This window comes from Lampetra fluviatilis, chromosome 18 (genome assembly GCF_964198595.1).
Source record: "Lampetra fluviatilis chromosome 18, kcLamFluv1.1, whole genome shotgun sequence".
Classification (NCBI taxonomy): Eukaryota; Metazoa; Chordata; class Hyperoartia; order Petromyzontiformes; family Petromyzontidae; genus Lampetra; species Lampetra fluviatilis.
The window spans coordinates 7,160,007-7,232,095 of NC_136292.1; the positions used below are offsets into that span (position 1 = coordinate 7,160,007).

At 56.9% G+C, this 72,089-nt stretch overlaps 1 protein-coding gene and 1 long non-coding RNA gene across 2 annotated transcripts; one reads left to right on the top strand and one right to left on the bottom strand.

Annotated features, from left to right (window-relative positions):
- Positions 1-3,426: 3,426 nt before the first annotated feature.
- Positions 3,427-54,614, bottom strand: LOC144937164 (MAM domain-containing glycosylphosphatidylinositol anchor protein 2-like). The gene is given in 19 exon segments (XM_078864473.1): positions 3,427-5,093; positions 5,807-5,910; positions 8,886-9,010; positions 11,572-11,727; positions 12,272-12,445; positions 13,098-13,121; positions 13,561-13,741; positions 14,693-14,841; positions 14,990-15,256; positions 16,738-17,031; positions 22,877-23,123; positions 24,060-24,151; positions 25,274-25,546; positions 28,865-28,997; positions 29,815-30,008; positions 31,675-31,849; positions 35,407-35,493; positions 35,495-35,549; positions 52,345-54,614. Coding segments are annotated over 19 exon segments (2,931 nt in total). The 5' UTR covers positions 52,422-54,614; the 3' UTR covers positions 3,427-4,969.
- A 6,440-nt stretch (positions 54,615-61,054) lies between these two features.
- Positions 61,055-71,391, top strand: LOC144937166 (uncharacterized). Its single transcript, XR_013637576.1, has 4 exons — positions 61,055-61,327; positions 63,352-63,490; positions 69,580-69,755; positions 70,971-71,391. It is a non-coding gene; the product is annotated as an uncharacterized LOC144937166 (long non-coding RNA).
- The last annotated feature ends 698 nt before the right edge of the window (positions 71,392-72,089 follow it).

The following is a 72,089-nucleotide window of genomic DNA, read 5'->3' on the forward strand; positions in this document are numbered from 1 at the left end:
ATTAAGCAGTGGTCTTGGCTTCCTCATACAACTCCCCACCACCCACACCCACTCTAACCATCTCCCCACCACCCACACCCACTCTACCCATCTCCCCACCACCCACACCCACTCTACCCACCTCCACACCACCCACACCCACTCTACCCATCTCCCCACCACCCACACCCACTCTAACCATCTCCCCACCACCCACACCCACTCTCACCATCTCCCCACCACCCACACCCACTCTACCCATCTCCGCACGACCCACACCCACTCTACCCATCTCCGCACGACCCACACCCACTCTAACCATCTCCCCACCACCCACACCCACTCTACCAATCTCCGCACCACCCACACCCACTCTACCCATCTCCGCACGACCCACACCCACTCTCACCATCTCCCCACCACCCACACCCACTCTAACCATCTCCCCACCACCCACACCCACTCTCACCATCTCCCCACCACCCACACCCACTCTACCCATCTCCGCACGACCCACACCCACTCTAACCATCTCCCCACCACCCACACCCACTCTAACCATCTCCCCACCACCCACACCCACTCTAACCATCTCCCCACCACCCACACCCACTCTAACCATCTCCCCACCACCCACACCCACTCTAACCATCTCCCCACCACCCACACCCATTCTAACCATCTCCCCACCACCCACACCCACTCTAACCATCACCCCACCACACACACCCACTCTAACCATCTCCCCACCACCCACTCTAACCATCTCCCCACCACCCACTCTAACCATCTCCCCACCACCCATACCCACTCAACCCACCTCCACACCACCCACACCCACTCTAACCATCTCCCTACCACCCACACCCACTCTAACCATCTCCCCACCACCCACACCCACTCTAACCATCTCCCCACCACCCACACCCACTCTAACCATCTCCCCACCACCCACACCCACTCTAACCATCTCCCCACCACCCACACCCACTCTAACCATCTCCCCACCACCCACACCCACTCTAACCATCTCCCCAACACCCACACCCACTCTAATCATCTCCCCACCACCCACTCCCACTCTAACCATCTCCCCACCACCCACACCCACTCTAACCATCTCCCCACCACCCACACCCACTCTCACCATCTCCCCACCACCCACTCTAACCATCTCCCCACCACCCACTCTCACCATCTCCCCACCACCCACACCCACTCTAACCATCTCCCCACCACCCACACCCACTCTAACCATCTCCCCACTACCCACACCCACTCTAATCATCTCCCCACCACCCACACCCACTCTAACCATCTCCCCACCACCCACTCCCACTCTAACCATCTCCCCACCACCCACTCTAACCATCTCCCCACCACCCACTCTAACCATCTCCCCACCACCCACACCCACTCTAACCATCTCCCCACCACCCACACCCACTCTAACCATCTCCCCACCACCCACACCCACTCTAACCATCTCCCCACCACCCACACCCACTCTAACCATCTCCCCACCACCCACACCCACTCTAACCATCTCCCCACCACCCACACCCACTCTAATCATCTCCCCACCACCCACACCCACTCTAACCATCTCCCCACCACTCACACCCACTCTAACCATCTCCCCACCACACACACCCACTCTAACCATCTCCCCACCACCCACACCCACTCTAACCATCTCCCCACCACCCACACCCACTCTAACCATCTGCCCACCACCCACACCCACTCTAACCATCTCCCCATCACCCACTCTAACCATCTCCCCACCACCCACACTCACTCTAACCATCTGCCCACCACCCACACCCACTCTAACCATCTCCCCATCACCCACTCTAACCATCTCCCCACCACCCACACCCACTCTAACCATCTCCCCACCACACACACCCACTCTAACCATCTCCCCACCACCCACACCCACTCTAACCATCTCCCCACCACCCACACTCACTCTAACCATCTGCCCAGCACCCACACCCACTCTAACCATCTCCCCATCACCCACTCTAACCATCTCTCCACCACCCACACCCACTCTAACCATCTCCCCACCACCCACACCCACTCTAACCATCTCCCCACCACCCACACCCACTCTAACCATCTCCCCACCACCCACACCCACTCTAACCATCTCCCCACCACACACACCCACTCTAACCATCTCCCCACCACCCACACCCACTCTAACCATCTCCCCACCACCCACACCCACTCTAACCATCTCCCCACCACTCACACCCACTCTAACCATCTCCCCACCACCCACACCCACTCTAACCATCTCCCCACCACCCACACCCACTCTAACCATCTCCCCACCACCCACACCCACTCTAACCATCTCCCCACCACTCACACCCACTCTAACCATCTCCCCACCACACACACCCACTCTAACCATCTCCCCACCACCCACACCCACTCTAACCATCTCCCCACCACCCACACTCACTCTAACCATCTCCCCACCACCCACACCCACTCTAACCATCTCCCCATCACCCACTCTAACCATCTCCCCACCACCCACACCCACTCTAACCATCTCCCCACCACACACACCCACTCTAACCATCTCCCCACCACCACACCCACTCTAACAATCTCCCCACCACCCACACCCACTCTAACCATCTCCCCACCACTCACACCCACTCTAACCATCTCCCCACCACACACACCCACTCTAACCATCTCCCCACCACCCACACCCACTCTAACCATCTCCCCACCACCCACACTCACTCTAACCATCTCCCCACCACCCACACCCACTCTAACCATCTCTCCATCACCCACTCTAACCATCTCCCCACCACCCACACCCACTCTACCCATCTCCCCACCACCCACACCCACTCTACCCACCTCCACACCACCCACACCCACTCTACCCATCTCCCCACCACCCACACCCACTCTAACCATCTCCTCACCACCCACACCCACTCTAACCATCTCCCCACCACCCACACCCACTCTAACCATCTCCCCACCACCCACACCCACTCTAAACATCTCCGCACCACCCACTCTAACCATCTCCCCACCACCCACACTCACTCTAACCATCTCCCACATCTCAATGGACTGACTGTGACCAGTCGCGGTTTGGGCGGGGCTAGTATTGGGGGTGGGCGTGGTTATGTCAAAGTAGGCGGGGCTTGCAGAGGGCGGGGCCACCGGTACACCACGCCTCCCGGGTTGAGCCTCCTGATCCGACAATGAGCGCGACTGTCACGGTGGGACGAGTGCCACCCGAGTTGAATTCGTGCACGGACACCCGGCACGTGACCGGAGTTGACCCGCGAGCCAACGAGTAGACGAGCTGACAGCGTCGATCGTTTCGACAACGACGCTCGACGCGGCGTTTGACAAATGCGCGCGCCACCGACACACGCGCGCGCGAAAGACGAGGCCTCGTTGAGTTGCGCGTCTCGCCCAGTGGATATATTAACACCAACACTCATATTGCGGATATTCAAGTGCGACACGGCACACTGCACGTAAGGTATATGGTCTCGGTGGATACATGTAATGAAGCTTTGTGCTCTTACCATTCTCATCATCGAATAATAATAATAATTACCCTAACAGTCTCTCGGCTTTAATTACAGTTCGTGGTTCCCATTGTTGATGTTGGCGTCACCGGCGTTGTGGTTGCATCATAGAAGGGCGCTCACGGCCTTCTTGTCACCGGCACTCGCACTGACGGTCAACATCACCAGTCACGACCGCCGGTGGTGATCTCACCGCCGGTCTCGAGTGGTGGTGTTCTCCAGTCGTGATGCTATTCGTGGTCTCCAGTCGTGGCGATCTCACTGGCGGTCTCCAGCAGTGCGCATCTCCAGTCGTGGTGACCTCCAGTGGTGGCCACGTCCGGTCATGATGCCACTGGTGATCTCCAGTGGTGGTGATCTCCAACGGTGGCGATGATCTCGGTGACGATTGCCGGTGACGACCGCCGAGCGCCTTCCACAACTGTGCGGCAGCGGCGATGGTGATGACGACGATGATGATGATGACGATGATGAGAACTAGGTGTAAAGTGATGATGATAACCATGATTTATGGAGATGATCACGGTAGCTGAGAGATTAGTTGAGATCAATGGTCGACGTGGCGATGGTGGCCATGATCATGAACACAATGATGATGTTGACCAATGGTGATGACGGCGAAGACAGCGATGATGGTTGTTATGACGACAGTGATGGTGAATGTCGATGGACACGCTCGGTGGGTGGTGATGCAGACGACGACGTCGCCTCTTGGTCGCGTCAGCTCCATGTCTGTCTGATATGCTTTAAATATATACGATCCTCGTCACGCGTGTGAAAACCAGCGGGAGGTTACGGAGGCCACAAAATCCCCCACGAGGTGTGCGGTGTGGCCGGGCGGGGCGTTGTGGGGGGATGCTGATCGCGAGGTTAGAGGAGGCGGTGGAGAGGATGACGATGGGAATCTTCGCAGCGCCAGTTTGTCAAGCGTCTGTAGGCTGTGGGCCGTGGTTGCGGCCTCCCACCACGACCTCTCCCTTTGTGGTCCTGCTGCTGTTTTTGTGTTGAGAAGGCACAGGGGAGGTGACCAGGGTCTCGGGGCCCCCCGTGTGGCCGAGAGAGGAGGTGGAGGGGGGGTGAACACCTCCGGTGTTGTCACTGCACCAGTCCTGGACTCCTCGAGGCCAACATGTTCCCTCCCCGACCACCCCCCTCGTGTCTCCTCACCCAGGGGCCCCGGGGCCCGGAGCAGCCTCCGCTCGGCCGAACACCTCCCTCACGCCATGAGCTCGGGCGCCAGCTCCATGTCCTCTTTAACTTAACACGCAAGGGTCCATGAGTTGCTGCTGCTGCTGCAGCAGCTGTTGCTGCTGTTACAGCAGAAGGGAAATCCCATCACGATTTGAGGGGCCCCAAAGGTCTCCAGCCGACGGGGCCTCGCGAGGCCCGGCGGAGCCTCGGCCTCACCAGGACGCCGTGCCCAGCATCACCTGAGGCAGAGGAGCGAGGCCGCCAGGCCTGGGAGCAGGACCCAGGCGCGGCCCAGGCACATTCCGCAGGCTCTGCTGTTGAGATTGTTTGGCTTCGCTGTGGAGAGAGCAGCAACACAGAAAAGATATGTTCTCCACCACCACCACCACCACCACCACCACAATTCACACAATCTTGCCACTACTATCACCACAACCACCACATTTTCACAATCTTGCCATTATCAGCACCACCACAATTCACATAATCTTGCCATTATTATCACCACCACCACAACCACATTTCTCACAATCTTGTCATCTCCATCACCACTGCCACTACAATTCTCACAATCTTGGCATTGTCATCACCACCACCACCACCACCACCACAATAATCACAATATTTCCATTATCACCACCACAATTTTCACAATCTTGCCATTATCACCACCGCCACACCACGATTTTCACAATCTTAACATTATCATCACCACCACCACCACCACAATTTTCACAATATTGTCATTATACCACCACCACCACCATATTTCTCACAATCTTGCCATCACCAACACCACTGCCACCACAATTCTCTCAATCTTGCCATTATCATCACCACCACAACTACAGTTCCCACAATATTGCTATTGACACCACAACCACGTAAAAAACAGCATTTATGGTGTCTGTGGGTGAGCTCTTCCACCGGAGGCGTGAGATGAGTGGTCCGGCTAAGGTAAAACGTGAGCTGTGAGGTGAGTGAACCTGGTGAGATGTGATGGGGATGTAGGTGTAGACATGCGAGCGCTGGGGGTTGGAGACTCACACCCGGATGAGATCGATGGCTTCTCACAGTTCCCGTCCACCACCGTCACATCATCGATGGCGATGTCTCCCTCCACTCCCGACCCACGGATTCCCTCCACGATCAGCTGCGGTGTTCATCACGGGGAGTAAGGTCACGGTGTGTCACGGATATCGGGGTTATGTTAAGGTGTGTATGTGTAAGGCTGTGTGTGTGTCGGTGTCAGGGTATGTGTGTGTGTGTGTCAGAAATCCCAGGGGATTGTGGGAGGCACCGTGTGGACAAAGCGACACTCCCATCGGCTATTTCCTGGGTTGCGAGAGGTGGCAGTGGATTGAGGGGAGGCCTTCATCCAGTAGTGGATTGACCACGGTTGATAACGATGCCACTATAGACTCTATGCGACTATAGAGCACATACAAATACAAAGATCCCCCGTATAGCCTTGACAGATTTTTGAAGCAAGTGCTTCTAGCGAGCACCTATGAAGGCCGGAATTGCACACGAGGGGGTCGTGCGGCCAGAATCACGCCCGGACGCCTTTGTCTCTCCAGTCCTGAGGTTGTTTTTTTTACTTTACACACCGCACCAGGTACTCATTTGAGGCTGAGTCGACCTAGGGGAGACCCAGGACCGGTTCAAGAAATCGTCACCGGCATTAGCCCCCGAGCGGGAGTCCAACTCGGGCCGCCGGGTTCGCCACCACTTCCCGCATCGGAGCGACCACCGCAAACAGCGCCGCGATGAATCGCTCCGCAATGTTGACTCGCGACCCCCGTCTCGCGACCCCCGTCTCGCGGTGAGCGTCTCCTTCGTATTCTTTCCTCGTTTGTTGCGTCTCAGGGGCAACAGCCGTGGCCCAAACGTAGCAGCATCTCATTCGCGCGCAATTTGCGTGAACCGTCGTCCCGCGCGCCAGCGTCACGACAGCATTAATAGACGTTATACGAAGACTTTCACGACCAATATTACAACTCGTAATTGGTTATTTTAGCGCAAGATCACGCGGGTAATAATGACAATTTTCAGCGATGTTGCCTCTGCCGGGTGCGCTGAGTGTTTAGCTGCAAATTGGCAAGATACCAACACAATCTAAGCCAACAAGTGACGACTGTAATTACGAATCGTGATAATAGACGTTTACAGATGCATCGACATACACGCCTCTACTGGCCAATGTAGCCGATGCAGTACAGCACAGTCCTTACGGAAATCCACTGCTGGATGAAGGCCTCCCAGGTGTGTTAACCGTACTTCACTGCCACTCAGCAGATCACTGCTGCTGCTGTTTGGTGAAGGTGGAGCGTGGGGCACTGTGCAAGGCCCGCGGGCCACTGGGGGCCCCTAGTGGCCTTTAGTGCGCCCCCCCCCCCGACAAGACACACAGAGTGACAACACCCCCCCCCCCATCATCATCGTGCTGCTGTCAAGCCCCCCCAATGGTTTCACAAATGGCGTGGCGGCCCTCACACTGACGAGATCGTATCGGCGAAAGTGGCCTCCTCCCCTCACCTCCGAAAATGAGCGAAGAACACATTTGGGGTAAATGAAGAACCGAACAAAGGTGCGGGTTTTCCCCACTGCCCTCTGCTGCCCACCACGTAGGACTCCAGCCTGCATCAGCAGCAGCCTATGACACCTTTATAATAGTTTTTTTTAAGCGATCTAACCCAAAAAACGCGTAAATATTTACGCAATTTGACCCAAAAAAACTGTATTACGGATGATATTGGTCGCGAAAGCCTACGCGTTAACGTGACACCCTTGTTACGCGCGGTCATCGCCCACCCAAGAGCTATCCAGCCATCAACCCTGCTTAGCTTGCGAAAGCTCTGGGGAGATGGAGCCCATTGCGGCTTGTGGACGCCTGCTGACTCGCGGGTCCACCCAACCCCTCCCCTCGAACCCCCCGCCCCACCACCCAACCCCTTCGTGCCTATGGGACCCCGAGACAAATGCGGTGACCTTTTCCGACACGAATGACAGACGCAGGCGTCTGCATGAGAGCGCGAGAGAGTCGGGAGAGAGAGAGGGAGACACGGGGAGAGATATGGGCGGTGTGCTGACCACGACACCCACTACCACAGAACCACGCTACCCACGCCACCACCACAACACTACCACACCACCACGCTACCCACTGTCACACCACCACCACAACCACACCACGCTTCCCACGCCACCACCACAACACTACCACACCACCACAACACTACCACACCACCACAACACTACCACACCACCACAACACTACCACACCACCACAACACTACCACACCACCACGCTACCCACTGTCACAACACCACCACACCACGCTACCCACTACCACACCACCACAACACCACCACCCCACCACGCTACCCACTACCACACCACCACAATACCACCACCCCACCACGCTACCCACGCCACCACCACAACATTACCACCCCACCACGCTACCCACTGTCACCCCACCACCCCACCACGCTTCCCACGCAACCTCCACAACACTACCACCCCACCACGCTACCCACTGTCACCCCACCACCCCACCACGCTTCCCACGCCACCACCACAACACTACCCACTACCACACCACCACCCTACCCACCACACCGCACCTCTCCCTACACACACAGGCAAAGACCCCCCGTATAGCCTTAACAGACTCTTGGGGCAAGTGTTGTTAGCGAGCATCTATGAAGGCCGGAACGGCACACGAGGGGGTGGTATAGCCAGCACCACGCCCGACCGCCTTTGTCTCCCCAGTGGCGATGTTTACACACAGCACCGGGTACTCATTTGAGGCTGAGTCGACCTAGGGTAGGCCCAGAACCGGTTCAAACAATCAGCACTGGTGTGGGCCGTGAGCTGGAATGGAACGCGGATCACCGGGTTCACAGCGCATCGCGCTAACCTCTGCGCCACTACTCTCCACACACACACACCTGTACACAGGAACAACAACAACAACACACAACACTACTCCCCACTCCACACTCACACACCTGCACACAGGAATAACAACAACAACAACAGCTGCCATTTTCCACAAAGTGACGACGGTGACATTGCCGCAGCCCTGGTGCCAGGCTAGGTGCGCGCGTGTGTGCGGGCACCTGGAAGGGCCCTGGCGGGGTGATGGTGACGTTGGCGCGGTGCCACGTGTCGCCCTGGTTGCCCCCGCGCGTCCACACCTGCGTGTCGAGCGCTCCGGGCGAGCGCACGTAGATGTTCAGGGAGCCTGGGGACATCGCCGTTACTCACCGTCACCGTTCACCGCCACCGCTCATCGCCACTGCTCACCGTTCACCGTCACCGCTCACCACTCACCGCTCACCGTCACCGCTCACCGTTTACCGCCACCGCTCACCGCCACCGCCACCACTCGCCGTCACCGCCACCGCTCACCGCCACCGCTCACCGCCACCGCCACCACTCGCCGTCACCGCCACCGCTCACCGTTTACCGCCACCGCTCACCGCCACCGCTCACCGCCACCGCCACCACTCGCCGTCACCGCCACCGCTCACCGCCACCGCTCACCATTCACCACCACTGCTCACCGTCACCGCCACCGCTCACCGCCACCGCTCACCATTCACCGCCACTGCTCACCATTCACCGCCACCACTCACCGTCACCGCTCACCACCCACCGCTCACCGTCACCGCTCACCATGTCTATTATTCATCACCATGAGCACTCACCATCGCACAAGAGCATCGCTCGCACAACGCAACACGTTCTACCCTCAAAATGCCCTCGAGACGATAAAACCCAGCAAGGAGCCTGTTTGTTGCCAGCCACTTGGCGTTTCGGTCCTTTGCTCAGCAACTGTGATGATATTAATAATAAAACGCAACACCCACCCGTGATAGATTTTTTTATAATTAAAGCGTGACCTGGATGACGGACTTGAACCTGATCCAGCCTCCGCGCTTACGGTAATTCTCGCCGCGACGGACGAATCGGCTCTCTCGCCCCTGCGCCACCAATCCCACAAAAAGCCATCTGCCTCGATAATACCTCCTGCTCGTGCATCACCAACACCACCACCAGCAGCATCGTGAATACCACGGCCCACGCCACCACCATCACCAACCACCACGCTACCCACTACCATACCACCACGCTACCTACACCACCACCAAACTAGCCACTACCACCCTACCACCCTACCACGCTACCCACTACCATTACCACCACACTACCTACACCACCACCATGCTCCCACTACCACCCCACCACGCTACCCACTACCACACCACCACCCCACCACGCTACCCACTACCACACCACCACGCTAACCACTGTCACACCACCACACTAACCACTACCACACCACCACACTAACCACTACCACACCACCACCACGCTACCCACTACCACACCACTACCACGCTACCCACTGTCACACCACCACCCCACCACGCTTCCCACGCCACCACCACGCTACGCATCAGTACCTTGCTACCCACGACTATGATACCCACGCCACCACAGTACGCACACCACCACCACCGCCATGCTACTCACTACTACACCACCACCATGCTACTCCCCACTATCGCAGCCACCACGCCACCCACCTCCACCCTCTCTCGCTCGCTCGCAGCGTGGATTATGAAACTGTGCTGGGGCAGGTTGGTGTTTGGGGTGGCTCAGAGTTTCAAACCTCTCCCTCTTGCACCATCTCCCACATGCTCGCCGCTTTCCACTCTCACGCAGCCCGTCATGATCTCACACACTCAATCTCACACTCACCCCCGCCCCCCGTACAGCCTTCACGGACTGTTGGGGCAAGCGCTGTTGGCGAGAAGCACCTGTGAAGGCCGGCACGGCACACGAGGGGGTGGGTGGCCAGCACCACGCTGGGCCGCCTTTGTCTCCCTCGTGGTGAGGTTCGCAAATTGCACCAGGTACTCGTTTTATGGCTGAGTCGAGCCAGGGAAGGTCTGGAACCGGTTCAGATGATTATTAATCGTCACTGGTGTTGGCCGTGCAGCGCGCTCAACGCTACACTGCTGCTTCCCACCTACAAAGACAAAGTTCCCCCGTATAGCCTTAACAGACTTTTGGGGCAGGTTCCGCACACTCTCTCACACTCCCACTCTCAGATTCGATCACGCACACACCGTCTCTCACGCTCACCCTCAACGTGACCCCCTCACCCTGAAACTCCCCCCTCCCCCCTTTAATCCCACCTAAGACCTGACCCTGAACCCTCCACAGGGACCCGACGAGACCCCGTTGGACCCCAGTTGCACCCAATGGGACCTCGAGGGGACCCCTGGGCTCACATCTTTGCGCTTACCCCGACTCCCCTCTCAGTAGACCCCCAGTTAAACCCAGGTTGGACCCCCGAGGGGACCCCCGACGGGACCCCGTTGAGACATTGGACCCCGGTTATACCCCTGGTGGAACCCCAGTGGGATGCCCAGTTGGACCCCATTGGAACCCCTGGTGAGAACCCTGGTGAGAACCCCGGTGAGACCCCTGGTGGAACCCCAGTGGGATGCCCAGTTGGACCCCATTGGAACCCCTGGTGAGAACCCCGGTGAGACCCCGGTGGGACCCCCAGAGGGACCCCGGTTGGACCCCCGACGGGACCCCGTTGAGACATTGAACCCCGGTGAGACCCCTGGTGGAACCCCAGTGGGATGCCCAGTTGGACCCCATTGGAACCCCTCGTGAGAACCCTGGTGAGACCCCGGTGGGACCCCCAGAGGGACCCCGGTGGGACCCCCAGAGGGACCCCGGTGGGACCCCCGTTGGGACCCCGGTGGGACAAGAGGCTCGTACCTATGTGTTTGCCGTACATGTGGTAGTAGAAGTAGAGGCAGAAGGCGCTGAGCCCGCTGGAGGTGCGCGGCGGCGTCACGTGGTACACGGGGCTGAGCAGCCGAGCGCGGTCGCCGAGGTTACGCGGCCTGGACGTCTCGATGAACATGAAGAAGCCTGCGGGAGCCATGGCAACCGCAGCAGCAGCAGCAGCAGAATCGAGAGGAACATGAACGTCGACAGCGGCCGTGACGTCATCGGCGGCAATGTCCACGTGAGCAGCAGCATCGTCAACACCATCAGCGTCGTCACGTGAAGTCGTGTGCGGCGTGGGGGTGGGACGTCAATACCTTCAGCTGTATGAGAGTGTGTGTGTGTGACCCCACGACCCCTGTTGGGTCGTGACCCTTGTGGGGTCGTGACCCCTGTGAGTAGTGACCCCTGTGGATCATGACCCCTGTGAGTAGTGACCCCTGTGAGTAGTGACCCCTGTGAGTAGTGACCCCTGTGGGGTCGTGACCCCTGTGAGTAGTGACCCCTGTGAGTAGTGACCCCTGTTGGCTCGTGACCCCTGTGAGTAGTGACCCCTGTTGGGTCGTGACCCCTGTTGGGTCGTGACCCCTGGGCAGGTGTTTCACTCCCCGTGACCCCTATGTGTGACCCCTATGTGTGACCCCTGTGTGTGACCCCTTGTGAGTGACCCCTGCGCGGGGAGTTTCACCCCGCGACCCCCGCCGACCCGTCTTGGAGCCGGCCCGGTCGGCCAGGGGGCCCGTGTTGGGCGTGAACTTGGGACTCCGCGTCGCCGCGCTCTGCCGCGTCCAGTTGAAGTTGCCGTTCGGGTCGAGCGAGAACCCGCACAGAGATTCGTCCTCGAAGCCGCACGACGCGTCGCCTGCAGCGGGGACGCGACACGCGCAGCGGTGACGCGATGGTGACGCGGTGGTGACGCGGTGGTGACGCGACACACACAGCGGTGACGCGGTGGTGACGCGGTGGTGATGCGACACACACAGCGGTGACGCGATGGTGACGCGGTGGTGACGCGACACACACAGCGGTGACGCGATGGTGATGCGGTGGTGATGCGACACACACAGCGGTGACGCGATGGTGATGCGGTGGTGATGCGACACACACAGCGGTGACGCGATGGTGATGCGGTGGTGACGCGATACACACAGCGGTAACGCGATGGTGATGCGGTGGTGACGCGATACACACAGCGGTGACGCGGTGGTGACGCGGTGGTGATGCGACACACACAGCGGTGACGCGATGGTGACGCGGTGGTGACGCGACACACAGCGGTGACGCGGTGGTGATGCGTTGGTGACGCGACACACACAGCGGTGACGCGGTGGTGACGCGATACACACACAGCGGTGACGCAACGCAGTGCCGTGGAGTGCGTGATGCGGTGCGTGCGGTGTGTGTGTGGCGCGCTCTGGAGTGGGTGGTGGGGGCGGTGTGGTTGTACACGATGCAGTGCACGTGATGGGGGTTACGCGGTGTGGTCCGTGTGATGCGCGTGGCGTGGTACACACCTGTCTGTGGACTCAGCGTTGGAGCTGAAACAAAGAAAGAATCATCACCACGATTATCAACCACGGCCCTCACCGCTCACATCACCTTTTGCACGTGTACGCGCATGCACGTGTGGGGAGTAGTGGCGCAGTGGTTAGCGCGCCGCGCTACGAGCCCGGCGAACCGAGTTCGATTGCCGCTCGCAGCTGACATCGGTGCGACAAATATCCGAACCGGTTCTGGGCCTCCCCTGGGTCGGCTCAGCCTTAAAACGAGGATCTGGTGCGATGTGTAAATATCAGCACTGGGGAGATGAAGGTGGCCGGGCGTGGCGCTGACCACGTCTCGTGCCGTGCCGGTCTTCTTCATAGATGCTGGCTCACGGCACTTGCCCCGAACGTTTGTTAAGGCTACACGGGGGATCTTTGTCTTTACGTGTGCACGCGAGCGCGTGAGTGCGCGAGTGCGCGAATGCGTGCGTACCCTCGTAGTATCGCAGGATGCGGCTGGCGGAGTCTCCGTCTCCGAACGCGGTGACCGGGGTGAGCCGCACCTCGTAGGCGCGGGGTTTGGTGAGATCGCTGAGGGTGTGGGAAATCAGGTCCCCGCGCCTCAGCACGCTCCTCACCGTCACCTCCACCCGGTCCCACCGCCCCTGCCCCACCTGCCCGGGAAGCATGCGGGGGATGTCGCAGAAACCACTGCTGAGATCCGTTCGTGCGCGTGGGTGCATCTGAATGCGCTGTCCCCCGGTGCTGAAGCCGCTGTCTCTGCCACTGGGCCCGACTGAATTCCTTAAATCTCCACGGGTACATGTACAGCCGTTCGTCACTCCATTACGGGACGAGGGCTGCTCCACACCGTGTGGGGATATTTTACCCTACTCCACGCTGAGCGCGGGTCGGTCGAAGGCGGAAACATAAAACACGGGAGCGTAGAAGTACAGCACAACAACGCTTTTAGCTGCACCGCCCTCTGCTGCCCACTAAGTAGCTTTGCACGTGACCACAGCAGGGGGTGCTGCACGTTCCAAAGCGCATTTCTACAGAGAAATGGCCATCAAACGGAAATGTTTTATTATTATCAGAGCTGGAATTCAGCCAAACGGAATGAACACCCAAATTAATTTCAAATCGATTTTTCTGTCTCGCTCCCCCGATTGCTATCGCGGTCGCACTGCTGTCGGCGTCCCGAGACGCAGGATCCGTCCGGAGATCTCGCAGAGCGGCACGACACTCCTCGGCGTTGCCAGAGGACGAGCGGCGCGCGGAAGTGGACACTGCCGAGCTACCTCCGAGACCCCTTATCCACTCGAGGAGGCGCTGCGTGATTGCCGCAGCCGTGGTTGTTGTCGTGGTGGTTGCTGCCGTTATTGTTGTGGTGGTGGTTGCGGTGCGTCGGGTTTTAGGTGGTCGTCACGATTGTCTCGGTTGTGGCTGCTGTGGTGGTGGTGCTGGTTATTGCGGTGCGTCGTGGTGGTCATCCTGATTGTCTCGATCGTGGTGGTGGTTGTCGCGGTGCGGCGCGGTTGTTGCGGTGGTCACGCTTGTTGCGGTCGCAGTGGTGGTTGTTGCCCTGGCGGTTGCGTTGGTTGCTGCGCGCTGCGCCCCCTGACCTGGCGGTACTCGAGCTTGTAGGAGGTGACCTGGTCCACGGCGTCGGGGTTCATCTGCGTCCACTGCAGCTCGTAGGAGTAGGTGTCGCCGCGCGTCGAGCGCACGGGGCTCGCCGTGTCGAAGAAGAACTCGGGCGGGTACGCGCGGCCTGCGGCACCACACGGGAGAAGGGGGGGGGGGGCAGAGTGCGCACTCCACGCGGGAAGGCGACCGACTCGGGAGTCGAACCCGGGCACCTTCTCGGTGCGAGGCCACACACGTGCGCGCGCCGCCACCGCGCCACGCGCCGCGCGTACCGGTGAGCGTGAAGAGGCAGCTGGCGGCGCCGGCCTCGTTGAGCACCGTGAAGTTGTAGGTGCCGTACGAGGAGCGCGACAGTCGCTCGATGTCCCAGGGCTCCCCCGGCGTCTCGAGGCGCCCGGACGTGAGCACGCGGTCGCCCAGCAGCCACTCGTGCAGCAGCGGGCGCGCGGGGCTTGCGCGCAGCACGGAGCAGCGCAGCGACACCGAGCGGCCCAGCGCCTGCCGCACCTCGCTGTGCGGCGGGTCCACCTGCGGGGGGTCTGCGGTGGTGGCGTCGTGGGTAGGGGTGGGGGGGTGTTGAAGGTGATAGGGGAAGAGGGTGATTCGTTATCATTGTCTTGAGCAGCGTTTACACCATCGCTGTGGCCATTAGCGTGATGCTGTTCGCGCCCCCAAGATGGTTACGTTTTCGGGAGTTTGGAATGTTGTCGGTGGGGAGGGAGGGCCCACCGCTTTCTCTCGGCCAGCGGGAATATCTCCTCCATCAGCCAGGGTTTCTGGCAGCGCTATGGTAGCGTGGTTGGTACAGGTCCTGGTGCAAAGAACGAAGTGGGCTCTGTCCAATGTCCCCTCCTCTTCGTAGCCGTAGGCCCCGATGCAGTTGCACCGCCTGCACACTCGATAGCTATGCCACCAGTTTATGAGCAAACAACTGGCTACCGAATGCGGCAATAGCAGCGCTGCATGAGCCTCTGTTCTGAATGTCGCCCATTTCCCCTCGGCATCAGGAGCAGGTGGGGACGATGCCAACCCCAGCTGCAAGTGACGATGACATTCTCGATTGAAACTTTCATCAGCTACCCGAGACCAGGCTAGGTGGATGTCCACCAGCGCAGTAGAACAATGGTCGGGTCATCGCACGGATGACAAGCCGATGGATCGTGGACAGAGCAGTTCCACGGCAAGCCCCGGTGTCAAGGCTGCCGTTTGATCTGATCTGCCACGAGGAAGTTGCTTGGACCCGGCGTGCACCCATTGTGTGTGGATGTGCAGATGCCGGAACAGCGTGCAGGTGATGACAAGCCCATGGGCCAGGCAGAGGTCTACAGTTGAGCTCGTCACGCCCATTCCAAACACTTCCACCCACGTGTTAGGGCCATGACCGGCTTGGGCGTTAGAGTTGCCGATCAAGACGGCCCCGTCCCACGGGACCACTTTAGCCAACACACCTGAGGGTGGAGTTCAAAGAGAGCTTTGAACTCACCGGCCCTTGCCTGCACGCGCCGCTCACACCGATCCGCTCGCACGCAGAGGTCACCCGGTGAAGGGACTGTGCACGTTGAGGGTCACGTGGTGACTCACACGCACAACCCGTGCACGCCTCCGTAGGCCGTGCTGTTAGCGAGCACCTACGAAGGGCAGCGTGGCACGAGAGGCGGTGGTGTGGCCAGCACCTCCGTCCTTGCGGCGATGTTTACACAGCGCACCAGACGCTCAGTAAAGCCGGCCCCAACCTCGGCGAGGTGCTGGACCGGTGCCAATGATCGTCGCCGATGTTGGCCACGTAGCGGGAATCGAACTCGGCTCGCCGTGTTCGTGGCGCTAGACGCGCTCCCCACACTCCCCACGCTCCCCCACGGACTCGCTCGCCCCCCCTCCACCCCAACCGACCCCATGCTCCCCCACACTCCCCCACGCTCCCCCACACTCCCCCACACCCCCACGCTCCCCCACGGACTCGCTTGCCCCCCCTCCACCCCAACCGACTCCCCCGCTCCCCTCCACCAGGACCCGGACGCACAGTGCACGTTGAGCGTGATGGAGGCCTCTCGGGGCGGCACGTTAAAGCCGTTGTAGCGGTCCGTCTGGCAGCGGTAGACGCCGGCCATGTCGCGCGTCACGTTGGCGAGGCGCAGGCTGCCGTCGTAGCTCACGGAGCGCATGGAGCCGTCGGGCATCGGCGCGTCGCGGTCGGCGCGAGACCACAGCAGCACGGGCTTGGGTTTGCCGGACACGGCGCACTGCAGCTCGGCCGGGCGGCCCTCCTGCGCCGTCACCGCCGAGCGGCCCTTGGGCACGGACACTGAGGGGGGCACTGCGGTGTGGGGGGGGGGAGGAGTGGGGGGGTTAGACGAGAATGGTACAAAGGGGGGAGGGGGGTGACACGTTAAATCGAATTCTTCGCGCGTATAGTGCTTTTAGAGCCCTGCACGAGATTTCTCGTCGAGACATCCTGGGACTGAGCAAAGAGCTGCTGCTGCTGCCCCGCGAGCGAACGAGACGGACGAATCAAAGGGGGTCACTCTTGATTTGAAGCTTTCGTGACTGCAGGAATCCATTCTCTTTGGTTCTTTCGGTAAAGTCACGTCGGTAGAAAATAAAATAAATCACGACGTTTCGGGCGCAACACAAGCGTCCGTCATCAGGTGACGGACGCTTGTGTTGCGCCCGAAACGTCGTGGTTTATTTGACTTTACCGAAAGAACCAAAGAGTAAAGGGGTCACCTTTCTAAGTTTTCACGCGAAGAATTTTCACGAGCGGCGTCGCGCCGCGTGGCTGTTGTTGGGTTTGGGGTCAGATCGTGCGTCGTGTTTCCCCCTCCGCCAAGTCGAATCGAGTTGCCCGCGTGACCACGCGACTTGATCGGCGCTGCCGTGCGGCAGGAGGGGCTCTTAGCTCGGCAGCCTGCGGCTCCGGCTCCAGAGCCGCGTGCGGCTCTTCACGGGCCGTTTCATGACGTAAAGACAAAGACAAAGATCTTCTTCTTGGTGCTTTCGGTAAAGTCACGTAGAATGGAAATAATAAAATGACAAAAAGAAAACATAAACTTCGTGAGAATTATTTTATTATGTTTTCTTTTTATTATTTTATTATTTCCATTCTACGTGACTTTACCGAAAGAACCAAGAAGATGAATCCCTGCAGTCACGAAAGCTTTAAATCGAAATTTAACGACAAAGATCTCGTCGTGTAACCACACCCGGCCGCCTTCTTCTCCCGAGTGGCGATGTTGACACACCGCACTGGGTACTTATTTACGGCTGAGTCGACCTAGGGGAGGCCCAGGGACCGGTTCAGATCATCGTCACCGGTGTTGGCCGTGAGCGGGAATCGAACTCGGGTCGCCGGGTTCGTAGCGCAGCGTAGCGCTGACCGCTACACCACCGACACTGTATGTATGCACATGCATTGAGGCTCTCGACTTTTGTACCGAATTCGAAAATTTAAAAACATTTCTTGTTATTTTGGTTTCCGACCCCTGGTAGTGCTGAACATCGCCATGAAACCTCCTCCACCATCTAACCCGGTGGTTCTTCACCTGGGTTTGCGAGATGCCCTTTCTGTGGGTTGCAAGGCATGGCCAGATTTTTTTTTTGAAGGTAAATCATCGAAACACAAATCAAGCACGGGCGCGTAAGTAACAACTTACTTTGTTTAATCAAACCCTATGTATTTAATAACATTGTACATTTGTTTAACGATTGAGAAGCAAAGGGGTGCACGGCTGCAGTCAAGGGTTAAAGAACCACTGATCTAACCCAACGAGTGACTCATTCGGAGACTTTCTCGTGTTCTCGGGGCCAGTGTCGGCTGAAGCGAGTGCGGAACCTGGAGTATGTGTTGTTATAAAGGGGCCCTAAAAACACGTAAATATTAAAAACACAACGTTTTTTACTTGCACAGTAAAGTAATTGTATGTTTTCATTTGTTACACTGCCAGATAATATGACAAATTGCTAACCTTAAACACCCGGTCGTTCATGAAAAGTTTAACTCGCACAGTAAAGTACTGTAATCGTATTTTTAAATTTGTTACACAGCCAGATACTTCGACAAATCCCTAACCTCAAACACCCGGTCGTACATAAAAATTGAAGGCGGTATAGTGCTATAGTAATAGAGCAAGTGCAGAATCACTGAACCCGAATTGATAGCTTGAAAGCATTTAGCGCGGGGCCCTTGAAAGTGCGGGGCCCCGTAGCTACTACACGTGTGGTAGCTACTACACGTGTTGTAGCTACTACACGTGTAGTAGCTACCACACGTGTAGCAGCTACCACACGTGTAGTAGCTACCACACGTGTAGTAGCTACCACACGTGTAGTAGCTGCCCCACGTGTAGTAGCTACATGTGTAGCTACTTTTGCCTCGAGGATAATCCGGCACTGCTCGGGGCATCATTTTCCGTCCACCGTCGAACACGCGAATACCGCCCCCGTCTCGCGCAGCGTGGCCCTAGGCGATTGTTAAAGAGTCTCCTAGGAACACGAGAAAGGTTCCCGTCCCCCACTCCACTTCCCCCCTTCCCCTCGCCTGCCCTCCCCCATTATAAGAAAGTCCGCGGTCTCGCTCGCCGTTCCTACGCGAGTGCGGTGGTGGCGAGCCCATTTCTCTAACTCGTTCCCCAACCCCGCAGTGAGGACTGCGTGCACGGGCGTTCCTGCGGCCCCTTTCCGCCGTTTTTTTGTGATCGCTCGCGTTCTGTACAGCTGGGCTATTCGTCAGAATAAGAAGAAACGACACGGTAAAATAACACGGCAAAGATCTTGACTTAAAGCTTTCGTGACTGCATTAATTCATATTATTTGGATCTGTCGGTAAAGTCACGTAGAACAAATGTTTTTACAACAAACTACGACGTTTCGATCGCAAGACCGAAACACCAAAAGAACACGCACAATAGGTGGGTGGAGGCGGGGGGGAGGGAGGGGCAATTCCCGAATCGATTCTTTGAGTCGTTTTCTTCCAAGGATTCCTGGCGAATCTCCCGTCATTCACAGGCGTGTGCCGGAGTCAACGGTGCAACTTCACCAAATTCGAAAAAAATTACCCCGTACATGACTCGGTTGAGATGATGCACACGGCAGCAATCATCGCTCCTCTCACTGGCAGCAGAAGCAATGCCCGCTTGCAGCAGGCCATGTACCTGTTCCCACACAGTGACAGCTGCCACTGGGGGTACCCTTTGATTGTTTGAGATGACATGTGACACAAGGAAGATTCGAGTTGCTGAGGAATTTAAGTAAGCGCGCGCCATATAAATATAAACATGCATTTTAATTACTATTGTTTTTAAATGTTTTAAGTGCAAAGTAGCTGGATGTCAGTAGATCGATCTGGGTCAAAGTGATGTCCTGCTCCAATGAGCATTGAGGTAGAGCTTTGAGCCAGTGGTGGAAATTCCACATTCATACGGCAGGGATGAGCCTATCCCTTCCCCACAACCGTTGTTGACTTCCTCACAAAGTGATACTAATCTATCGACCACAGAAGGATGATGGGCTGAGTCAACAAACCAACCAACCAGGATTTGAACTAAAAAAAATTCAGCTTTTGCGAGCCGCTCGCTCTGCAGCTGGACCACGTGGGCCGGGGTAGGCCCCGTGAGGTCACGGGTCCATCAGCCAAGACCCGGGCCGAGCAACCTCGCACAGAGTCCCTAAACACAACCCCGGAGGGAACTCGCTGCGAATCCGCACCGCGTCCTCGTCCCAGGAGGTCGCGACGTTTCTCGCCACTGTCCGTGACAGAGTTCTTCACTGGCTTTCAGAGGGGGGGGGGGGGTCGCTTTCGCCGATAAGACATCATCAGTGTGCGGGCAGCCACACATTTGGAACCATAGGGATTTTCACGTGACGTGTGTGCACGAGTGCTGTCTATTTGTGTGTGTTTCTACCTTTTAATGGGACTTTGTTAGGATGGACGTTGAGATTGATAAGGGCACGGGGTGACCAAATCAGGTCTGAATCGGTCTGTAATAGGGTAGGGCACTGAGAAGGAGTTGACAGCTTTGCATGCGCACGTCAGGGGCCGCACTAAAGGCCACCAGGGGCAGCCAGGGGCCATGCCCTGAGGAACACCGCCCTGGGACAAAGTGGCATCGCTGCTCGCTACACGAGACGGTCGCGACGCTCCGTCATCACGCGGGTGGAGGGTGGACATCGCTCAGTGGAGTTGACTGCAGCAGCTCGTCCACCACACCACGTGGTGGTGGTGGTGGTGGTGGCGGCGATCGAACACACCGCGGCACAAATCCTGCCGCGTCGCTCGATCTCCAAAGCCCCAACGACCGAGGAGGGGCCGATCGTTACCGCAGCCAATTAAGAAACGCGGACGATCGATACCCCGGGCAATTAAGCCAAGCCGGCTAATTACTAAGGTGCCGCGGCTGCGAGGCTTGGCCATTGTGAACCACCGCCTACGAACGCCGCAACGCGCCTCAACTTCTTCCTCCTCCTCCTCCTCACGGGGCGAACTCTCCGGAGGTCGCGCCGAGAGCAGCCAAAGCGAAATGGAAGGCGGCCCGTGGCTTCGTGGCTTCGTGGCCGCGTTGTCGCCATGCCGCACGTCTCGGCTCGCCGTCTCCTTGCGTTCGGTCGGGGAGCGGGGGTGGAGGGGGTGGAGTGGGGGGTGGAAGTGTGGAGGGGGTGGAAGTGTGGAGGGGGTGGAGGGGGGCGGGGTGGAGGGGGGGTGGAGGGGGGGTGGAGGTGTGGAGGGGGTGGAAGTGTGGAGGGGGTGGAGGGGGGCGGGGTGGAGGGGGGGTGGAGTGGGGGGTGGAAGTGTGGAGGGGGTGGAAGTGTGGAGGGGGTGGAGGGGGGCGTGGGTGGAGGGGGTGGAGGGGGGGGGGTGGTGGAGGTTGGGAGGGGGTGGAGGGGGGGGTGGAGGTTGGGAGGGGGTTGAGGGGGTGGGGGAGGTGGAGTGGGGTTGAGGGGGTGGGGGGGTGGAGGGGGGTGGAGGAGGATGTAGGTGTGAAGGGGATGGGGGGGTGGAGGGGGGAGCGGTGGGAACGGCGCCTCCCGCCCCCGCGCCCCAGCGCCCCGCGTCCGCCGAGTACGCCACGTGACCGCCGGTCCCAACGCAATCCCGACACCTCGCGTGCGCGACGAGACACTCATCAGACAGAAAGGGCCGGAAACAGAAAATAAATAAAAATAAAATTTTACAAAAAAGAAAATGTGCCTATTTATTGTTGCTATGATCACGCCGCACGCGCGTGTGCTTCCGAAAACTTCGCAGTCTCACGACTTTGTTTTTTTTCCGGAGGATCTTGCCGAGATGTTGCGGCACGGAAGAGGGCGATGCTCGCTGCTGCTGCTGCGCACGTGGTCCCAATGAAGCAGCACGATGATGATGACGACGACGATGGGGGGGGGGGGGTGTTTTCGCTCTTTGTATTTGGTCGGGGGGCCGCACTGAAGGCCCACCAGGGGTCGCCAGTGACCCGCGAGACTGGACGGTCCTCAACAATGTAGGGGGGGGGCATTTGGTGGGGGGAGGGGATGGGGGGAGGGGGGGCGCCACCCAAGACGCCCGCAGGCACCCAGCAGCCTGCCCGACCTCGTCTCAGACAAACTGTCGAGCTGGTGCCAATGTAGGCGAGGCAGGGTGGTGCTGGTGGTGGTGCTGGTGGTGGTGACGACGGTGGTGGTGGCGCAGTGGTAACACTCGCGCCTTACAGCAAGCAGGGGGCCTGAATGAGATTCCCGACACGGGAAGCGTCTTTCGCTGTGGAACTTTGGATGTTCTCCCGGTCTCCTGCGTGCGTTTCCTCCGGGTTCCCTTGTTACCTCCTCCACCCATAGCTACACAAACACCCACACAGTGGAGCTGGTGGTGTTGGCAGCGGTGCTGTTGGCGGTGGTGGTGTTGGCGGTGGTGGTGTTGGCCAACACAGCCCCCAATGACGAAGAACAAAAATACATCCCAAATGACTCGATTCGGATCACACAACAACAACAGCAGCAGCAGCAGCGTCATCGCCCCCCGAATGTGACAACTTAGCAGCACCCTCCTTAAAAAGCACAAACGAGTATTGAGACTCATAGGTAAGCAAGCGTAATAATATCATCATCATCATCATTATTGTCATAATATACACGCGCGAGTGATGGGGAGCGGGGAGGGGGGGGGCAGTCTGATCCCACCGCGCCGACCGCACCGGTGCTGCTCGAGATGTTGACGTCGATGCTGATGTCGGGGATGCCAGCGGAGCCGGGGGTGCCGAGCGACGCCACGCACGTGTAGGTGCCGAAGTCGGTGAACTTGAGGTCGATGATGTCCAGGCTCGAGGTCCCCGGCTGGAAGTCGGCGTCGTTGGACGAGATGACCATGCGCTCGGTGCTGCGCAGGGCACGCCCGTTCTTGTGCCACATGTAGGAGAGCTCCTCCTGCGGGATGGCTTCCACCTGCTCCACCACCAGCACCACCAGCAGCATCAGCACCACCAACACCACCAGAACCACCACCAGAACTACCACCAGCACCAGCATCAGCACCACCAACACCACCAGAACCACCACCAGTACTACCACCAGCACCACCACCAGCACCATCAACACCACCAGAACAACCAGCATCAGCACCAGCACCATAAATACCACCATAACCACCATCAGCATCACCAGCAGCATCAGCACTACCACCAGCACCACCACCAACAGCATCAGCACCATCAACACCACCATAACCACCATCAGCATCACCACCAGCATCAGCACCACCACCACCATCAGCACCACCACCATCAATACCACCACCAGAACCACCACCAGCACTACCACCACCACCACTATCAGCACCACCAGAACCACCACCATCAGAACCACCACTACCATCATCACCCTTACCATCACCACAAACGCGACAATCGCCAGAAGTAAAAACATCTGCACCATGCCCATCACCATGAATATCACAATCGTGAAGGTGACAATCACCACCACCACGACGATGATCACCACAACTACGACCACTGCCGTGCCAATCACCACCACCAATCCCAGCTGTGACCACCACCACTACCACCACCAATCCCAGCTGTGACCACCACCACCACCACCAATCCCAGCTGTGACCACCACCACCACCACCACCAATCCCAGCTGTGACCACCACCACCACCACCAATCCCAGCTGTGACCACCACCACCACCACCAATCCCAGCTGTGACCACCACCACCACCACCAATCCCAGCTGTGACCACCACCACCACCACCACCAATCTCAGCTGTGACCACCACCACCACCACCACCAATCCCAGCTGTGACCACCACCACCAATCCCAGCTGTGACCACCACCACCACCACGACCACCACGCGGCCGTCGCCATCCTCGTCACCTGGCACGAGATCTTCACTTCGCGCCCGATCTGGATGTTGACGTCCTCGTGGTAGGGGTCAGGGGTTATCCAGAAGCGGCCCTGGCGGAGCGCTGCGGTGGGGGGGGGTGAGGGTGAGGGGCGAGGGGGGGGGGGGTGAGGGGCGAGGGGGGGAGGTGAGGAGGGTGAGGGGCGAGGGGGGGTGAGGAGGGTGAGGGGCGAGGGGGTGGGTGAGGAGGGTTGAGCAAGGTGAGGGGGACACGAAATCGCACAGGGATGTTCAATGATTGGGGTTCAAAGTGGCCCCTGAGCATCTACTGGACATCTGTAAAAAAGAGCTTCATAGCTCATCGGATTTCTCCAGGACAAATAAAGATTCTGATCCCCTTCGGTTTATCCACAAGAGCTTCTCCCTGTTCCTCCTCCTCCCTCCTTTCTCTCTCTGCTTCCCTCGCCACGACCTCCTCTCCCAACCGCGGCGTTCGTGAAGTGTCGGCACATCTTAGCCAGGACCCAGTCGCATCCCGCCTGTACACTCCTGCTTCGCGACACCGCAGGTCACCAGGCCCGGACACATCTCTCAGTCAGCACCAGGTCGATGATGAGAAACTGCGCGGCCTCCCGCGATACAAGTTCAACACGGAAACGCCGATCACAAGATCTGAGTGCAAATCGATTCCTGCCGCCCGACACACACTACACACACCACACACACCACACCACACACACCACACCACACACACCACACACACCACACCACACACCACATACACACACACCACACACACCACACCACACACACCACACCACACACACCACACACACCACACCACACACCACACACACCACACCACACACACCACACCACACACACTACACACACCACACACCACACACCACACCACACACACCACACCACACACCACATACACACACACCACACACACCACACACCACACACACACACTACACACCACACACCACACACACTACACACACTACACACACTACACACACCACATAGCACACACACACACTACACACCAAACACACACACAGAGAGAGAGAGACGCCAATTCCCCGACTGTCCTGGTAAAACCGGGACAGGTGGCAACCCTCGCTGGCACGAGCTCACCGTGTGCCCTGCCCCCACACTCTATGCCTCCCCCCTCCTCCTCCAGCCCCCCCCCCGCCCCCCCTACTCCCCCACCTCCTTGCCCCCCCCCCCTACTCACTGCGCACGATGATGGTGATGCTCTTCCGCACGGAGCCTCCCACTCCGTTGGAAGCGGAGCATTGGTAGGAGCCCGCGTGCTCGCCCGACACCCTGGGCAGCGTGAGGTTGCCCCTCACCACCCGAGCCCCCGGGGGGAGGGGCTGCCCCCCGAGGCGAGCCCACGACAGCGAGGGGCGGGGCCAGCCCCCCAGGACCTCGCACTGCAGGGAGACGGTCTCCTCCGGGTTGACGATCAGCGCGTCAGGGCCCCTGATGCGGATGGAGGGGGCCGCTGGGGGAGGTGTGGGGGGGGGGGTGCAGAGTGACGAGGAATGTATCAGCGTCGTTGTTGTCATCGGTAATTGTAAACACAATCATCCATTGGAGAATAAATACCGCCATCATCACCGGCATAACCACCACCATCAGCATCACCACTCACATCACTAGCACCACCACCACCACCACCACCATGATCACCACTACCATCACTACTACCATCACTATCACCACCACCACCATCATCATCACCACTACTATCACCACTATCACCACTACTATCACCACTACTATCACCACCACCATAATCACCACTCCCATCCCTACTATCACCAACCATCATCATCACCACCACTCCCATCACTAATATCACCACCACCACCATCATCACCACTCCTATCACTACTCTCATCACCATCACCATAATCAGCCCTCCCATCACTACTATCACCACTACCATCATCACCACTCCCATCCCTACTATCACCACTACTATAAGCACCACTATCACCACCACCACTCCCATCACCACCATCACCACCATCACCACCATCACCACCATCACCACCATCACCACCATCACCACCATCACCACCATCATCACCATCACCACCATCATCACCATCATCACCACCATCATCACCACCATCATCACCACCATCATCACCATCATCATCATCACCACCATCATCATCATCATCACCATCGTCACCCCCATCATCCCCACCGTCACCCCCATCGTCACCCCCATCATCCCCACCATCACCCCCACCATCACCCCCACCGTCACCCCCATCATCCCCACCATCACCCCCATCATTGTGACGTGTCACAGTCGCGTCTCAGTGTCGTCAGGTTTCCAACCACGCTCACGCCGGGATTGACGGCCCATGGTCGAGCATTGTGTCGCGATCGGGACACCCATTGGGTACAGACGCACGCGCGCCAGCCAATCAGGTGCGACTGAGCTGTGATAGGCTTAACCTGCACGTGTGGGGAAGATCCCCCGTATAGCCTTAACAGACTGTAGGGGCAAGTGCTGTTAGCGAGTGCTTATGAAGGCCAGCACGGCACACGAGGGGGTGGGTGGCCAACACCACGCCCGACCGCCTTTGTCTCTCTCGTGGCGATGTTTACACACTGCATCAGGTACTCATTTGAGGCTGAGTCGACCTAGAGGAGGCCCAGGACCAGTTCAGATTATTGTCACTCGTGTTGGCCGTGAGCGGGAATCGAACTCGGGTCGCCGGATTCGTAGCGCAGCGCTCTCAACCCTTAACGACGCCACCGCTCCCCCACACCGGGAGAGAGGCAGAGTCGCCACTTTGCTCAGAGTTGGTGGAATTTGCCCGTGTGGAGGGGGGGAGGGGTGTGACGATTCTACCCGGCACGTGATTCATTGCTCACTCACCATTGGTCGATTTTGCACGCGGTTCAAATCAAGCGTCTGATCGTCTGGAACCGTGTGCAGAGTTATGGTTTTGGAGCAATTAAGAAGGCAGCCAGGTGTTAATAGCCTAGGGTGGAGCTTCTCTCCCAATGGCTCGGGGTTGCTCGGGGTCGCTGTGTATCAAAGGAGAGCTCGCAGCAAGACTGCGCGTAACACGCCAGCAGTACAGTTGAGCTATAGAACTAGCAGCTGCGACTCATAAATGAATTACATTTATTCATCCAGGAGAACTTCGCCGACTCTGACACGTTCAGGAGGGTCTTGCTGCATTGGAGTTGTGTTTAAGAGGCAACGTATGATTAGTTGCGTTTATTATTATTATTATACACGAGAGTTTCACAACATCTATGCGGTGATCCATCAACCCTCGCTGCTGCCTCCACAGTGCTGAACTTACAGGCAGTCACGTGCAGCAGCAGCAGCACAGCTTGACACTACACCTCGTGTAGTTTAACGGTGCTGTTATGCTGTACCACAGGGGCTTTGAGGTCATAGGCACTTGATGGACAATTTGTTGAGCTATCATTTGTGGCCAGGTCGCTTCAGAAAAATAAGTTGATACCTCCAGTGGGCTTCACCTGGAAAGAATAAATATACAAAACTAAATAATGATTTATCCTACAAGGTGATTTGTTTACTTTTCCTCTCCGTGGCACTCATGTCGTGTTTTCGCGTTTCTTTGTGGGAACATTCTGACCCGCTGCTGCTAGAACTCTGTTGAAAAGGCGCTTCATATCTCATCGGGTTCCTCCAGCCTAAAACACATTCCTGCGGAGGGAGCTGGTAGCAACGTTGGGTTGCTCGGTCAATGGCCAGGGTCAACGGTGGCGTGGTGTATTCCGCAAATATGGCCGACTGTGAGGGCGGGCACAAGCCGGCGTGAGTAGGTTAAACGTTGAGTTTTATAAGGGCACCATGGGGTGATCAGCCCCTCCCCACCCAACCCCACCCCTCCCACCCCTCACCCTGCCCCACCCTCTCCACCCAGCCCCTCCACACCCTCCCCTCTCCACCCAGCCCCACCCTTCCCATTTTTGGATGCACGACGGACGGACGGACACAATAATCCCCTGCGGGCTGATGGAACCAGGTGGTTCCTACCACGCGGTGGCGAAGGTTGCAGCGGTGCAGCCGCACGCTGCCGAACTTGGCGAAGAGGATTCCCAGCGCCGTGGCCGAAGCGTGAGTGCACCTCTTGCTGCTGGACGTCGTGGCCTTGCAGTGTTTGGGCATGGAGTGTGCTGGGATTTGGCGAGGTGGCATGGGTTTCCGTCTGGCGGATTGTGGATGTGGCACGTGGGGGAGGGGTGGGGGTTCCCCCGTGATAACGAGTCGGGGGGGGGGGTTCTGGTTGGGAGGGTAGCGGTGGGTCCCAGGGGCTCCCGCACACTGACCTCTAGAACCCCACCGTGTAGCCAAGGGCGCGGAGTACAACCGCGAGTGTGAAACCCCAGCGTGGTCCGAATTACTTCGGCAGATGGTGGGGATTTGGCCACATCTGGGCAGGTTTAATCAAATCCGCCTCCTGCGCCTAGCGGTGGCCGAGGGCAGCGTCGTTTCCCTGCGTGTGGTGCGCTCGTGTGTGGGTGCGCGGGCTGGGCTGTCACGGCTCGCGGAGCCGTTTGGCCGAACGCCACCGTTCCGCCCTCTCTGTGTGTGTAAACCTGCGCGACCCAGGTGCATCCCTTCTTCCCTCCCCATCCCTTCTTCCCTGGTGGTGTCCTGGCTCATGCGGCGTAGAGACCGCCCCCGAGCGAGCCACGTCACAGGGGCGAGGGCCGGCCTCGCTCCCGTGCCGCTCCACCCACCCTGCAGGCACCACCATGGCCTGGGCAGACCAACTCGCACGGGACTCTGAAACTGACATCGGCCGCCGCGTACCCGTCATGTTGGTGAGCCGGAAGTCCGCCTGCCTGTCCGGGAGGTCGCACACGTTCCTCACGGACGCCACGCAGCTGTAGGTCGCGTAGTCCGAGGCGCGGAGATTCTTCAGCTTCAGGATCTTGGTCTCCCCCTGCGTGCACACCACCACCATCATCACCACCACCACCATCATCACCACCACCATCATCATCATCACCACCATCATCACCACCACCACCTTGGTCTCCCCCTGCGTGCACACCACCACCATCATCACCACCACCATCGTCATCATCACCACCATCATCATCATCACCACCATCATCATCATCATCACCACCACCACCACCACCACCATCATCATCATCACCACCACCATCATCACCACCAGCACCACCACCACCATCATCATCACCACCATCATCACCACCATCACCACCACCACCATCATCACCACCACCACCATCATCACCACCGTCACCACCACCACCATCATCATCACCACCATCATCATCACCACCACCATCATCATCACCACCATCATCATCATCATCACCACCACCATCATCGACACCATCACCACCACCACCATCATCATCACCACCACCACCATCATCATCACCACCACCATCATCATCATCATCACCACCATCAACATCATCATCACCACCACCACCTTGGTCTCCCCATGCGTGCACACCACCATCATCACCGCCACCACTACCATCATCACCACCACCACCACCATCATCACCACCATCATCATCATCACCACCATCATCATCACCACCATTATCATCATAGGCTCCATGCTTGGCTCCATGCTTGGCTCCATCCTGCCCGTGTCTCTTCCTATTCTCTCTTCCTCCCTGTCTACCCTCTTCCGTGTCTCTTCCCCAAGACGCCGCTTAACCCCTCCTACACCTCGCCCCACCCCCCGTCTCTCCTCGCCCCCCGCTCGTCGCCACCTGCGTGAAGAGCGGCTCGTAGATGGTGATCCCCGCGTCGAGGTCCTGCCGCAGGGGCTGGCCGTCCCGGCGCCACGTGAAGAGCGCGGGGGGGCTCGAGTTGCCGGAGCAGCGCAGGAAGACGGTGCGCTCCTGGTAGTACTCCTTGGCGTCCCCCACGCTCTGGTGCACCGTGAGCACGGGCGTGTCCAGGTCTACGGTGCCAACGAAGAACGAGAAGAGGGATGGGGGGGAGACTTCTGTATATGAAGATGATGATGAGAAAGTCCCCGAGCTGTGAATGTGGTTGATGGTTTGCGTGGCCTCGTTGGGCTCTTCGCCTTTGTTGCGTTGCTCTCTGGGCCTCTGCCACTGGGGAGACGGAGTCATAGAGGAGGAGAGGCCTTCTCGGGTGTAGGCCAAATCAGTTCCAAGGACAATGCATACATTGTCGTATGTGTGAACTTATTTTGCACCGTACGTAGGCAACCGTGCTAATAGGAGGTGTGGAGGGAAGTACAACAAACTGAACACAAAGCAGTCAAAAGCGTGATTTGAACTGGTACCCGGAAAGCGTGAATATTTGTGTACGGTGCTACACTTTTAAACCTCAACAACCGCACATAGTCGTCAATAACACTGACACGCATGTATATAACTACACAGGCGTGTCCCGCTTAACGAACGAGATAAGTTCCACTAAAATTGTTCGGCAAGCGAACACGTTAAACAACCATCCTTTTCCCATTTGACTCTAATGTTAAAAGCTAAGACACGTATCGGCCCCCGAAATATTCTACTCGTGAACAAAGTTTTTGCTTTAAATAATAAAACGTCCATTTTGTAGAACACCACTCAAGAAGCACAGCGCACGTTCTCCTGCAAAGCCACGTGTTTGAGATCGACGCGCGCGTTCACACTCTCCCTCTACTCGATCACGCAATCCCCTCGCCCTCTCTCTGTGTGTCGCACCCCCACAACTCCACCTGCACAAGACTCCCGTCAGGAGGGCCCTGCCAAGTTCTCCTAGGAACCGTGGATTTGTTTTTGACAGAGCGCCCTCCTACTCCACGGGAACGTCTCGAAGTACTTTACACCGCATCTCAACACGTTTTAAAGGACACCCCCCCCCCCCCCCGTGTCAGCTGTCCCTGTGCGGCACGAGGTGGCCGCACCTGGCCTGCAAACCGGCGTCGGTCAGCAAGGGGCGATGCTGCGTGTAATCCCAATCGAGCACTTTGCGGGCAGCTTTGCTCAATGTTGACCATGGCGCCGGCACACAATGGCCAACTCTTGCGCACGAGCGCACGTGGATCTTCAACGTCCACTGAAATGGACGATGCTTATTGCACCGCTTCAATACGCCCGCGGTATTGACCAGGGCGGCCGCTGGAGTTGAACCGTGAAATTTTCGTGGATGGCGGGCAGCCCTGGATGGTGGGCTGCCCCCCGCCCCTCATAGTAGACCACGTGGATGGTGGATGGTGGGCTGCCCCCCCCCTCATAGTAAACCACGTGGATGGTGGGCTGCCCCCCCCCCTCATAGTCGACCACGTGGATGGTGGGCTGCCTTCCCCCCCACTCACGGTAGACCACGTGGATGGTGGGCCGCCCCCCCCCCTCATAGTAGACCACGTGGATGGTGGGCTGCCCCCCCCCCCCCCTCATAGTCGACCACGTGGATGGTGGGCTGCCTGCCCCCCCCACTCACGGTAGACCACGTGGATGGTGGGCTGCCCCCCCCCCCTCATAGTAGACCACGTGGATGGTGGGCTGCCCCCCCCCCCCTCATAGTCGACCACGTGGATGGTGGGCTGCCTGCCCCCCCACTCACGGTAGACCACGTGGATGGTGGGCCCCCCCCCACTCCCTCCAACTCACAGTAGACCTCCACGCGGAAGGAGCGGATGGCGGGCTGCCCGATGCCGTTCTCTGCGCGGCAGTAGTAGCGCCCTCCCTGCTGGCGCTGGATGTGGGTGATGCGCAGCGTCTCGTTGAACACCGTCGTCTCCAGGAAGCGGTCCGAGCCGATGCCGGCCGTCTTGGTCCACCGCACCTGCTGGTGGACGTCACGGCGTACAGGCGATGTCGGTGCGAGACGGGGTGAGAGGGGAGGAGGAGGGGGGGGGAGGAGGAGGGGGGGGGAGGAGGAGGGGGGGGGGAGGAGGAGGAGGAGGGGGGGGTGAGGGGGGAAGAGGGGGGTGAGGGGAGGAGGGGGATGAGGGGAGGAGGGGGATGAAAGGGGAGGAGGAGGGGGATGCGAGAGGGGTGAGAGGGGAGGGAGGAGAGGAGGTGGGAGGGGAAAGAGGAGGGGGGGGGTGAGAGGGGAGGACGAGGGGGGGTGAGAGGGGGGGAGGAGGGGGGGTGGGAGGGGAAGAGGAGGGGGGGTGAGAGGGGAGGACGAGGGGGGGTGAGAGGGGGGGAGGAGGGGGGGTGGGAGGGGAAGAGGAGGGGGGGTGAGAGGGGAGGACGAGGGGGGGTGAGAGGGGGGGAGGAGGGGGGGTGGGAGGGGAAGAGGAGGGGGGGGTGAGAGGGGAGGACGAGGGGGGGTGAGAGGGGGGGAGGAGGGGGGGTGGGAGGGGAAGAGGAGGGGGGGGTGAGAGGGAGGACGAGGGGGGGGTGAGAGGGGGGGAGGAGGGGGGGTGGGAGGGGAAGAGGAGGGGGGGGTGAGAGGGGAGGACGAGGGGGGGTGAGAGGGGGGGAGGAGGGGGGGTGGGAGGGGAAGAGGAGGGGGGGTGAGAGGGGAGGACGAGGGGGGGTGAGAGGGGGGGAGGAGGGGGGGTGGAGGGGAAGAGGAGGGGGGGGTGAGAGGGGAGGACGAGGGGGGGGTGAGAGGGGGGGAGGAGGGGGGTGGGAGGGAAGAGGAGGGGGGGTGAGAGGGGAAGAGGAGGGGAGGTGAGAGGGGAAGAGGGAGGGGGGGGGGGTGAGAGGGGAAGATGAGGGGGGGTGAGAGGGGGGGAGGAGCTAGAATTATTGGGGGAGGGGGGGAGAAATGACTCGAATGTTTGGTGGGGTGGGGCCGCCGCCGCCGCAGCCGAGGCCACGATCACAACGTCACGGCGTCACGTGGCCACCGCCGCTCTTGTCGCGCGAGTGGCCGTGAGGACTCCCGGCTGTGATGCGGTCATCGTACTCTTAGTTCTTTCGGTAAAGTCACGTAGGTAAAAAAATTAATTAAAATTAATTTCATTTTTTACCTACGTGAAATGAAATTAAAATTAATTTCATTTTTTACCTACGTGACTTTACCGAAATAACTAAGAGTATGAATCCTTGCAGTCACGAAAGCTTCAAATCTAGAATGCGGCCATCGCTTCAACATCCCCGATGCAGCCACCGTGGCCAAAGCGGCTGAGGTCACCCCGACCTCGCCCATGTTTATACATTCGCCAACTGTCACCACTTTTGCCGCATTGTTTTCGGTTTTGTTGTTGTTATTGTGGAACCTAGGCCGATGAAAGTGTGCGTGCTATCTGTGTTGTTGAAGGCAGCGAGGTGCAGTGCTGCTGCTGCTGGGCCTTCGTGTCATTTGTTGCAGTTGTTGCGCCAGGTGGTCGGGATTGGGCAGCAACGCCACCGCTTTTCGCCCAGGCAACTGAGATGGGATGGCCACGTGTTTTACAAAATGGGTCTCGCACAACTTAAACAAATCGCCCACCGTCTCACGAGTAAAGCTCGCTGCTCGCCACGCAACATTTATAAATATATTCTTAGGTTTTTTCGGCAAAGTTCACGTAGGTAAAAAATAAAAATTAATGAAAGTAAAATAAAAATCACGACGTTTCGGAGGCAACACAAGCTTCCGTCTTTAGGTGGAACCGCCACAGCACGATAGCTGTATCAAGTGAGAGAATTCCAAGAAACAGTATTTGTATATATACTGGTTGAGGGTGGGAGGAGCCAAGGTAGGCCCTGAATATTATGAACCTCACAAAAATAATATTCAGGGCCTACCTGGCTCCTCCCACCCTCAACCAGTATATATACCAGGGGCGGTTTTCTTCATTAGGGCGATTGGGCGACGCACCACCAATGTCATTCAACCACAGAGTCACGCTAGCCGTCACTGTGCCTCTGGATATAGTCCAATCAGCGTCATGCTACGTTCTGTGGAGTACCGCCTCTTTTTGGGCGGATTTCCCTCCAGCTGAGAATCGCCCCGAGTGGTCCCATAGACTTACATTCAAAGAGGTTTTTTTTCGAACGGGGGCGCTGCAATGCATTCTCTATGGCTTCCGGGAGGCTCGCCCTAACGTGCTTACGTCATCATACGTGCTTACGTCATCATACGTAAGCACGTTTCATCCAACAATATAATTTGTCGCCACCTAGTGGAATCTTTAATAAAAGAAACTTGAGTGGTTTGTTTTTAATAGTGAGTATAGAAACAAACAAGATGTATTGTAAGAGTCACTTTATTTTTCATTAATATTAAAGAAGTGAAGTTGCCTTTACATGCTTAAGCTGTTAATTTATCCATTGCATGGGTGGACCTTATCCTTATCAATCATCCAGACATTTGCCCCCCCTGAGAGATTTTGCAGGAGCCGCCACTGATATATACAAATACTGTTTCTTGGAATTTCTCTCACTTGATACAGCTATTGTGCTGTGACGGTTCCACCTGAAGACGGAAGCTTGCGTTGCCTCCGAAACGTCGTGATTTTTTTTTTTATTTTAATTTTACTTTTATTAATTTTTTACCTACGTGACTTTACCGAAAAAAACTAAGAATATGAATCCTTGCAGTCACGAAAGCTTCAAATCTAGAATTTATAAATATTTCTCACACAACCCGTGCGGGACCCACGGCCTTCTGGGAGGGAGTAATTTCAGCAGCGCTGTTGAGTCTGCGCAAGCAAAACTCTGCACCGGTTTCGACATTCAATGTCTCATCAGCAGAGCCAGGCTCGCTTGAATCAATTGTTGGAGAGCTGCCAGATGCTCTCCGTAAGGACCCTCTCATCATATGGGTATTCAATTACGGTGCGTGTATGCTTACCTTGACCACTTATGTATGAGATATATGTGTTTTTACAGAGCTTGCCATTTATATAACTTGTCTCTTTCTGTTGCCTTTTGCCCCAAATGTTATTTATTTAAGAGCATCTATTTAGTACGTACGCATGGAGGGGGGAGGGGGGTTAACCCAAATGCGTTAGCTTGCGTATGGGGGGGGGGGGGTCTACTGACAATGTGCGTAGCAGAGGAAACGGGGGGGGGGTGAATCCTCGATAATAATGTGTCTACATCGGCCTTCAAATGAGTTAGATAGTCCGGCGGTGGACGATCTGTTTGCGTAAACACGCTAATATTATTCATCCTTGATCGTTTCTGCGTGGATTAAGGGGGGGGGGGGTGCGTCAACCGTACGTACGCAGGTGGGGGGGGGGGGTGTAAAAAGTCCGCGTGCGTACAGGGAGGGGCGGTGAGGCGTCCAGTTTGACAGATCCTTGCGTACCCACTACATGGACGGCCTATCAATTTGACCGCCGTTCCCACGACGTCGCGTTTCATCTCCGGGTGCCTGTCGAGGCCCTGCCGGGAGTTTCAGGGAGACGGTTCCGGAAGTGTGAGGATGGTCCTGCGCAGGTTGGGGGGGGGGGGGTTCGCACCTGGGGGCGCGGGGTGTCCCGTGACGAGGCACGTGAGCTCCAGGGTGTCCCCTTCACGGATGGTGTAGATCCTCTCGCTGTAGCCCCTCGTTGTTGTAGTTGCACGCCTGGCCCGAGTGGACAATCCTTGCCTGGGGGGGCCTGGGGTGGTGGAGGGGGAGGGGGGGCGGGTTGGGGGGCACAGAAGCCGGAGGGATTTGAGAAGGTGTGCCCCCCCCCCCCATCCTGTTTCAGCTGCCGGGGCCGGGAGTTCGGATCTAAACTTGTGACCCTCTGGACCGCGAGTCCAGCGGTGTCTGCTGACCAATCACAACGCGGCACAGCTCCTTGCGTTTCCCCGTGAACATAGTGGGGGACGGTCGCATCTGTTCCTTGTGTATGGTGCAGGTAACCGGATTTAACCGGTATTGCTTTTCCTTTTGGTTACCGGTTACGAAAAAAAACCGATTTCAACAACCCCGCGGCGCGCGGCTGTAACTCGATATCTTTGCCCTCTGCAACGAAACCAATCCAACGCAGCAGCCGCTACCTTCACCGAACCACAAATCGACCCCCCCCTCCACCCCCCGCCAAATTTCCCCACCCCCCCCACGCCGCCCCCCCCAACCTTAGGTCACCCCCACTCCCCCATGCCCCCCCCCCCTCCCCGCCCAAAGATCACGTAGGGTAGTGGTGGTGGGTTAATGCATTTTCCACATCGTTACACTAAACCCGCACCGGGCCCTCAAGCCAACACGGGGGGTGGCGGCGAGGGGGTTGGTGGCGGTCAAGGGAGGGGGTGCGGAGGGACGAGGGAGATGGGGGAGGGAGGGGGGGCAGCGATGTGGGTGATGTCATCTGAATCTTCACTCGCGTCAGCTGCACCATCTCTTTCCAGCACTGTCATCATCTCTTCTCATCACCATCATGTCTTTCCAGCACTGTCATCATTTTTTCTCACCACCACCATCAATTTCTACCATCAACTGGAACCATAACTGCCATCATCTCTCCATCTCTGCCATCATCATTACCATCATCTCTACCATCACCTCCATCATCTACCATCATGTGAACCTTCACGACATTATCTCTGACATCATCTCGACTTCACTACCATCACCGCCATCGTTTCTACCATTATCTGGACCTTCACTGCCATCATCATCAACGTCATATTTACCATCACTGCCATCTCAACCATCACCGCCACCGAATTTGAAAAATATTGCTGCACATTACTCCATTTGGATCACACAGCATCAGCAGTGAGGCTTCCTGCGTAAACACCCCGAGGTGACCACATGACACACGCGTACGCACACAAATGCACACTTTCACTCGCACTCGATTTCACACTCATCCATGCTCGCGCTCTCTCTCGCTTGCACGCACAAGATACTCACTCACTACATCACGCACTCTCCCATCGCTCGAATGTGCACACCGATCCACGCACGCGCTCGCGTGTGCGCCACGCGCAGTGAGTCGCAACTCATCACCGCATTCGCACCACGTACATAGATCCCCCAGTGTGTAGTCCATCGCAGATTCGTGGGACGGATAACTTTTGTTTGCGAGCACCTATCAAGGTCGACACCACGCGCGGCCGCCTTTGTCTCCCTTGGCCGGGAGTAGAACGCAGGTCGCCGGGTTCGTAACGCACACGGGGCATACAACAAGCACAGAGGCCATGACACAGACGTGCACACAAGCGCACGCGCGTTGCAACAACAACCGCCGCCACTCGCCACGACATGGCGGTGACGTCACCACGGCGCTCGTGCCAGGCTAGGTGCACTTTGAAGCCACGTGAAGGCTCGCTTGTCAGGAGATCACGGGACAGACCCAGGTGCCATGGGTTGACTGAGATGACTGGCAGATGCACCGCCTGTGCCCCCTACGATGCCGACACGCTGTTTCATCCGCTCGACACTCTCTGCTCGTTGTGAGCGCACAGACGCGGACAGAGGTGGCGTATAGGCCCAGCGTCATTCACAGAATAATGATCGCACACGCGTTCATTAGTACATTCACTGACGCACATGCACTGGGGCTCTCATTAACACGTGCTCATGTAGCTCATTCACACATCCTCACGCGCGCGCACACGTACACATACACACACATACACTCACATACATACACACAGAAAAGAACCTCCCCCCTATAACCTTCACAGACTGTAGGGGCAAGTGCTGTTAGCGAGCACCTATGAAGGCCGGCACGATACACGAGGGGGTGGGTGACCAGCACCACGCCCGGCCGCCTTTGTCTCCCCAGTGGCGATGTTTACACACCGCACAGGTACTCATTTGAGGCTGAGTCGAGCTAGGGGAGGCCCAGGAGCGGGTTCAGATAATCGTCACTGGTGTTGGCCGTGAGCGGGAATCGAAATCGGGCCGCCGGGTTCGTAGTGCAGCGCGCTAAGCGCTACACCACCGCTCCCCACACACTCTCACACACCATCGCACACACACACATGCACACACACTCTCGCACACACACATTCGCACACGCATGCACACACACGCTCACACACTCTCGCACATACACGCACACACTCACACGCACACACACTTACACGCACACACACTTACACGCACACACGCACACGCACGCACTCGCACGCACACACACGCACGCCCTCACACGCACGCACACACTCACACACTCACACACGCACACAAGGCAACGCGCTCTGCGTTATGCAAATGAACTCGCGGACGTGACCAGCTACACGGTGATGAGAATGTCTGATTGGTGATATGTGATGGGAGATTGCGTGATGGAAGGACGTGTGATGGGTGATGTGATGAGTGATGTGATGGGTGATGTGTAGTGGGGGTGTGTGATGGGTGATGTGATGGGTGATGTGGAGCGGGGGGTGTGTGATGGGTGATGTGATGTAGGATGTGTAGTGGGGGTGTGTGATGGGTGATGTGATGTAGGATGTGGAGCGGGGGGTGTGTGATGGGTGATGTGATGGGTGATGTGTAGTGGGGGTGTGTGATGGGTGATGTGATGGGTGATGTGTAGTGGGGGGTGTGTGATGGGTGATGTGATGAGTGATGTGATGGGTGATTTGTAGTGGGGGTGTGTGATGGGTGATGTGATGGGTGATGTGGAGCGGGGGGTGTGTGATGGGTGATGTGATGTAGGATGTGTAGTGGGGGTGTGTGATGGGTGATGTGATGTAGGATGTGGAGCGGGGGGTGTGTGATGGGTGATGTGATGTAGGATGTGTAGTGGGGGGTGTGTGATGGGTGATGTGATGGGTGATGTGTAGTGGGGGTGTGTGATGGGTGATGTGATGGGTGATGTGTAGTGGGGGTGTGTGATGGGTGATGTGATGGGTGATGTGTAGTGGGGGGTGTGTGATGGGTGATGTGATGAGTGATGTGATGGGTGATGTGTAGTGGGGGTGTGTGATGGGTGATGTGATGGGTGATGTGGAGCGGGGGGTGTGTGATGGGTGATGTGATGTAGGATGTGTAGTGGGGGTGTGTGATGGGTGATGTGATGTAGGATGTGGAGCGGGGGGTGTGTGATGGGTGATGTGATGTAGGATGTGTAGTGGGGGGTGTGTGATGGGTGATGTGATGGGTGATGTGATGGGTGATGTGTAGTGGGGGTGTGTGATGGGTGATGTGATGGGTGATGTGTAGTGGGGGTGTGTGATGGGTGATGTGATGGGTGATGTGTAGTGGGGGGTGTGTGATGGGTGATGTGATAAGTGATGTGATGGGTGATTTTTAGTGGGAGTGTGTGATGGGTGATGTGATGGGTGATGTGGAGCGGGGGGTGTGTGATGGGTGATGTGATGTAGGATGTGTAGTGGGGGTGTGTGATGGGTGATGTGATGTAGGATGTGGAGCGGGGGGTGTGTGATGGGTGATGCGATGTAGGATGTGTAGTGGGGGGTGTGTGATGGGTTATGTGATGGGTGATGTGATGGGTGATGTGTAGTGGGGGGTGTGTGATGGGTGATGTGATGAGTGATGTGATGGGTGATTTGTAGTGGGGGTGTGTGATGGGTGATGTGATGGGTGATGTGGAGCGGGGGGTGTGTGATGGGTGATGTGATGTAGGATGTGTAGTGGGGGTGTGTGATGGGTGATGTGATGTAGGATGTGGAGCGGGGGGTGTGTGATGGGTGATGTGATGGAAGATGTGTAGCGGGGGTGTGTGATGGGTGATGTGATGGGTGATGTGTAGTGGGGGGTGTGTGATGGGTGATGTGATGGGTGATGTGTAGTGGGGGGGGGTGTGATGGGTGATGTGATGGGTGATGTGGAGTGGGGGTGTGTGATGGGTGATGTGATGGAGAATGTGGAGTGGGGGGTGTGTGATGGGTGATGTGATGGGTGATGTGTAGTGGGGGGTGTGTGATGTGATGTAGGATGTGTAGCGGGGGGGTGTGATGGGTGATGTGATGGGTGATGTGTAGTGGGTGTGTGTGATGGGTGATGTGATGTAAGATGTGTAGTGCGGGGTGTGTGATGGGTGATGTGATGGGTGATGTGTAGCGGGTGGTGTGTGATGGGTGATGTGATGGGTGATGTGATGGGTGATGTGGAGTGGGGGTGTGTGATGGGTGATGTGATGGGTGATGTGTAGTGGGGGGTGTGTGATGTGATGTAGGATGTGTAGCGGGAGGTGTGTGATGGGTGATGTGATGGGTGATGTGATGGGTGATGTGGAATGGGGGTGTGTGATGGGTGATGTGATGGGTGATGTGGAGCGGGGGGTGTGTGATGAGTGATGTGATGGAGCATGTGGAGTGGGGGGTGTGTGATGGGTGATGTGATGGGTGATGTGTAGTGGGGGGTGTGTGATGTAGGATGTGTAGTGGGGGGTGTGTGATGGGTGATGTGATGGGTGATGTGTAGTGGGGGGTGTGTGATGGGTGATGTGATGGGTGATGTGAAGTGGGGGTGTGTGATGGGTGATGTGGAGCGGGGGGTGTGTGATGGGTGATGTGATGGAGGATGTGGAGTGGGGGGTGTGTGATGGGTGATGTGATGGGTGATGTGTAGTGGGGGGTGTGTGATGGGTGATGTGATGGAGGATGTGGAGTGAGGGGTGTGTGATGTGATGTAGGATGTGTAGTGGGGGGTGTGTGATGGGTGATGTGATGGGTGATGTGAAGTGGGGGGGGGGGGGTGTGATGTGATGGAGGATGTGGAGTGGGGGGTGTGTGATGTGTAGTGGGGGGTGTGTGATGAGTGATGTGATGTAGGATGTGGAGTGGGGGGTGTATGATGTGATGGAGGATGTGTAGTAGGGGGTGTGTGATGGGTGATGTGATGGGTGATGTGTAGTAGGGGGTGTGTGATGGGTGATGTGATGGGTGATGTGTAGCGGGGGGTGTCTGATGGGTGATGTGATGAGTGATGTGTAGTGGGGGGTGTCTGATGGGTAATGTAATGGAGGATGTGTAGTGGGGGGGGTGTGATGGGTGATGTGATGTAGGATGTGTAGTGGGGGGTGTGTGATGGGTGATGTGATGGAGGATGTGTAGTGGGGGGTGTGTGATGGGTGATGTGATGGGTGATGTGTAGTGGGGGGTGTGTGATGGGTGATGTGATGGGTGATGTGTAGTGGGGGGTGTGTGATGGGTGATGTGAGGAGTGATGTGTGGCGGGGGGTGTATGATGGGTGATGTGATGGGTGATGTGTAGTGGGGGGTGTCTGATGGGTGATGTGATGTAGGATGTGTAGTGGGGGGTGTCTGATGGGTGATGTGATGGAGGATGTGTAGTGGGGGGTGTGTGATGGGTGATGTGATGGAGGATGTGTAGTGGGGGGTGTGTGATGGGTGATGTGATGGAAGATTTGTAGTGGGGGGTGTGTGATGGCTGATGTGATGGGTGATGTGTAGTGGGGGGTGTGTGATGGGTGATGTGATGGGTGATGTGTAGTGGGGGGTGTGTGATGGGTGATGTGATGGGTGATGTGTAGTGGGGGGTGTGTGATGGGTGATGTGATGGGTGATGTGTAGTGGGGGGTGTGTGATGGGTGATGTGATGTAGGATGTGTAGTGGGGGGTGTGTGATGGGTGATGTGATGGGTGATGTGTAGTGGGGGGTGTCTGATGGGTGATGTGATGGGTGATGTGTAGCGGGGGGTGTCTGATGGGTGATGTGATGGAGGATGTGTAGTGGGGGGTGTCTGATGGGTGATGTGATGTAGGATGTGTAGTGGGGGGTGTCTGATGGGTGATGTGATGGAGGATGTGGAGCGGGGGGTGTCTGATGGGTGATGTGATGTAGGATGTGTAGTGGGGGGTGTCTGATGGGTGATGTGATGTAGGATGTGTAGTGGGGGGTGTGTGATGGGTAATGTGATGGAGGATGTGGAGCGGGGGGTGTGTGATGGGTGATGTGATGGATGTTGCCTCGTGTCCACCGGTCCGGGTTGAGCTGTAATTGAAAAGTAACGACTCCTGCTCATCACGGACAGCACCGCCCCCCGGCCGTCCCCCCACCCCTCTCACCCCCCCCCACCCACTCTGCTCCCCCTCCCTGCTCATTCCGCCACCCACCCCCTCCCTCTCTCTGCTCCTTTCCCTTCCTCTGCATGTCGCTCTCTCCCCCCCCTCCTCTGGCTTCTCCACCACACCGCCGCGCCCTCTCTTTGCCACTCTCTCTCCCTCTCCCTGATCCCCTCCCTGATCCTCTCCCTCCTGCTGTCTGTTGTTGCCCCCCCCACCCCTCTAACCCCCCCTCCCCTCACTCCCTCCCTCACGCCCTCCCCCCTACCCTCACTCCCTCCCTCCCTCCCTCACTGCCTCCCTCCTACCCTCACTCCCCCCTATCCTGACTCCTTCCCCCCTACCCTCACTCCCTCCCTCCCTCCCACTACTCTCCCTCCCCCTACCCTCACTCACTCCCTCCCCGCCACCCTCACTCCCTCCCTCCCTCCCACTACTCTCCCTCCCCCTACCCTCACTCACTCCCTCCCCGCCACCCTCACTCTCTCCCCCGTGCCCTCACTCCCTCCCTCCCCCAACCCTCCCTCCCCCCTACCCTTACTCCCCCTCACCCTCCCTCCCTCCCCCAACCCTCCCTCCCCCCTACCCTTACTCCCCCTCACCCTCCCTCCCTCCCCCAACCCTCCCTCTCGCCTACCCTTACTCCCCCCCACCCTCACTCCCTCCCCCCCACTCTCACTCCCTCCCCCCTACCCTCCCTCCCTCCCAGGTCTCATTTCTCCAGTTCGATTTGAAGCCGCGTGGATGGAGGCGAGCGTGCGAGTGTAAAGGATAACTACACATAGATAACCACACGGGAGATAACCACACAGGACATAATTTATAATAAATTGCATTTTATGGCGCTTTGCTTAAACGCCCCAGCAACTCAAAGCGTCTTCGCTTCTCATCTCAAACACGCGAAGGGCACCCCCGTTCCCCAGTGGCAGCTGTCCCTGTGCGGCACAAGGTGACTCGGCAGTTGGCCTACAATCGGGCATTATTCTGCCAGGAGGGGACGATGTTGCTGCTGCCGCAGCTGCTGCTGTTGCTGTGTCACCCCTTTGCATAATTTGCGGTGTAATTCTTCAAAAATTGGACCATGACGTCCAGACACAATGGCATGCTCCTGTAAATGACGTCAAGGGAATGCGGATATTTTTTTTACGGTTAACACGCTCGCAAGATTAACCAGGACGCCCTGACGGATTCGAACCACGAACCTCATCAACAAGCGGTGCACGCGCTACCGCTGGGAAATGTCACTCCACAACCCGTCATACCCCTCCTCCTTCCCGTGTCTCCCTCCTCCACCTCCTCCTCCCCGTGCCTCCCTCCTTCACCTCCTCCCCGTGTCTCCCTCCTTCACCTCCTCCCCGTGTCTCCACCTCCTCCTCCCCGTGTCTCCCTCCTCCTCCTCCTCCTCTTTCCCGTGCCTCCCTCCTACTCGCATTCCCACCACTCACGTGGCGTCTGCCTTCTCGCTCCTCTTCCTCCGCTCTGTCTGGGCCATCACCTCCACGGCTACTCCGCAGCCCCCGGGCCTAGAACGTCGCCTCTGTGGCCCCGCTCGGTGCGACCCCCCCGAGGCGCGGCGGCGCACGCCTGCAGTCCCGCGTTTTCAGCGGCAAGGGTTGGTGGATCGCATTGGGATCGGCGAAATTCCAGAGCCATGAGTGCATCTCAAGAGCTCACGAGCCTGTCTGTGTGGACCCCAGAGCGGGGTTCTTCAGTGAGAGATCCGCAGGCCACTGGCGGGCCCTGGTGGCCTTTAGTGGGGACCCCCTGACGTGCCGCCCAACCCCGACAAGACACACAGAGTGACAACACCCCCCCCCCCATCATCTTCTTGATTCTTTCGGTAAAGTCACGTAGAAGGAAGATAATAAAATAATAAAAATAAAACATAATAAAATAATACAAAATCTGCGTGTTACCACGAATTGTATTATTTTATTATGTTTTATTTTTATTATTTTATTATCTCCCTTCTACGTGACTTTACCGAAATAACCAAGAAGATGAATCCCTGCAGTCACGAAAGCTTTAAATCGAAACCCCTCATCATCTTCGCCATCATTATAGTCCCGCTTTCAAACCCCCTCAATGGTTTCAAATGTGCGGCGGCCATCACACTGATGATGTCTTATCGGCGAAAGTGGGCTTCCTCATTTGAAAATTGGTGAAGAACGCTTTGGTGGAGCGTTACCCACTCGTGCGTGTGGCCTTTCGCTGAGCACTCTGGTTTCTTCCGACATTGCTCCATCGAGAGTAATTGGTCAAACACACACAATGTATGGCACCTCTCTAAAAGGGAGTCGCGAGTTAGGTGTGTTCCTGGCCACGTGGAGTCATCATCATCATCGTCATCATTCGGGACACGTGGCCACGTGGCCACATGTCCCGAATGATATCTACATAAAATTATATTATAAACACACTATTCTATTAATACAGCACCATATTTTAACACTAAAGCAGTTACTGACTCGCAACAACTTGCAATCATAAGTGACAGAGTTAATTTCGGGTAAAATCAATGAAAATGGGGTATGCCGATAGCATAAAATGAGATGTGATATAGCAAATCTGAGATCAGATTTGGAATTAGCACCCTGAAATTAGTCTAAAACAGCTGCAAAAGTCCAGGCGAGAAATAAAATGTTTTTTTGTTGTTGTTGACCAGTGTAATCGATTCAAAATCCGGCGTCCACCCCCCAACCTTGGTTGCATGCAACTCGACTCGCTCCCTGCATGTGGAGTGTCTCTGTGACCGGTCGCTGCTCCCTGCCTGTGGAGAGGCAGTCGACTTCTGAAGCGCCGATCTGGCTCGGAGATGAGAGGCCGTGACATTCCTGAACCTGCCGTTTGAGTCCACCGAGTCGCGCAACTATTCGCTCGGGTTGGGGACAAAGCAGTTCCTGGCGATTAAAGTTGCGCTGCCGATTGCTCGCCCAGGCGTGGGGCATTACTTCGGAATCGATGCATTTATAAAAAAAAACATTTCTACCGGTGATTATATTGGATCTGATGAGAGATCGGACGATACAAGACCAACGGGACCGGTGTAAACCGGCCACAATGATCCGTCGACTTCTGAATCGATTCGTGACAATCTAATTCTGGGGGGGCGGGAGAGGGAGAATGTGGTGGTGTGGTCGTGGTGGTGTGGTGGTGTTGGGGGAAGGAGGGAGCACGTGGTCGTGGGTGGAGGTAGGTGGTGGGATGGGCGAGAGAGAGGAGGAGGTGGTGGTGGTGTTGGGAAGGGGGTTAGCACGGTAGGCTACGTACGGTGCGAAAGAAGTTCAACTTACATACGGGGGGGGGGTAGGGGGAGCGGGTGTGAGTCGCTAGGGGCACGGCAGACACGTGCAGAGAGAGCAGACCCGGCTCGGGCTTGGTTCTGGCTCAAGCGAGAGCCGGCTCTCAGCACGCTCCTCACTTGAGCCGGCTCGAGGCCGCTCCTCACTTGAGCCGGCTCGAGGCCGCTCCTCACTTGAGCCGGCTCGAATCTGCTCCTCACTTGAGCCGGCTCGAGGCCGCTCCTCACTTGAGCCGGCTCTCAGCACGCTCCCAGCCACGCCGAGGATTTCCTTTGAGCCGAGCCATTGGCTGAGCCGCTCACTGCGCGCGTCTTTGGCAGCAGCTGAGCGGCTCGAGGCCGAGACTCAGAATCGGGCCCCAGCAGACAGCAGCAGCGGGGGGGGGGGGGACGCGAAGTGAGGGCCAAGGGATGAGCGGGGGGTGGGGAGGGGGTGGAGCTGCCCCGCCCCTCAGATGGCGATGTGCTTCATAATGGCCGCGCCCCCCACGACTCGACGATTTGATTAAAGTCGGAGCAAGCGGCTTAGTGAGCGGCGCGCTCCCCCGTCTCTCTCCCTCTCCCCCGTGTCTCTCCCCCGTGTCTCTCTCCCTCCCTCTTGTCTCTCCCCGTGTCTCTCTCCCTCCTGTCTCTCCCCCGTGTCTCTCTCCTCCTCCCTCTCGTCTCTTTCCCTCTTGTCTCTCCCTCTTGTCTCTCCCCCGTATCTCTCTCCCTCCTGTCTCTCCCCCGTGTCTCCCCCCCCGTCTCTCTCCCTCTTGTCTCTCCCCCGTGTCTCTCTTCCTCTTGTCTCTTCCCCGTGTCTCTCTCCCTCCTGTCTCTCCCCCGTGTCTCTCCCCCCTGTCTCTCCCTCTTGTCTCTCCCCCGTGTCTCTCTTCCTCTTGTCTCTCCCCCGTGTCTCTCCCCCGTGTCTCTCTCCCTCTCCCTCCTGTCTCTCTCCCTCTTGTCGCTCCCCCGTGTCTCTCTCCCTCTCCCTCCTGTCTCTCTCCCTCTTGTCTTTCCCCCGTGTCTCTCTCTCTCCCCCGTGTCTCTCTCCCTCTTGTCTCTCATTGTTTTCCCTGTCTTCATGGTCTATCGCTCCCTATTCATTCACTATCCGTGTATTTCCCCGCCTGTCTCCCCGTGTCCCAGGCTGTCTGTCTCCCTGTCTGTCTGTCTCCCTGTCTGTCTCCCTGTGTCCCTGTCTCCCTGTCTGTCTCCCTGTCTGTCTCCCTGCCCCCTCGTCTCTCTCCCCTCTCCTTGCAAGTCGTTGTTGAGGCTGCGGCTCCCCCGTCTCCCCAAACCCCGCGCCCCCCACGTCTCTCCCCTGCCTCTCCCTGCCCCTCGCTCTCCCTCATCTCTCCCCGTCGACCTCCCCCCCCTCTCTCCCCGCTCTCTGTCTCCCCGTCTCCTTTGTATCTCCCTGTCACTCCGTGTCTCTCAGTGTCTCCGTCTCCCCATCTCCCTCCCCCTCGAGTGAATAGGAGATGGGGAGGGGGGGGTGATTCTGGCGGCAGACCAACACCTCGTGGCGCCGTGTCAGCCTTAATAGGTGCTCGCTAACAGCACTTGCCCCAACACTCTGGTGAAGGCTATATGGTGCATCTTTGTCTTTGTATGTGTGTGTGCTGTGGAGATGTACCGACGACGAGATCAGCTGGTGCAGAGGAGTGATTCTGATGGTGATGATGGAAGCTTGGGACAGGTCTTTATCCAGCAGTGGATAGACCATGGCTTGATGGTGATGATGGAAGCCTGGGGCAGGTGTTTATCCAGCAGTGGATAGACCATGGCTTGATGCTGATGGTGATAATGGAAGCCTGGGGCAGGTCTTTATCCAGCAGTGGATAGACCATGGCTTGCTGCTGATGGTGATGATGGAAGCCTGGGGCAGGTCTTTATCCAGCAGTGGGTAGACCATGGCTTGATGCTGATGGTGATGATGGAAGCCTGGGGCAGGTCTTTATCCAGCAGTGGGTAGACCATGGCTTGATGGTGATGGTGATGATGGAAGCCTGGGGCAGGTCTTTATCCGGCAGTGGACAGACCATGGCTTGATGATGATGGTGATGATGGAAGCCTGGGGCAGGTCTTTATCCAGCAGTGGATAGACCATGGCTTGCTGCTGATGGTGATGATGGAAGCCTGGGGCAGGTCTTTATCCAGCAGTGGATAGACCATGGCTTGATGCTGATGGTGATGATGGAAGCCTGGGGCAGGTCTTTATCCAGCAGTGGGTAGACCATGGCTTGATGGTGATGGTGATGATGGAAGCCTGGGGCAGGTCTTTATCCGGCAGTGGACAGACCATGGCTTGATGATGATGGTGATGATGGAAGCCTGGGGCAGGTCTTTATCCAGCAGTGGATAGACCATGGCTTGCTGCTGATGGTGATGATGGAAGCCTGGGGCAGGTCTTTATCCAGCAGTGGATAGACCATGGCTTGATGCTGATGGTGATGATGGAAGCCTGGGGCAGGTCTTTATCCAGCAGTGGATAGACCATGGCTTGATGCTGATGGTGATGATGGGAGCCTGGGGCAGGTCTTTATCCAGCAGTGGATAGACCATGGCTTGATGCTGATGGTGATGATGGAAGCCTGGGGCAGGTCTTTATCCAGCAGTGGATAGACCATGGCTTGATGCTGATGGTGATGATGGAAGCCTGGGGCAGGTCTTTATCCAGCAGTGGATAGACCATGGCTTGATGCTGATGATGGAAGCCTGGGGCAGGTCTTTATCCAGCAGTGGATAGACCATGGCTTGATGCTGATGGTGATGATGGAAGCCTGGGGCAGGTTTTTATCCAGCAGTGGATAGACCATGACTTGATGCTGATGGTGATGATGGAAGCCTGGGGCAGGTCTTTATCCAGCAGTGGATAGACCATGGCTTGATGCTGATGGTGATGATGGAAGCCTGGGGCAGGTCTTTATCCAGCAGTGGATAGACCATGACTTGATGCTGATGGTGATGATGGAAGCCTGGGGCAGGTCTTTATCCAGCAGTGGATAGACCATGGCTTGATGCTGATGGGGGAGGCAGTGGTTGCAGGTGAAGGAGGGAGGGGAGGGGGCAGGTGATTTTTTTAAGGGGGAGGGAGCGCGTGCCGTTGAATTCGCTTAGGGGATCAGTGGGGGGGGGGGATAAAGGGGAGGGGCCGGACCAATTACCGCACGCGCTCGCCCAGACCCATCCGCGTGCGGTCACGTGCGTGAGCTACAGAGAGGGGGGCGGGGGAGGGGGCTGAGGGGGGAGGGGATGGGGGAGAGGGGACGCGTGCCCTGCGTGCAGAGCGGCGCATGGATGCGAGCGGAGAGTGCGTTTGTTGCGCACGCGCGTGTGTGTGTGCGTGTGTGTGTGTACTGTTGCGCATGTGGGGGAGACAAAGGCGGACGGGCGTGGTGCTGGCCACCAACCCCCTCGTGTACCATTCCGGTCTTCATAGGTGCTCGCTAACAGCACTTGCCCCTACAGTCTGTCAAGGCTCTACGGGGGATCTTTGTCTTTGTTGTGCATGTGCACCTAGCCTGGCACAAACGCTGCGGTGACAGCGTCACAGTCACTTGGGGGTAGATTGGCGGCTGTGGTTGTGGCGTGTGCATGTACGGTGTGCGTAATTGGGGAGCGGTGGCGCAGTGGTTAGCGCACTGCGCTCTACTAAACCGGCTAGGCGAGTTCGATTCCCGCTCGCAGCCCACATGAATAAGGAACATCTCAACCGCTGCTGGGCCTTCCCTAGATCGACTCAGCCTCAAAGGAGTGTCAGGTGCAATCATAAGCACTGGGGAGACGAAGGCGGCCGGGCGTTGTGTCTGTGTTGGCCACCCACCACCATTGTGTGCCGTGCCCCTCCCCCCCCTTAATAGGTGCTCGCAAACAGCACTTGCCCCAGCAATCTGTTGAAGGCTATACGGGGGATCTTGGTGTCGCCAAAGGAGGGCGATGGAACGACGCTCACAACAACGAGCGAAGCACCAGGTGGCTAAAGCGCATCGAGGTGGCAACAGTGGAGAGCACAGGTGGTGCATCTCAGTTAGACCTCCTGCACCTAGCCTGGCACATCAATCAACACGTAACACCTGGTCTGTCCCGTGACCTCCTGCACCTAGCCTGGCACATCAATCAACACGTAACACCTGGTTTATCCCGTGACCTCCTGCACCTAGCCTGGCACATCAAGTCAACACGCAACACCTGGTCTGTCCAGTGACCTCCTGCACCTAGCCTGGCACAGCAGTCAACACATAACACCTGGTCTGTCCAGTGACCTCCTGCACCTAGCCTGGCACAGCAGTCAACACATAACACCTGGTCTGTCCAGTGACCTCCTGCACCTAGCCTGGCACAGCAGTCAACACATGACACCTGGTCTGTCCAGTGACCTCCTGCACCTAGCCTGGCACAGCAGTCAACACGTAACACCTGGTTTGCCCCGTGACCTCCTGCACCTAGCCTGGCACAGCAGTCAACACATAACACCTGGTCTGTCCAGTGACCTCCTGCACCTAGCCTGGCACAGCAGTCAACACATAACACCTGGTCTGTCCAGTGACCTCCTGCACCTAGCCTGGCACAGCAGTCAACACATAACACCTGGTCTGTCCAGTGACCTCCTGCACCTAGCCTGGCACATCAGTCAACACATAACACCTGGTCTGTCCCGTGACCTGCACCAAGCCTGGCACAGCAGTCAACACAAAACACCTGGTCTGTCCCGTGACCTCCTGCCAGCAGCGAGCCTTCCACATTTGACATGCTCTCAAGGTGCACCTAGCCTGGCACACAGCCCGTGATGACGCCGTGTGTGTGTGTATGGGGAGCGGTGTCTAAGTGGTTATTACACTGCGCTATTAATTGCACGGTGACCCAGATTCGATTCCCGTGCACGGCTACCATCAGTCGCAATCATCTCAACCCATCACGCGCCCTGGGATGGGTTGAGATAATGAGTAGCTGGTGCGGTGTGCAGTAAACATGAGCTCTGGGGAGACAAAGGCGGCCGGGGTGGTTGTTGCCCACAACCATCTCATCGTCCACCGTATTGGCCTGAATGTGCTCCCAGCATTTTAAGGATATAGGGGGATATGTGTGTGTGTGTGTTTACTGTATATATGTATGTATATTCACACGCGTTGATAAAACAGTGTTTTATGTCCGTATGTGACGAGGTGCGTTGCTTGCTATTAAACATACACAAGACTTGCTATTAAACATACACAAGACTTGCTATTAAACATACACAAGACTTCAAGGAGGGACTCTGCCCCGCGTAGCGACGCCGCTGTGTGCGATGACAATTGCAGAGTGATTTGAAGGCAATGTGCCACGTTCAGCATTGAGATGTTTGACCATCACCAGTTGCCCGCACCCGTGAGTGCGTGTGGCTTCATCTGCTGCGGAGTTTGCAACGGCAGGATGCCTCGTTCAGAACACGGGCAGAGCCGTATACTCTCCACGCAGAGAAGCGCCCGAGTCGGGAGTCGAACCTGGGGAGGGGGGGGGCGTCGTTCTTGCAGCTATAGAGCCTCCACGCTGCCTCCCAAGTCTCGTGGTGTCGTCGTCAAATTCATAAAGTCGCCGAAATCAACCGAGTCATTCGCCCGCGTGCAATGTGCGACGTTGCAGCTTGTGTATTTATATACACGCATATACATATATTTATACATGGATATGTATACACATGCATGTATAGACATGTTTTTTTCGACACTTCACGTGGCCTCAACGTGCACATAGCCTGGCACAAGCGCCCTGGTGGCGTCACCGCCACGCAGTGACGAATGGCTGCTGTTGTGTGTTCATACAGACACGTGCCTCTTTGTGGTACTGTGTATGTGCGTAGATACACACACACACATGCACACCTGTATCACAAGTGTGCATATGTGGGTGTGTATATATGTGGGTGTGTGTATGGGTGTATATGTCATTGTGTTCATGTATGTTTGTATGTATGTAAACATCGCCACTAAGAGAGACAAAGGCGGCTAGGCGTCGGGCTGACTACCCACCCACCCCTTTGCGTGTCGTGCCGCCCTTGATATGTGCTCGCTAACAGCATGTGTTAAGGCTATACGGGGGATCTTTGTTTTTGTGTGTGTGTGTACACGCGCGCGCGTGTGTGTGCGCTTTCGTGCGCACTGCACTACGAACCCGGGTCGTCGATTCTCCCTCCCGACCAAGAACCATTGCAGCGAATATTTGAACCATTCCTGGGCCTCTCATGGGTCAACTTAGCCTCGGATTAGTTCCCCGTCAACATCAGCACTGGAGAGACAAAGGCGGCCCTGGAGTGGCTGCTGGCCACCCACCCCGTCGTGTGCCGTGCCAGCCTTAATAGGTGCTCGCTAACAGCACTTGCCCGAACACTCTGGTGAAGGCTGTACGGAGCGATCTTCGTCTTTGTGTGAAAAAGAGGGATGCGGTTATGATCTACTGAGGATCGATGTTTGGAGAGGTCGTGGGGATAGAGACACACGGGGACAAACAGAGACACGTGGAGACACGTGGAGACACATGGAGACACATGGAGACACTATCGACACGTGGAGACACTGTGGACACATGGAGACACTGTGGACACATGGAGACACTTTAGACAGAAGGCGCAACCGTGGAGACACCGTGGATACATCGTGGAGACACATGGAGACGGCGCTAATGAATGCGCGGAGAAGGGGGCAGTGGTGGCTGGAGAGGAGAGAGTTGGGGGGGGGGGGAGCGTGGGAGAAAGAGAAGCATAAAGAGAGCTAAGAGGGAGAGTGCGCCCGGGCAGAAGCGGGGGGAGCGGGGGACACACGCAGTGAGAGACGGGGGGGGGGCGAGAAACGGAGAGATAGGGGAGAGTCGGGGAAACACAGGGAGGAGAGCTACGGAGGAGAGAGATAAGGAGACATAAATATGGGGACAGAGAGAGAGAGCGTAGAGTAGAGAGAGACGGGAAGAGAGTCGGTGAGAGAGGCAGGGATATACATAGAGATCAGTGAGATGGAAGCTATGACATGAAGAGAGAGCGAGAGAGCGCGCGAGACGGAGAGATGCAGGGAGAGCGGGAGAGCAAATGCGGAACGCGTGAGAGAGCGGGGGCGGCTGAGACACCGCGGGGATCAGAGGCACCAAGGGGGGATCACAGGAGGAGGAAGGAGGAGAAAGGGGGGGGGGGACGAGGGGGGGGGGGTCACTCACTGTAGACCCCAGGACCGCTCATCTCAGCCAAGGCGATTCCCGTGAGGCACAGCAGTAGGGATGCGACTCCCATCGCTCTCTCTCTCGGCTCTCGCTCTCCCCGCGCGCGCTCTCTCCGTCTCTCTCCGTCTCTCTGTTGTCTCTCCGTCTCTCTCCGTCTCCCTGTTGTCTCTCGCTCTCCTGCGAGGGCGGCAGCAGGAGAAGCAGCAGGAGCGCTGGTGCAGCTCTCCCTTCCCGATGAGGAGGAGGAGGAGGGGGGGGGTACCACGTTGGAGGGGGGGGGGGGCGCACAGGTGGAGGTGGGGCGCCGGGGTTTGGCTCTCAACACTCCACCGGTAACATCGCGCCCTCGTTTGCTCTCAGACAGCTGTGCCAATGAACAGCTGTTCTGTCGGGTAGCTGTTCCAACGTACTGCTGTCCTGCTGAGTAGCTGTTCCGATTAACAGCGGTTCTGCCGGGTAGCTGTTCCGATGAGCAGCTGTTCTGCCGGGTAGCTGTTCCGATTAACAGCTGTTCTGCCGGGTAGCTGTTCCGATTAACAGCTGTTCTGCCCGGTAGCTGTTCCGATTAACAGCTGTTCTGCCCGGTAGCTGTTCCGATTAACAGCTGTTCTGCCGGGTAGCTGTTCCGATTAATAGCTGTTCTGCCGGGTAGCTGTTCCGATGAGCAGCTGTTCTGCCGGGTAGCTGTTCCGATTAACAGCTGTTCTGCCGGGTCGCTGTTCCGATGAGCAGCTGTTTTGCCGGGTAGCTGTTCCGATTAACAGCTGTTCTGCCGGGTCGCTGTTCCGATGAGCAGCTGTTCTGCCGGGTAGCTGTTCCGATGAGCAGCTGTTCTGCCGGGTAGCTGTTCCAATTGATGGCTATTCGTCCTGATATCTGTTTGGCTGAATGGCTGTGACGATTGACGGCGGATGGTCAGCGTAGCTGTTGTGCTTGAGAGTCGTCGAACCGGACAGCTGTGCGGGACTTGAACACTCTTGGTATGGGCGGCTGTCTCGCTGGTCAGCTGTTGGGCAGGGTGGTTGTTGGGATGTACAGCTGGCCCCGGGCCGGGGGTGGCTGTTGTAGCCGGAGAGCTGTCGCAGCTACGGATGGCTTTGCGTTCCAGCGTTACTTCAATGGCTCCGTCTCCGGATGGCTGTAGGGAATGGCTGTAGGATGGCTGTCGTATCCCGGGATTCTCGCTCGTCTCGGGGTGATTATTTCTCTCCTTCCCGACGGACGCCGATGCGAGGCGCGGGGAACGCGAACGCGGGAGCCGGGGGGGGGTCGCGGTGTCACCCCGCGGCGCGGGAGCCGCTGCTGCTACCGCTGCTGCTGCCGCTGCTGCTGCTTAATTGTGATGCTGCTTGCACATTACCGCATCTCCCGCACTCCCTCGCGCTCTCTCTCGCTCTCGCTCCCCGCTCTCTCGCCGATCTCTCGCCTATCTCTCCCCGAGCTCTGGCCGCGCTCTCTCCACGAACACGGACGGACGCGGTGATTAAACCGCGCAGCGTTCACTTAATCCCCTTGCTCCTCCCACTCCTCCTCGTCGTCGTCGTCTCGTCCTCCACCACCACCACCTCCTCCTCCTCCTTCCTCCTGATCGTCGTCCGTGGAGGACGAGGCGCGATGATATCGATGGTTGCTCCTCGCAGCTCGACAACGATGTGGCGCGAGAGAGGAGGAGTCTCTTGTCCCCCCTCCTCCTCCACCTCCTCCACCTCCTCCTCCACCTCCTCCTCCACGAGCTGTCGCGCGCTCAGAGACGCGCGCCGCTCGGCGGCATCGCCACCGCCGTCGCGACGACGCCGCCGCCGTTGGCAATTAATTAATTAATTGACGACCCGATTAATTGGCATTCGCGTCTCTCCTTAGAGCGCGCATCACGCTCGCCACGTCTCCCGATCCCGCGCGTCGCCCGCAATCCTCCCTCCCGTTCGCTCTTCTCCGCGCGCGCTCTTTCTCCCTCGCCGTGAATGCCGCTGCTGCTGTTGCCTCTCTCTCCGCTCTCTCGCTTCGCTCTCTCGCTCCGCTCTCTCTCTCCGCTCTCTCTTCTCTCGCCGCACTCTCTCGCGATGAGGACAGCGATTCGGTGCGCGTCGCGCCACCGTTCGCGACGCGGGAGCTCGGGCAGCCGTCGCCGTTTCGTGTCGCGATCTCCGCTTCTGCAGCGGCAGCAGCAGCAGCAGCCTCGAGCGAGCGGCGAGAGACGGAGATGTGGGGACCAGGGAGGGAGGGGAGAGAGACAGAGCGAGGGAGCTTGGGGGAGGGAGACAGAGCGAGGGAGGTTGGGGGAGGGAGGGAGATTGGGGGAGGGGGTAGAAGAGAAGAGGGCTGGGGGGAGGGAGGGAGGAGGGAGATGGAGGGAGGTGGGAGATGCGAAGTCTGTAAGGCACGGAGCGCGCCCGGCCAATCGGCACCGCACCCCTCTCCCCTTCCCTCCCACTCTCCCCCTCCCTCCGTCACGATCAAGATCAGGGCTACAACGATCACCCCCCACCCCCCAGCTAATCTCACACAACCACCACCACCATCAACACCACCATGAACATCACAACCACCACCACCATCAACACCACCATGAACATCACAACCACCACCACCACCATAGCTACCAACACTTCCCCACTGCGCAGACGAACCCCTCACAACAGCAACCATACCTCTCTCCTCCCCACGCTCTCTCCCCTTCTCCTCTTACGCTTCCTCTTCGCTCTTCACGCTCTTCCCTCGCTCTCCATGCCCCCTCCCCTCTTTGCTCTCCACGCGCTCCCCTCTCTACCCTATCTTCCCACCCTCTCCCCTCTCTCTCCACACACTTGCCCCTCTCTCTCCCCTTTCTCTCCACACACTCTCTCCCTCTCTCCCTCTCTACTCCTTGTGCTCCCTCTGACCCCACGTTCTCCTCTCTCTCGTCTCTCTGCTGCCTTGTGAGGCGACAAAGCATCATCATCACGATCATCATCATCATCAGCAATAACACACTCATGTGTCGCTTCATCACCATTCGTATCATCATCATTATCAACAGTCAGCATGAGCACCCTCAGCAGGACCAATATCATCATCAGCAGGACCAATATCATCATCAGCAGGACCAATATCATCATCAGCAGGACCAATATCATCATCAGCAGGACCAATATCATCATCAGCAGGACCAATATCATCATCAGCAAGACCAATATCATCATCAGCAAGACCAATATCATCATCAGCAAGACCAACATCATCATCAGCAAGACCAACATCATCAGCAAGACCAATATCATCATCAGCAGGACCAATATCATCAGCAAGACCAATATTATCAGCAGCAGGACCAATATCATCATCAGCAGGACCAATATCATCATCAGCAAGACCAACATCATCATCAGCAAGACCAACATCATCAGCAAGACCAATATCATCATCAGCAGGACCAATATCATCATCAGCAAAGACCAATATCATCATCAGCAGGACGAATATCATCATCAGCAGGACCAATATCATCAGCAGGACCAATATCATCATCAGCAAGACCAATATCATCATCAGAAGGACCAATATCATCATCAGCAGTGGGAGTCAATATAATCATCGTCATCAACATTCATGTCATTATAATAAGGTAGCGTCAAAATCATTATGCATATCATTATCATCAGCAGAAACCTCAATATCGTCAGCAGCACCAATATCATCATCAGCAGCAGCATCATCATAACCATCAATATCATCATCTCCACCACTTTGCTACCCACCCTGAACCTCATCACCCCCGCCCCTCCCCCCACCCCTTCCCCCCGCCCCCTGTACACACAACTCCCCCCCCCCCACTCGCTCAGCTTCGCTCAGCCTCGCTCGTCTCTTCACGCCGCCACCAGAGGGCGCAGGGGGGCGGGGGCGTCTGGGGGAGGGGGGGAGGGTGGAGGAGGAGGAGCTCTGGCTGGGTTCATTGTGGCCATCCTGGTGGGGTTGTTTTCTCATTGCTATGCAGAAGGGTCATTGCCTGGAACGTCTCCTGCTACTACATATTTCCCCAATTTAAAGCTGCAGCGCTGCTCTTGACACGGAACGGGCCGAGGTGGGTTCGTAGTTGGTGCTCTGAGCATCACCACTGCGAGCACAATATCATCAGCAGCATCAGCATCATCAGTAGCAGCATCATCATCAGCAGCATCATCAGCAGCATCATCAGCAGCATCAGCAACAGCACCACAAGCGCCAGCACCAGCAGCAGCATCATCATCAGCATCATCATCAGCAGCATCAGTAGCAGCATCATCATCAGCAGCATCAGTAGCAGCATCATCAGCAGCATCATCATCAGCAGCAGCATCATCAGCAGCAGCATCATCAGCAGCACCACCAGCAGCATCATCATCAGCAGCATCAGTATCATCAGCAGCATCATTATCAGCAGCAGCATCATCATCAGCAGCAGTAACATCATCAGCAGCATCATCAGCAGCATCATCAGCAGCATCATCATCAGCAGCATCAGCAGCAGCATCAGCAACAGCACCACAAGCGCCAGCAGCAGCATCATCATCAGCAGCATCAGTAGCAGCATCATCATCAGCAGCATCAGCAGCATCATCAGCATTATCAACAGCAGCATCATCAGCAGCATCATCAGCAGCATCATCAGCAGAAGCATCACCAGCATCATCATCAGCAGCATCATCATCAGCAGCAGCATCATCAGCAGCATCAGCAACAGCACCACAAGCGCCAGCAGCAGCATCATCATCAGCATCATCATCAGCAGCATCATTATCAGCATCATCAGCATCATCAGCAGCAGCATCAGCAGCAGCATCAGCAGCAGCAACAGCACCACAAGCGCCAGCAGCAGCATCATCATCAGCAGCATCATCATCAGCAGCATCAGTAGCAGCATCAGCAGCATCATCATCAGTATCATCAGCAGCAGCAGCATCATCAACAGCAGCAGCAGCATCATCAGCAGCAGCATCATCAGCCTCAGCAGCATCATCAGCAGCATCAGCAGCATCATCATCATCATCAGCAGCAGCAGCAGCATCATCAGCAGCACCACCAGCAGCATCATCATCATCAGCAGCATCATCAGCATCATCATCAGCAGCAGCATCATCAGCAGCATCATCAGCAGCAGCATCATCAGCAGCAGCATCATCAGCAGCACCACCAGCAGCATCATCATCGGCAGCAGCATCAGCAAGGACCACCTGGGCGCGGAGGGAGCGGCAGGCGGGGGGAGGGAACGCGAATATCTCCCACAGGCATCGAGCAGCCAGCGTGGTGAAGTATGGCTCAAACGAGCACGCAACCCACACGGCTCGGCAGACTTCATAATCCAGCAGTGGCAACAGTGCACACGGTTCGTGCACTGTTGTATTATATTAATAATAATAATGATGACTGTTATTATTGTTGTAACATCCAGGTTACATTTCCCACGGATGGATTTTGGCGCCCAGCCACTTGCATCTCGCCTCGTCTCCACGCCCCCCTCCCCCCAAACCGAGAGGCTCCAGGGAGTCCACGTACCGCGCCTTCGTGAACCCGCACGCATCTCCCCCCCCCCCCTCTGTCTCTCTCTCTCTCGTAGGGTGATAACACTGGCGCCTCGCATCAAGAAGCGTTCGAGTTAAATTCCCGACTCGGGTGCCCTTTTACTGCGTGGCGTTTCTACGTCTCTCTCTCTTTTTTTACGATCAGTGGAAACAAGAAGATGCTCGGTGTAGTCGGCACTTTGCTTCGTTCATCATTTCGGTTTTTTTTACATTTGTAAACTTTGCTTTATGTAAACCCCCACCTCTCGCTCACTCTCTCGTTCACTCTCTCGGTCACTCTCTCGCTCACTCTCTCGCTCACTCGCTCGCTCTCTCTCTCTCAGCCCCGTGATCCGCATGGGGTTTTCTCCGGGTTGTCCGGTTTCCAAAAAAGACACGGACAGACTGTTGGGGCAAGTGATGTAAGCGAGGCTTTGCCGGGTTCGTAGCACAACGCGCTAACCGCTGTGCCACCGCTCTCCGGTTTGCTCACACACGCACGCGCATACAATGCAGCTGGCATTGGGCAAAAACATCCCAATGTTGAAAAATGACCTTCAGATTACTCAATTGTGATCACACACAGCAGCAGCCGCAGCAACGTCGCCCGTCCCCTCGTGTGACGAGCTGGCAGGACTCTCCTGGAACGAGTCTTGTCTGCGTGACCAATCGGCTCTAGCCGCTGTTGTACCCGGGGCACGGCGCGGCAAGAGGGGCAGAGTCAAGGATGCGATGCGTGGGAAGAAGACGAAGAAAACAAAGAAACGGGAGAGGGAAGAAGAGAAGTGAAAAGCGCTTCATAGCTCATCGGATTCTTACAGTCTAAATACAGATGCTGAGATCAAGAATGGGGAATGTGATGGGGAAGGAATGGAAACACGGGAGCAGAGGGGTTGGGAGAGGTGAGGTGTGGATCTGGAGGAAGAGGCCGCATCAGGGCCTCGACGCTGCTGCACTGAGATGGAGCAGCGTCTGTTTTCAAAGGGGGCGGGGAAAGGGGAGGGATGCAGAGTGGGGGGAGGGGGGGCCTACACAGGAGCCGCGTGATTTACGGGGAGGCTTGGGCTGGTTCAGATGGCTCTCGTTCGTTTATCCAGAACTAGCTTTACTAGCCGGCTTCGCCCGGGACTTGGATTCACCACGCTCGGCCGCCTTTGTCTCCCCAGTGGCGATGTGCACACACCACACCAGTTATTCGTTTGAGGCTGAGTCGACCTAGGGAAGGCCCAGAACCGGTTAAAATAATCGTCACCGGTGGTGGCCGTGAGCGGGAATCGAACTCGGGTCGCCGGGTTCGTAGCGCAGCGTAGCGCTAACCACTACACTACCGCTCCCCCCCCCCCCCCCCACACACACGCGCGCGTCCATAGGTACACATACACAGCTCACTTGCAAAATATATACATTATTGCACGCCCCCCCCCCAAAATACAAAGTCTATTTTTAGAATGTTTGCATGGTGTACAGTCTGGAAGCTACCCACATGCCAAATGTAAAGTTGTTTGCATGTCGGGAAGTATGCTAAACATTTCGAACAGACACACATATTCACACATTTCCCTTTTATATCTATAAATATCCTCAGGGAGTCTCAAGAGCAGTGTTGTCTAGGAGGGTCCCTGCTTTGTGAGGCTGGGCCACTTCACGCATCGTGACAGGGAGTCTTGTTTCGTGTGTGTGTGTGAGGGACACGGAGATCCCGGAGGAAACTCACCACGCACACGACAAGCACCCAAAGGCACCGCCAACCACCTGATAGGTGCTCGCTAGGAGCACTTTCCCCTACAGTCTGATGAAGGCTATAGGGGGATATTTGTCTTTGTGCGTGAAATTGTAGTGGGAATCGATAGTGCAGTGGTAAGCACTGCAACGAAGCCTGTTCCATTCCCGATTATAGCCAAAATCAGTGGCGAATAGCTGAACCGGTCCTGGGCCTTCCTTATGTCGACTCAGCCTTAAATAAGTACCGACAAAGCCGGCCGGGCATAGTGTTGGCCACCCCACCCCCGCGTGTGCCATTCCGGCCTTAATAGGTGCTCGCTAACGGCACTTGCTCTAACAGTCAGTTCAAGGCTATATGGGGGAGTCTTTGCACGTGTAACACCAAGTGACTCGGCCGCTCGCGATCAGAAGCGTGCGAGTTCAAATCCTGGTTGGATGGGTTAACTCGCCTCATCATCCCTCGGGGGGTCGATAAAACGAGTACTACTTAGTGAGTACGTCAGCAGCGGTGGTCCTCATGAATCCCCTCGCGTCCGCCACGTGAACGTCAACAGGATATGACCACCGCGTCAATGCTCAGTCTGAGCGGGGAATCACTTTGAATGTTTAATACTACGTCTGAGTTCGCCTCCCGTCCCGGGTTGCGGGTTTCTGTGCAGCGTGCAGGGCACGGCGTTTGCTCTCAGCGCCACCGATTAAATCCCACGCGCGTTGCATCACTGGCAGCCGAATTAAAATTAAAATAGATGTTTATTTTATTTATATTCCCCTCTCTTCCTGAAAGCACATAAAAGAATACGTAATTCACGCGCATTGATCGGGTCAAACATTGTGTATTTATCTCTGGATCCTTTGAAGATTAAGCCCACGGTCTTATCAGCTCTCAGCTAAGCAGGGTTGAGCCTGGATAATGCTTGGATGGGCGACCACCCAGCAAATTACGGGTTTTTATAGGCCATGCAGCATCACCCGTTGTTTATGTCCTCACCTTATCCAACCTGCATTGACGAACGTGGTGAAATATGGTCAAATAACCCCACGCGGCGGGGGGACAGCGGCTTCAGCACCAGGGACAGCAGCTTCAGCGGCAGAGACGGCGGCTCGCCTAAGGTCTCTGAGCTAATCAGAGCGAGGAGAGCCAATTAACTTTTCAGACACAAGACTAAGATCCCCCGTATCGCATTAACATCCTTTTGAGGCACGTACAAGCACCTATGACGACCCGTTCAGCACACGAGGGAGTGGGTGTCTAGCACCACGCCCGGTCCGTAGTGGCGATGTTTACACGCCACACCAGGTACTCATTTGAGGCTGTGTCGACCTAGGGTAGACCCAGGACCGGCTCAGATGATCGTCACTGGTGTTGGCCGTGAGCGGAAACCGAATTCGGGTTTGTAGCCCAGTGGGCTAACCACTGCGCCACCGCTCCCCCCCCCGCCCCCCCCAAACAAAGACAAATATCCCCCGTACAGCCATAACATACAGCTGGGGCAAGCGTGGTTAGCGAGCACCTATTAACCCGGCATGGCGCACGAGTTGTGGCTGTTTTGTTTAATCTTAAGGGAGTCTATGCATAAAGAATGAGATGCATATGTAAATAAGATCTTGATTGTTTATTGTTGATTGTTTGTTTGTTGTTGTTGTTGTTGTTGCCGAGGGATGTACGTAGCTCCCACAGTCTCGCAAGGGGGATTAACAGCTCCAGGACGGGAGAACGCGAGATATTGGAACAAATGCAAAGGTACATATCCCCCATGTGTCCTTCAACAGACTGTGTGGACGAGTGCTGTTGGTAGTGAGCATCTATTAAGGCCGGTGCAGCACTCGAGGGGGTGGGTGACCAAGTGCACACCCGGCGGCCTTTGTCTCCCCAACGTTGATGTTTACACACCGCACTAGGAACTCATTTAAGGCTGAGTCGAACTAGGGGACACCCAGAACCGGTTCAGATCATCTTCATCGATGTTCGCTGTGAACGGGAATCGAACTCGGATCACCGGGTTAGGAGAGCAGGTAGGTAGTAAGTATGCATGTTGAACTTCTTTCACACCATACGTAGCCAACCGTGCTACTAGGAACACAGAAAACACGCACATTGGTGTGTACACACACACACACGCGTGTACACACGACTATATATATACACGCACAAGAGTGTGTCTATACAAATGGAAATACACAAATAGCACAAAACAACCCCCATAAATCCATGCAAGTGTTATTAGCGAAACGATGGTAATGATGATGATGGTGGTGGTGATGGTGGTGGTGATTAGAGTGATGAGGACGATGGTGATGACTGTTGTGGTGATGATTGTTAATGCTAATGATGATTACGATGGTGATGGTGACGGTGATGGCAATGATGGCGAGGATGGTACTGATAATGATGGGGCAGTAGTGGAGAGAGTGGAGAGTTTCACATACCTGGGCAGTGTGCTTATGACCGGCTCCAGTTTAACAGCAGAGGTCTCACTCCGAATCAGTCGAGCGGCAATATCTTTTCATCGGTTGCGTAACGCTGTGTGGAAGCTACCTGGTCTGTCGCACCGCACGAAGCTTCAGGTCTTCTCGGCCACAGTCATTCCCTCCCTTCTCTACGCTTGCGAAACGTGGACCCCCCTAATGGAGCATCTTCGCCGGTTGGAAACATTTAGGCTGGCCTGCCTACGATCCATCCTGGGTTTAACCAGGCTGGATTGTGTGAGGAGCTCACAATCCTTGAAAGATTTGGTCAAAGTCCCATCGGTGAGCTCCTCCGGCAGGCAAGGCTGCGTTGGCTGGGTCATGTAGCCCGCATGCCCAGCCACCGCATGCCTAAACAGCTTTTGTTCGGCCGGATCGAGGGGGCTAAACGGGCGCGGCACGGGCTACAGAAGAGATGGAGTGATGTGGTACAGGAGGACGTGGAGCTGAGTGGACTTGCCGATGACTGGTACCAGCGGTGTCAAGATCGGCCTCAGTGGAGGAGGCTCGTGAAGTACGCTACTGGGAAGTTGGAGGCAGTCGCCCTCCAACAACAACGGAGGGCGGAGGAGCGACGGTCACAATAACGAGCGGAGCGCCGGGTGGCTAAAGCACAGCAAGTTGGTACAGTAGGGGGCACAGGTGGTGCATCAGCCAGTCATCTCGGTTATCTCAGTCAGTCGACCCGTGGCACCTGCTGGGTCTGCCCCGTGACCTCCTGCCAGCGGGCGTTCGACACTTCACGTGGCCTCAAGGTGCACTTGGCCTGGCACAAGCGTCGTGGTGACGTCACCGCCACTTAGTGGCGAATGGCGGTTGTTGTTGTTGATAATGATGGTCATGATGATTACGATGATAATGATGATGATAGCGATGTGATTGATGATGATAGTGAAGTTGATTGTGTTGATGGTGTGTTTGCGTACTGTGTGTCGTGTCTCTCTTTGGTGAGTGTTCTGTGGTGAGTGCTCTGTGGTGAGTGCCCTGTAGTGAGTGTTGTGTGGTGAGTGTTGTGTGGTGAGTGTTGTGTGGTGAGCGCCCTGAGCGTTGCGCGCGCCGAGTCAGAGCCAGGCGATTCGGGGAGGGTGAGTGGCTGGTGGAGGGATGTTGGTGAGGGGTGAGGCGCGTGTGGTGAGTGGAGTGTGGTGAAGGTGTGCGGCTAGGAGCGTGCCGGCTTCACCACAGCGACGTCACTGCGCCGCCTCTCGTCACCGTGACTTTCAGCTCGCTTGACCGCTGTCCAGTTGACGAAGCTCCCAGCCCCCCCCACCTCTCCCCTCCCCTCCGCGTGTATTGCAGCCAGAGGTGCCCCGCGACTCGTCTCGGGAGCGTAGCTACGAGAGGGAAGAGACCTGGGCACGACCGCCGAATCGCATCGCTCGCGTGCACCGCCCCCATGGACGCCGCCCCTCCGACTTCTGTCGCCCGAGCCAACGAGGTGGACGATCTCGCCAGGATACCACCCGCTTCGATAGTAAAGCACGCGAGCCAATCGATCGATCGATCAATCTGCATAAGCGCTCGCTAAACACCCCGGTTCTTGTCCCCAATTAGCCGCGTCCCGGACTCTCTGCGCTCACTAATTGCGCATTTGCATAGCCTCGTTCATTAACTTACATGAGCAGGCAGTAAGCGGATTATGATGATAATGATGTTGGTAATGACAATGGTGATGGTGGTAATGATAGTGAAGCAGTTCGTGACGAGGGTGATGACGAGGTATTTGATGGTGACGGCGACGACGACCACGATGGCGGTAATTAACCGTCGTGCTTTGTGTGCGATCGAGCGCTCTCCTCTTCGCCGGTGCGCGTCTCCTCGCGTAGAAAGTGCAGCTCTAGTGGCAGCTGCCCCTGTGCGGCGTGAGGGTGGCTCCGCGCCTGGCCTGACAACGGTCCCCGTAAGTCAGCCAGCAGGGGGGCGGATGATTGCAGTGATTCCCAATTGAGCCGTTTTCGAACACGGCAAATTTTTGTAGTGAGTCCACCTGAATCGCAGACGTTATTCTTGAGAGGCAACACATTTATTTAACATCAACACGTTAACACAAACGGGTAACTGCCCCTTTACCAGATACAGCATCGGGTGGTGACCACCCAGCTGACTACACTATACGTAGGAGTTACAGCTACGAAGGAACAGACCCTCACTCGGGTCCCCGACCACGTGTTGATGCCTCGTAGGACGTAGAGCTTCCAGCTTGTCGACGTGGAGCTTCCAGCTTGTCGACGTGGAGCTTCCAGCTTGTAGACGTGGAGCTTCCAGCTCGTAGACGTGGAACTTCCAGCTTGTAGACGTGGAGCTTCCAGCTTGTAGATGTTGAGCTTCCAGCTCGTAGACGTGGAGCTTCCAGCTTGTAGACGTGGAGCTTCCAGCTTGTAGACGTGGAGCTTCCAGCTTGTAGATGTTGAGCTTCCAGCTCGTAGACGTGGAACTTCCAGCTTGTAGACGTAGAGCTTCCAGCTTGTAGATGTTGAGCTTCCAGCTCGTAGACGTGGAGCTTCCAGCTTGTAGACGTGGAGCTTCCAGCTTGTAGACGTGGAGCTTCCAGCTTGTAGACGTGGAACTTCCAGCTTGTAGACGTGGAACTTCCAGCTCGTAGACGTGGAGCTTCCAGCTTGTAGACGTGGAACTTCCAGCTCGTAGACGTGGAGCTTCCAGCTTGTAGACGTGGAGCTTCCAGCTCGTAGACGTGGAACTTCCAGCTTGTAGACGTGGAGCTTCCAGCTTGTAGACGTGGAGCTTCCAGCTTGTAGACGTGGAACTTCCAGCTTGTAGACGTGGAACTTCCAGCTCGTAGACGTGGAGCTTCCAGCTTGTAGACGTGGAACTTCCAGCTCGTAGACGTGGAGCTTCCAGCTTGTAGACGTGGAGCTTCCAGCTCGTAGACGTGGAACTTCCAGCTTGTAGACGTGGAACTTCCAGCTCGTAGACGTGGAACTTCCAGCTTGTAGACGTGGAACTTCCAGCTCGTAGACGTGGAACTTCCAGCTCGTAGACGTGGAACTTCCAGCTCGTAGACGTGGAGCTTCCAGCTTGTAGGTGTTGAGCTTCCAGCTTGTAGATGTAGAGCTTCCAGCTTGTAGGTGTTGAGCTTCCAGCTTGTAGATGTTGAGCTTCCAGCTTGTAGATGTTGAGCTTCCAGCTTGTAGACGTGGAACTTCCAGCTTGTAGACGTGGAACTTCCAGCTTGTAGACGTGGAACTTCCAGCTTGTAGACGTGGAGCATCCAGCTTGTAGACGTGGAGCTTCCAGCTTGTAGACGTAGAGCTTCCAGCTTGTAGACGTGGAACTTCCAGCTTGTAGACGTAGAGCTTCCAGCTTGTAGACGTGGAACTTCCAGCTTGTAGACGTAGAGCTTCCAGCTTGTAGACGTGGAACTTCCAGCTTGTAGACGTAGAGCTTCCAGCTTGTAGACGTGGAACTTCCAGCTTGTAGACGTGGAACTTCCAGCTTGTAGACGTGGAGCTTCCAGCTTGTAGACGTAGAGCTTCCAGCTTGTAGACGTGGAACTTCCAGCTTGTAGACGTGGAACTTCCAGCTTGTAGACGTGGAGCTTCCAGCTTGTAGACGTGGAACTTCCAGCTTGTAGACGTGGAACTTCCAGCTTGTAGACGTGGAGCTTCCAGCTTGTAGACGTAGAGCTTCCAGCTTGTAGACGTGGAACTTCCAGCTTGTAGACGTGGAGCTTCCAGCTTGTAGACGTGGAACTTCCAGCTTGTAGACGTGGAGCTTCCAGCTCGTAGACGTGGAACTTACAGCTTGTAGACGTGGAACTTCCAGCTTGTAGACGTGGAACTTCCAGCTTGTAGACGTGGAACTTCCAGCTTGTAGACGTGGAACTTCCAGCTTGTAGACGTGGAGCTTCCAGCTTGTAGAATGCAGCGACCCCGGTCCCTTTCAGGGACCCACCTTATATCCTCCCGGGTCGAGGCCGCTCCGCCCTCGGCCTTCTCGAGTGTTCCAGCTCCCTCTCGATCCCCCTCGAGAGCTCTCCCTGGACACGTGATCACCCCCTAGCCCCCCCCCCCCCACCCACCTGGGGCCTTCTCTGTGGACAGTCCGGATCACGTGTCTACGGGGTCAACCAGAGTGCCATGGCCCGGGGCACCCTGCCCCTGGGCTGACACTCTCCCGCTCCCCCTTGTGGGAGACCGCACTGCACGCTATGCGTGGTGCCCACACTATTCCAGCACTCACCAAGCCCCGCTAGGGCTGGTACTACACCCGCCTACGGGTTGTACGAGATGACGGTGCATTGCACGCCGTGCTATGCTAAAGCCGGCATCACACAGCAGCCCACTCGGTGCTCTCCGTGATGTAGGGGCATCGCACACCACGGCCCTCCCGGGCCGGCACGGTACAGTGACATCCCCAATATCACTACACTTGGACCGTGACACGGGCACACACACGATGGGCCAACTCTTGCGAAATGACGCCGCGGGCGTCCTTAACGTCCGCTGTGAAAGCGGGCGGAGGCGTAGACATTCGCTTTCGTGGATAATCCTCCCGCCAGTATTAATCGGGGCGGCCGCTGGGCTTGAACCGGGAACCTCTCTGCAACAACCAGCAGCGGACGCGCAACGCGCCGTGGCGCGGCCCCGTGATGGCGATGATGGCGATGGAGGCGCTCGTGGCCGCAGCAGCTGCTGCTGATGATGCTGCTGATGATGATGGTTTTTATTGATGATGATGTTGACGTTTTTACTGCTGCTGATGCCGTTAGTTTATTATCAATGGTTATTTATGATCCGGAGTGAAGCAGCGATGCAAGTGGTTCGCCCACTGCGCCACGAACCCAGCAACCGCGGTTTGACTCTCGACTGCGGACCGACATCGGGGGGCGAACGATTTCTGAACCGGCCCTGGACCGCTGCCCCCCCCCCCACCTCTAATCACCAACACGCACTGACCAGCGCGGTGAAGTATGGTCAAACAACCCCCATGACCCACACGGCGTGTATCGTCATCGCCATGAACCCTGCAACACCTGAGACGGACCGTGGCCGTGTTTGTGTGAGCGGCGCTGCACGCGCGCCAGCGACGAACGGTCCAAACGAGGGAACGAGGATCGGTTCACGCGAAGCGAGTGAACGCTTGGATCCACACGGCGTGTATCGTCATCGCCATGAACCCTGCAACACCTGAGACGGACCGTGGCCGTGTTTGTGTGAGCGGCGCTGCACGCGCGCCAGCGACGAACGGTCCAAACGAGGGAACGAGGATCGGTTCACGCTTGGATGGATTTGTTCGATACAGCGGTAAAAGACATCCGCGGAAGTTCCCGCGACTCGAGGGGATTTCAGCCCCGTGCAGTCAAATCGATCCCGCGATCCGCTTCCTGTGAATTATTCACCGCGATGAATATTAACGCGTTCATTACAGACGCGAGGCGGGGAGGGGTTAGACTGGGGGGCTGGGGGGAGGGAGCCGGGGGGGAGGGGTTGGTCTGGTAGACGGGAGGAGGAGGAGAAGGAGGGTTGGGATTGGAGGGTGGCGGTGGGTGGAGTGGAAAGAGGGCGTGCAGGCGGGGGTGCCAGGAGAGATGAGAGGAGAGAGGATGGGGACATTAGGGGGGTCCCCCCCCCAATATCCCACTTCTCTCAGAGTAACAACTTCAGGTTCAATTCTCATTCCTCCGTACAGCTCCCCACCTCATCGCACAAATCCGCCCCCCCCCCTTCTGTCATGCGCCCCCCCCCGCCCGTCCCCTGGCCACGTCTCCCCCCCCCGCTCCCTTCCGCCTCCACTCCCAGCCACGTGGCGGAGTGCGCGGTAATTGCTGTCCAATTAAGCGGCGCGCGCGCCTTCTTAAACATCCACACGGGAGTCATTACGGAGCGAGCTGACACGGGCTGGGCGAGACAGCCCCCTGTCCCCCCCACCCAGCCCCCACCCAGCCCCCCCCCTTCCCCCCCGCCCCTTCATGCCCCCCCCAACTCCACCCATTCAGCACCGCCCCCCCCCCTGCCGCCCGTTCTTTCAGCCCCTCCCAGCCTCGAGTCGAAGCTCCACGGCTTAATTTCCCTAGCGAGGCGCGCGATAGAAAGGTTATCGCTTACCGACGAGAGGGGGGTGGGGTGGGGTGGGGCGGGGGATCAACACTGCCCCCCACCCCTCCGCAACTCCCTCCCTACTCCCCCCTCCACCCACCCACCCGCACGCCTCTATCCCCTTGCTACGTCGCCCCCCCCCCCCCCCACGGGGCGGTTCGGTTGTCTAAACCCCCCCCCCCCAGTGCAGTTCCCGGTTCTCACCGCCTTTGTATCCCCAGTGGCGATGTTTACACACTGCACCAGGTACTCATTTGAGGCTGAGTCGACCTAGGGGAGGCCCGGGACCGGTTCAAATAAACGTCACTGGTGTTGACCGTGAGCGGGAATTGAACCCGGGTCGCCAGGTTCGTAGCGCAGTGCGCTACCCACTCCACGACCGCTCCCCCCCCACACACACACACACCGGCAAACAGGGTCAGAATATTCATCAATAACACGGCTTACATAATACAACACATTTAGGCACATTTAAAACGGCTATGAATCTCCCTCGAAAGTTATAAATAGACGTCGCGCGTCGGTGAAGATGCGCTTGAGGACTCCGTGTGAGAACTGGCGCTCGTGGTGCCCGCACCGACCACGTGCCGGGCACAGGTCCACAAGGGTCCCCATATATAAGAGGCCAAGCGGCCAGCTACAACCAGCACTATTCGTCTGTGGCTGAGTCCATGGGTGAATAGGATATGTTGCACCCTGTGGGTGTCCACTTGATTTGTGCATATCGTGGAGAGCGGTGGGGTGGCGGTGGGCTCACTGCGCTACGAACCCAGTGACCCGAATTAGATTCCCGCTCACGACCAGCATCGGTGATGAATGTCTGAACCGGTTCTGGGCCTCCTCTAGGTCGAATCAGCCTTAAATGAGTACCTCTTGGTGCGATGTGTAAACATCGCCACTGGGGAAACAAAGGCGGCCGGGCGTGGTGCTGGCCACCCACACCCCCTCGTGTGTTGTGCCCGCCTTCGTAGGTGCTCGCTAACAGCACTTGCCCCAAGAGTCTGCAAAGGCTATATCGGGGGGGATCTTTGTCTTTGTGTAGATGTAATTGCATCAACGATTTTTAAGCGCAGGTCCAAAGCGACCAACGCGTCAAACGGTCAACAACAAACGGGATGATGTAATAGTTGTCATAGATAACGAGGATGTGACGGCGATGGGGGGAGGAGGAGGAGATGAGCAGGGCGAGTGAAGGAGCAGAAAAATAAGTGTGGCGAGTGAGAGGGCGACGAGTGGGAGGGCGAGTGGGGATGGGCGCGTGAGCGAGTGGGTGAATAATTGAGTGTGTTGCTGTGACCTGCAGTGTTGGTGATTGAGCACACAGGTGTGTCAATGTCGCGGCGGTGATGTTATTGTGGTGTCGTGGTTATGACGTTGATTGTCATTGTTGCGGCTGTCGTTGTTTTGGTGGTGATTGCATTTATTCTGAGTGTTGTTGTTCTTGTTGTTGTTATTCCGGGTGTTTACCCAGGAAAGGTTTCAGTTATTCTTCAAGACTCTTCTTCAAGAGGGTCCTGCCAGGCTTGTCTCTCTAATGGGGGCGACGCTGCTGCTGCTGCTGCTGCTCTGCGTGTGATCCCAAGTTGAGTCAATTGCAGATGATTTTTCAGCACTGGGATGTTTGGCCAATCCCAGTTCCATTTCGCGGTGAGTCATTCCTTAATTTGAGTCGTGTTTATAATCCATGATGAGTCGTGGTGACTGCTGCGTGGATATCATGACAGTGGCAGTCGCGGTGACGCTGCTGTCGCTGCTGCTGCTGTTGTCGTCAGTGGCACAACAACAAACAACTCAACACATTCCTCAATAACAACACCGTGTGGCCTCCAAAGGAAAACTATAACATAGAATTGTTATGGGAAATAATTATCCTTCCTTTTATGTGCTTTCTGAAGAAGGCGCATTGCTAGAAACGTCGGCTATTTATGTTAATGCCACACACGCGCACGCGCAGAGAGAGGGTTGTTTACGAACGCGTTTGAGTATTTTGTTTGTTGTACTATTATCGCGACTGTAGTTATTGTTGCCGTAGTAGTGGCTGTTGTTTGTTGTTGTGGTGGTGGTGGTGGTGGCGCTGTTGATATGAATTATAATTCGCTGCTCGCTTCGTGTCGCGTGGCGCAGAGGAAAGGGCACGGGGAGATGAATGCAGGACCCGAGGCGCAATAATGAAGCTTGGGGGGGCGGAGGGAGTGGGGGGCCCGTGGGGGGGGGGGGCACGTGCGGGGGAGAGAGAGTCCGGAGAGAGAGGAAATGAGAGATGGAAGGGACTGAGAGATAAGGGAGCGGAGGAGAGGGAAGAGTGAATGTGCGTCCATGTGCAGCCCCTTGCGCCGATATCAACGCATCAAGAGTCGCAGTGATTTCCTGCACACGTGAGCGTGCAGGAGGCGGAGGCATTGGGGCTCATCTCCTGCTCACAGTTCTGCAGCGACAGTGGTGGGAATTCCACATTTCTATGGCGGGGCCCGGGGGGGGGGGTCTCGTGGTAGAACAACCGCTGTTGACTCCAGGGGGGTGATGTGCTGAGTCAACTTCTCCCCCCTCCCCAACCGCGATGCGAACTCGCGACCTTCCGATTTTGTGTTGATAATACCAATGATGATGATGCAGATCATTAACACCCTTCACTCCACTGCTGGATGAAGGCCTCCCCACGCCGTGCGGGTCTTGGATGTGGGGTTATTTCACCATACTTCACCATGCTGGTCAATGCGAATTAGTGAATGCGGGGAGCATAGACATTGGAGGAAATAGGTACAGTACAACAATGGACTGTGCTGCATTGTCCTTTGTTCACGTGGCGGCAGCCTATAACACCTGTTATGCATGGTCGTGGTCGCCCATCCAATCGCTGTCCAGGCTCAAGCCTCCAACATCTGGCCAGATCGGACGAATTGCGGATGTCCGCAGACAAACGCAGAAGAGCACCTCGTGACGATGCTGACATCGAAGTGCGGCACAACAAGGGCACGTGCCGCACTGCCGTCTGCTCGCTGCTGTGCTAAACGACTTCTCGGAATCGGCTTAAAATGTAGTCGCGAGCCGTGCACAACGAAAGTCGCGGGTTGTTTCCAGCCGGCGGGGGCTGCAAAGTGTGCCACCCCTTGTCTCTCCAGCCTCACCCACCCATCTCCTCCTTTCCCACCAACCCAGCCAGCCACGCTCGCACGCCGCTTAAATTGGCCGCGTGTTAATAATTGAACAGGAGGAGGGGAGGAGTGCAAGCTGGGCAAACCGAGCCGTTAAGGGAGCCTCGGTTACACAGTGCAGCGTCAGCGTCAGCAGCAGCAGCAGCGTCAATACCTGCAGCTTCAGCAGCATCATATTCATCACGAGCAGCAGGAGCAGTCGCACCATCAGCTTAATCGCACCACAATTCCCATTGACATCATCATCATCATCCGCATCATCATCCGTGCAACAGCAAAATCATCGCCGTCATTTTAACCGTCATCATCATCATCACCAACAGCAGCAGCAGCAACGGCATTAGATTCATCATAACAATCACCAGCAGAAGTCGCAACACCGTAATTATCATCATTGTCACCATCATCAGCAGCAGCATCATAACCATCATCATAAGCATTATCATCATCTCCATCAGCAGGAGCTGCAGCAGTAGCAGCAGCAGCGTAAGCAGTAGCAGCATCAGCAGTAACAGCAGCATCATATTCATCATTATCAGCAGGAGTGCAGCGATGGGAGCTAGGGGTGGGGGGTGCCGAGTTGCGGGGTGGTGGGTGTTGATGGATATGAGGAGCCTGGTGGAGGGGTACCTGAGATTGTGGGCCCCTAGCATCGCTCAGGGGTCCCTGATTACCCCAGTTAAACGTTGCCACGTGGGGGTTCCATGCTCAATCCAGGCAGCGGCGTGTCCCTGCAAGTTACCCAGGGAGATCATAACCGTTCAATCACCGATCAATCGTTCAATCAATTTGCCAATCAACCCGCCAACCGATCAATCGGCCAATCAAA